The sequence below is a fragment of the Budorcas taxicolor genome, chromosome 13 (assembly GCF_023091745.1).
Source record: "Budorcas taxicolor isolate Tak-1 chromosome 13, Takin1.1, whole genome shotgun sequence".
Classification (NCBI taxonomy): Eukaryota; Metazoa; Chordata; class Mammalia; order Artiodactyla; family Bovidae; genus Budorcas; species Budorcas taxicolor.
The window spans coordinates 67,098,699-67,170,787 of NC_068922.1; the positions used below are offsets into that span (position 1 = coordinate 67,098,699).

The 72,089-nt window shown below is 45.0% G+C and overlaps 1 protein-coding gene across 1 annotated transcript; it reads left to right on the forward strand.

The window, feature by feature from the left end:
* The first annotated feature begins 11,974 nt into the window (after window positions 1–11,974).
* On the forward strand, window positions 11,975–47,915 carry LBP (lipopolysaccharide binding protein). The gene is made up of 15 exons (XM_052651187.1): window positions 11,975–12,098; window positions 15,215–15,329; window positions 16,798–16,926; window positions 22,960–23,115; window positions 24,300–24,363; window positions 27,911–27,974; window positions 30,715–30,806; window positions 32,115–32,291; window positions 34,160–34,219; window positions 36,156–36,323; window positions 38,197–38,264; window positions 38,786–38,828; window positions 44,265–44,328; window positions 45,431–45,507; window positions 47,871–47,915. The coding sequence occupies exons 1-15, from the start codon at window positions 11,975–11,977 to the stop codon at window positions 47,913–47,915; spliced, it is 1,446 nt and encodes a 481-aa protein (XP_052507147.1).
* Window positions 47,916–72,089: the final 24,174 nt, after the last annotated feature.

Consider the following 72,089-nt stretch of genomic DNA (forward strand, 5'->3'; position numbering starts at 1 on the left):
CAGATGGTGTCGCTGTTGAGCAGTGATTCCTCACAGTCCACCCTCTTCCTGTGTATTTACTGCGACTGCGGCTCTTCTCACCACCACATGGTGACGCTGTTGAGCAGCTAGCCCACACAGCCTTGTTTTCTCTGCCCCATACCTGGGCTCCGCGTTGATGGCTGCCTTAGTCCATGCTTTCTGCCCAGCCATTCTGCCTAAAGCAGAACACTAGGCTGGGAGACAGAAGCCATCGGAGTTTTCTGTCCATCACATCCTCAGCTAAAATTAACATTTCCCCATGACTCTCCAGATGGGGATTCCTAGCTGGTGCTAGTGGTAAAGAACCTGCTTGCCAACGTGGGAGACTTCCTGGGTGGGGACGGTCCCCTGGAGGAGGGCATGGCAGCCCACTTCAGTATTATTGCCCGGAGAATCCCATGGACCGAAGAAGAGCCTGGCGGGCTACAGTCCACAGGGTCGCAAAGAGTCAGACACGACTGAAGTGACAGCGCGCACGCATGACTCTCCAGGCTGGTGTGAAAGCAAGATCACCAGCCCGGACTGTCCTTGGACCCTTGGTGAATTTCTTGGAGACCATGGGCCATTTTCTGCCGTGGGACACCAGGTGTGACTGTCTCAGGCCATTAGATGGATTCTAACAGCACTGTACTTGAAAGCGATAAAGTGGTCCTCCTTAGCTGCTGACATTTGGTCTGAGACCAGAAGGATGAGGAAGAGTTTGAAACAGGCAGCAGGGTTTAGCGTGACATGACCAGATTTAGTTATAACGTTGTGACTTCTGAAAGCACTGGAAAGGCAAGAGTGGAAGGGGGCGGGAACAAATTAGGAGTCTGTTGTCATGCAGACTTCTTCCAGGCTGATGGTAGTAAAAACAGAGAGAAGCATTTGTATTGAAAAAAAAGCAGATGAAAGTTGTTTTTCTTTTTTAATTTAAAAAGAAAAATGTACATGCTTCTGCTAACAGCATTGATTCTCCGTTAATAGAGGTAGACACTCTGGGGCCACACGGTAGAAGGAAGGGATATTGATCAAGCACAGCACACTAATGATTTCATTTAATTCTCACAGCACTTTCCATCCCCCAGAGTGGGACCTGTTCAGTCCTTTTCGATTGAGTCACGTCCCAGATTATACATCTGGCAAGTGGCAGAGCTGGGATTCCTGCCCTTTCTGCCGTCAGAGCCCAGGCTCTTTCCACTTCTCCCAGATGTCCAAATCTTGTCTGTTTGGGGCATGGCATATTAAAGGCAGGACTACTGGGCTCAGTGGCCTAGGTCATGAACTGTAAAAAGACACCAGGCTGAAGGAACAAAATCCTTTTTCTAATTCCTCCCCCAAGAAGGTGCATCTTTTTCTATTTACCTTTAATGGAAGCACTGAATAGCAACAGCAAAAAGCAGTGTGTTAGGTTGGAAGAAGAGGACAAGTGGGAGCACAGCATGGGATGAGGCCGGGAGGCTCTTAAGACTGTTAAGGGCTCAATAAAGGACAAAAATGGTATGGACCTAACAGAAGCAAAAGATATTAAGAAGAGGTGGCAAGAATACACAGAAGAACTGTACAAAAAAGATCTTCACAACCAAGATAATCACGATGGTGTGATCACTCATCTAGAGCCAGATATCCTGGAGTCCAAAGTCAAGTGGGCCTTATGAAGCATCACTATGAACAAAGCTAGTGGAGGTGATGGAATTCCAGTTGAGCTCTTTCAAATCCTGAAAGACAATGCTGTAAAAGAACTGCACTCAATATGCCAGCAAATTTGGAAAACTCAGCAGTGGCCTCAGGACTGGAAAAGGCCAGTTTTCATTCCAATCCCAAAGAAAAGCAATGCCAAAGAATGCTCAAACTGCCGCACAATTGCACTCATCTCACACGCTAGTAATGCTTAGAATTCTCCAAGCCAGGCTTCAGCAATACGTGAACCGTGAACTTCCAGATGTTCAAGCTGGTTTTAGAAAAGGCAGAGGAACCAGAGATCAAATTGCCAACATCTGCTGGATCATAAAAAAAGCAAGAGAGTTCCAGAAAAACATCTACTTCTGCTTTATTGACTATGCTAAAGCCTTTGACTGTGTGGATCACAATAAACTAGAAAATTCTGAAAGAGATGGGAATACCAGACCACCTGACCTGTCTCTTGAGAAACCTGTATGCAGGTCAGGAAGCAACAGTTAGAACTGGACATGGAACAACAGACTGGTTCCAAATAGGAAAACGAGTACATCAAGGCTGTATATTGTCACCCTGCTTATTTAACTTATATGCAGAGTACATCATGAGAAACACTGGGCTGGAGGAAGCACAAGCTGGAATCAAGATTGCCGGGAGAAATATCAATAACCTCAGATATTCAGATGACACCACCCTATGGCAGAAAGTGAAGAAGAACTAAAGAGCCTCTTGATGAAAGTGAAAGAGGAGATGAAAAAGTTGGCTTAAAGCTCAACATTCAGAAAACTAAGATCACGACATCCAGTCCCATCACTTCATGGCAAATAGGTGGGGAAATAGTGGAAACAGTGTCAGACTTTATTTTTCTGGGCTCCAAAATCACTGCAGATGGTGATTGCAGCCATGAAATTAAAAGAGGCTGCAACTAACTCCTTGGAAGGAAAGTTATGGCCAACCTAGACAGCATATTAAAAAGCAGAGACATTACTTTGCCAACAAAGGTCCGTCTAGTCAAGGCTATGGTTTTTCCAGTGGTCATGTATGGATGTGAGAGTTGGACTATAAAGAAAGCTGAGCACTGAAGAATTGATGCTTTTGAACTGTGGTGTTGGAGAAGACTCTTGAGAGTCCCTAGGACTGCAAGGAGATCCAACCAGTTCATCCTAAAAGAGATCAGTCCTAGGTGTTCACTGGAAGGACCGATGTTGAAGCTGAAACTCCAGTACTTTGGCCACCTGATATGAAGAGCTGACTCATTGGAAAAGACCCTGATGCTGGGAAAGATTGATGGCAGGAGGAAAAGGGAACTACAGAGGATGAGATGGTTGGATGGCATCACTGACTCGATGGACAAGAGTTTGGGTGGACTCTGGGAGTTGGTGATGGACAGGGAGGCCTGGCGTGCTGTGGTTCATGGGGTTGCAAAGAGTCGGACACGACTGAGTGACTGAACTGAACTGAATTGAAGGGCTCTGAATTTTGTTCCAAAAAGTAAGGTAAGCCATTGGAGAGTTTTGAGCAAGAGAAGGGCACACTCCAAATCACATTTTTTAAAGACCCCTCTGCCTGGGGTGGGAGCACAGCTGCTAAGTAGGGAACATAACACAGCCTCCCCTTACCCTCCACCAAAACCACCACTTTCTCTCCCATTACTCTCTTTGGAGATGGTCAGCCCGCTCCCATTCCTACCCTCTGCTTTCCAAGACATTCAGGCAGCCCCTATCCCCACTATCTATAGAAATAAGTGCAATTATCTCTTGTATCTAAAGACTGGTGAGTGGAACTCAGTGTGCCCTGGGGAGCTCTTGCTAATGGCTGAGAAATAGGCAGTTGTTTGGAGGTCTGGTGTGAAGAGCATCCCCCAGGACACTCCCAGTTATCTGCCACGCTGCCTGCAAAACCACTACTGGAGCGGCTTCTCCCTTCAGGCTGAGCACCAAGTGGTGGCTAATGGGTACGAGGTTTCTTTGGGGGATGCTGAAATCTTCTAAAATTAGATTGTGGTGATGCTTGCACAACCCTGTGAATATGCTAAAAACCACTCAACTTACCCTTGAAATGGGTGAATGTTACGGTGTGTGAGATGCATGTCAACAAAGCTGTTGGAAGGGGAAAAAAAAGAGAATTGCTCACTCTGGACTGCCTGAAAGCTCATCATCAGAGCAGCTTCACTTCTGGTTAAGCATTGCCCTGTTGGGGTTCCTTCCAGCAATTCTGACTTAAATATGAAGCAGGGGTACCCAAGAGGAGGGGAGGTGTCAACCCAAGCCGTCCTGAGCTGCAGAACTTTCCAAATGGTACTTAATCTCTCTGATCCTCTATTTTGTCTTCTGAAAAGTAGAGATAAAACCTTGCCCTCCTCTTTGGCATGAGGTTGTTGGGAAGAATGAATGGTACCAGTGATAAGCTCGTGACGTGGTGATTAAGAGCAGGGGCCATGGTCCCAGACTCTGTGGGTTCAAGTTCCTGCTCCGCTATTTATCTGCTGTGTGACTTAGAGCAGTTAAATCCCTGTCCTTCAGTCTTCTCATCTGTAAAATGAGGATCATAGTAATAATGGGAGATGTTGATGGACAGGGAAACCTGGCATGCTGCAGTCCACAGGGTCACAAAGAGTCAGACGTGACTGAGCGAATGAACAACAACAAATAATGATAACCACCTCATAGAGCTGTTATGAGAATCAGATCTATGTGATATCTGTCTTATGGGATCTGACAAACAGTAACCAAAGTCAGCATTAAACATTAACAAACCACTAATTTTCACTATACCGTAAGCACTATATCTGACTTGCCACAGTTATATTCTCAATGCCTGCCGTACGGTTGGCACTCAATAAGCATTTATTTTTAAAATGTCCAGATTTGAATCCACCTCTGCATGGCTCAAAGCCAGTTTGTGATGGTGTTCAAAGTATGAGCCAAGGCTGGCTTCCTGACCTCAAGAATCAGAACCGCTGCCTGGTTGGAAATCTGGGTTCAGTGATGGATTCACTGTGTGGCCGGTCTTCCCTCTCTTGGTCTCAGCCTCCCCATCTGTAAAAGCAAGAGCCCTCTGGACTTCTAGGAGAAGAATCCAATAAAGTGAGCTCCAGCAAATATGACAGAATTTTTTCTTGCTGAGACATTTTCATTTTAACAGAAGCTCCTTAGGGTCCCCAAAGCCATTAAGACCTGGTGAAATGAGGCTAGACTGGATTTTAGATGCTGCCAATTGCAGAGGCAGAGAACGGGTGGAGGGAGACACAGGAGGGTCTTTGAGTTCCTTATAGTTTCCTGGGTGGGGGGGGATGGTGGTTATGTGTCCTTCTGGCTAGTCCTGCTCCAGAGGTGTCCTGACATCCTAAGCAGGGGACACAGTCTTGAACCAAACTGGATGTCACTGACTATTTCTTTTCTTTTCTTTTCTTTTTGGTAAATCCACATGCCTCAGGGCTCATGTGTATGTGTGTGTGTGTGTGTTTCCATGCACACACAGATTTGCAAGTAACCAGGTTGGAGGAAGAGGCTGCCATAAATATTAACGTCAAACTCCGCAGTACGCTGCAGAGATCCAGAATGGCAGGGCTTCACAACATCTTCTCTTCAGCTAGAGTAGATGTGCTCAGGAGTGCAAGCACCATCATAGAAAACTGCTCAGAAAATAAAGAACGAACAGAGATGTAGAATCCCTGAGCTTGGAGGGAACTTGGATCCCAGTTACTCTCTTGTCTGCAAAGTACGGTTCAAGATTGGTGCCCCCTGGGAGCTTGTTAGAAATACAGAGTCTCAGCTCCCAAAGGAAAGTAATGAATCAGAATTTGCATTTAACAAGATCCCTGGCTTATACATACATTCCACAGCTTCCTTATCTGTTCAACCGTTGACAGGCTCTTGGGTTGTTTCCATGTCCTGGCTATTGTGAATAATGGGGTAATAAACATGAGGGTACAGATATCTCTTCAACATTCTGTTTTCATTTCCTTTGCGTGTGTATCCAGAAGTGGAATTGCCGGATCATATGGTAGGTCTATTTTTTTTTTTTTTGGTAGGTCTCTTTTTAATTTTTTTGAGAGATATCCATATTCTTTCCCTAGTGGCTATGCCAATTTACATTCCCACCAGCAGTCTATAAGCATCCCCTTATCTCTACATGCAGAAGTTTACATATATACACAATGATATATTATTCAGCCATAAGAAAGGAGGCGATCCTGCCACTTCAACAACATGGACCTTGAGAAAATTATGCTAAGCAAAATATAAGTAAATAAAAACTGTATGATGCCATTTATATGTGGAATCTAAAAAGGTTAAGCTAGTAAAAGCAGAGTTGAATGGTGATTACCAGGAGCTGGAGGTGGGGGTAAATTAGGGAGACAGTGTTTGAGGCTCCAAACTTGGAACTCACAGAAAAATAAGTCCTGTAGGTTTAACGCACAGACAACAATGCTCTATCATAAACTTCAAAGTTGCTAAGGGACTAGATCTTAATTGTTCCCATTACAAAAAAGAAGTGATAGTTGTATGCTTGGGTAGAAGTGTCAGCTGATGTTACAGTGGCGATCCTATTACAGTATATAAATATGTCAGGTCAACACATTGTACACCACAAATTTGTCAATTACATCTCAATGAAAATAAATTTTAAAATAAGATAGATCAATAAATAAGATGCCCAGAATCTGAGAAATGCTGTCCTAGTCTAACACCTTTCTCTGCCTTGAGAGGCAAAGTGAAGATCAGAAAAGGCCGTGGTTTTCCCCCGTGTCACACAGACCATCGGGAGTAGACAGGGATCCAGGCTTCCTTGCTGCCAGCCCATCACATGTTTTGGCTCTGTGTTTCTTTTGCATCCTTCTCCTGCACAGCTCTTGGCTCTCTCCTCTGCGAAACCTCATGTGACCTTCAAGACCCAAGAGGATGTCAGCTCTCTGCATAATGTGGCCCCCAGAGACATCCTTGGTGGCAGAGCAAAGTTGCTGTGTCCTCTTAGTTCTGTCTTTCGCAGGCTACTGTCCCCACACGAGACCTGTGCTGACCTCGGGGAAGAATCCCCAGCTCTCCATGAGAGGAGGGCATTTAATTCAAAAGGTCAATAACACAGAAGAAATACTCAGTGTCCCAACTGTGTCGATCAGGGTCCAGGCAGGAAACAGAATCCAGCTCAGACAGTTCTTAGGATTCGAATGAAGGGCTATTTATAGAGCTGGGGGACAGGCTGAAAGAAACCCATGAAGGATGGAAAGCCCCCAGGAACTAGCCTCCCTAGGCTTGAAGCAGCAAAGAAAGCAGTTGAGGTGTCCCAGCGTGAGGGGGGTTGCTGGAGTCGAGGGGGAGGGGCTGTCAGGAATGATGCAACCACAACCAGACTGAGATCCAAAGCAAAGCAGGAGCAGGAAGAGTGCCCTGACCCGCTCTCTTCCTGACCTCTGACCTCTTGCCCTGCTGTCCCATAGCTAAGCCCAACTATAGATAAGGAAACTGAGTCATCAGGCCCAAGGTCACTTAGTGGGCAAGCCACAATTCAAACCCAGGCCACCTGGTCCCAGAGCTCGCGCTCTTAACCCTTCACTTTTCCTCTTTATGTTCACTCACTCAATTATCTACTATGTGCAGCTCAGTATTCCAGGTACTGTGGTTTCCAAATTCTGGGTTTCCTGATTTCCTTTTGAGACTTTGGTCATCAGAACATAGTAAACACCATTGTGTTAAAAGGGAGAGGGTTTTCTCTGCCAAAGGACTTGATGGTAGGGAGAGTGACAAGTAGGTTTGGCTTTTGTGGAGGAGGATTCAGCCTTGTAGAGGAAAAGTCCAAGGGTTCTGACCAGTGTGGGGCTCATGCTGCTCCGAGGGGCCTCTACTGGTTCTGGGTCACCAGCAGGGACCTTGAGCTGGGAATCAGCACTGTGAAATGGGGTATTTCCTGCCGTATTGTTACCTAGTCCAAGCTCACTCTGCTCGCCACACGACAGGCCAATGAATCCGAGAGACGAAGTGTTGAGGCAAGGAAGAGACTTTATTCGGGACGCAACTGACCCAGAAGATGGCAGGCTAGTGCCTTAAAATAATCGACTTATTGGCGTCTGAGTGCCAGGTTATTTTATAGATCAGAGAGAAAGAAGCAATGAGGAACTAAAATCAAAAGGCAGAATAGAAAGAGAGAGGCAGTGGGGAAGCAAAATGAAAGGGTCTTCAGTCTTGTAAAACATCTCCAAGGGAATGGTCAGCCTTTGGAAGGGGTGTGCTAATCTCTTGTATTCACAGGTGGGCAGGGACAAGTTCAGTTCAGTTCAGTTGCTCAGTCGTTTCCACCTCTTTGCGACTTCATGGACTGCAGCTTGCTAGGCTTCCCTGTCCATCACCACCTCCCGGAGCCTGCTCAAACTCCAGTTCATCGAGTCAGTGATGCCATCCAACTGTCTCATCCTCTGCCATCCCCTTCTCCTCCTGCTTTCAATCTTTCCCAGCATCAGGGTCTTTTCCAATGAATCAGCTCTTCACATCAGGTAGCCAAAGTTTTTGAGCTTCAGCTTCATCAGTCTTTTCAATGAATATTCAGAGCTGATTTCCTTTAGGATGGACTGGTTGGATCTCCTTGCAGCGCAAGGGACTCTCAAGAGTCTTCTCCAACACTATAGTTCAAAAGCATCAATTCTTTGGCGCTCAGCTTTCTTTTAGTCCAATTCTCATATCCATACAGGGCTACTGGAAAAACCATAGCTTTGACTAGATGGACTTTGGTGGCAAAATAATGTCTCTGCTTCTTAATATGCTGCCTAGGCTGGTCATAGCTTTTCTTCCAAGGAACAAGCATGTTTTAATTTCATGGCTGCAGTCACCATCTCCAGTGATTCTGGAGCCCAGAAAAATAAAGTCTAACACTGTTTCCACTGTTTTCCCATCTATTTGCCATGAAGTGATGGGACCAGATGCCATGATCTTAGTTTTCTGAATGTTGAGCTTTAAGCCAGCTTTTCCACTCTCCTCTATCACTTTCATTAAGACGCTTCGCAGTTCCTCTTTGCTTTCTGCCATAAGAGTGGCATCATCTGCATATCTGAGGTTATTGATATTTCTCCCAGCAATCTTGATTCCAGCTGGTGCTTCCTCCAGCCCGGCGTTTCTCCTGATGTGCTCTGCATGTAAGTTAAATAAGCAGGGTGACAATATACAGGCTTGATGTACTCCTTTTCCTGTTTGGAACCAGTCTGTTGTTCCATGTCCAGTTCTAACTGTTGCTTCCTGACCTGCATACAGGTTTCTCAAGAGGCAGGTCAGGTGGTCTGGTATTCCCATCTCTTGAAGAATCTTCCACAGTTTGTTGTGATTCACATAGTCAAAGGCTTTAGCATAGTCAATAAAGCAGAAGTAGATGTTTTTCCGGAACTCTCTTGTTTTTTCCATGATCCAGCGGATGTTGGCAATTTGATCTCTGGTTCCTCTGCCTTTTCTAAAACCAGCTTGAACATCAGGAAGTTCATGGTTCACGTATTGCTGAAGCCTGGCTTGGAGAATTTTGAGCATTACTTTACTAGCATGTGAGATGAGTGCAATTGTGTGGTAGTCTGAGCATTCTTTGGCATTGCCTTTCTTTGGGATTGGAATGAAAACTGATCTTTTCCAGTCCTGTGGCCACTGCTGAGTTTTCCAAATTTGCTGGCATATTGAGTGCAGCACTTTAAGAGCATCATCTTTTAGGAGTTGAAACAGCTCTGCTGGAATTCCATCACCTCCACTAGCTTTGTTCGTAGTGATGCTTCCTAAGGCCCACTTGACTTTGGACTCCAGGATATCTGGCTCTAGATGAGTGGTCACACCATCATGGTTATCTGGGTCATTAAGATCTTTTTTGTGTAGTTCTAACAAAGGCACCTTAATTTACATTCAAGCAGAGGGGCAGGGTCCTCCAGGCAAGCTGGTAAGTATGATTAGAATAACAAGAGCAATGAAAAGCAAGTCAAGGAAATAGTGTCCAACATGGAGTCAGAATTGGCTTCCTCCCTGCAACAATGTGAATAAACAAAGAATACCTGTCATCTAGCAGTCATCAGCCTGCAGTCACTCCTGAAGGTGAGCCCTGAGGAAACTCAGGATGTGAAAACAGGATACTGGCCCCAGAAAGCTGAGGTGCATGTCAAATAAATGATTTCAGTGAGTCCAGACTCTTGTATCTTCCCATACATAGAAAAGAGCTAAATTCCTTAACTTGGGGTATCTGGTTTTCTTTAACAATAATCTTTTGATGTTCAGACTACCTGCCTTTTATTGCACAACTTCTGTATCACCTGGCTCCCCACCTCACCTGCTTGGAGCAGTTTTCTCAGGGTTACTTGAGATGCTGTCTTCCAGGCTTGAAGTCCTAAAAATTCACACCAAATAAAACACAACTCTCAACTTTCAGGCTGTGAATATTTTTGAAGTCCACAGCATCTGTGGGGGTAGAGGCCAGGCCTGGGGCCCTGGGACAGACTGTCGGGGTGGGGGAAAGTCTAAGGTCCAAAGCTCACTACTACGGGAACTCCCGCCCCTGCAAACAGCCCCCAGTCTGGATATTCTCAGACTGATCCCAAAGGAAGGGTGACTTCTGTGTCCCCATGAGGTCCTCACTCTCCAGACCGTCTTCCCTCCCCACCATCTCCAAGCTGAAAAAGCCCTGGGGAGTCACCTGCACTATCCCCTTCATTTTACAAGGGAAATAGATGCACTCGCGGAAACAAGGTTTGCTGAGGGATCCGCGGCCAGGCAGGGGCAAGGTGGGAACCCTGGTTTACGGTTTCCCAGCCCAGAGCTCCCCACTCCGCCCTGACAGGCTGAGTCCAAGGACAGAGGCCCCCAGGCACACTGCCGCCAGGCCTTTGTCCTTGCCTTTTGCTGGCCTGGTATGGCTTTTCCTAAAGGCAGCTCCTCCTCATCCCTAGGGTGCCTGCTCAGCACGTCACCTCGGAGAAGGCTTCTCTGACCATAGTTCTCCAACGGCTCCCCACATAGCCGGGTTCAAATCCCTGATGGGTGACGATGGCTTAATCACTTCACCCCTCTGAGCCTGTTTCTTCGGCTCCAAAGGAGATTAAAATCCCGTAAAGGGCTGCTGCAGGCTGAGAGGTGGCAATGTAGCATAAGCAGCATGGTGCCCCCCACATAGTAGGTGCCCAATAAATGCTGGTTTCCTGCCCGTTCTCACTCAATGCTGGAGGAAACATAGGACTCAAAAGGTTCAGCACTGCCCCCAGGAGCACCTAGGTTACTTTCAGGGGTTGGAGTGGGGACAGCGGAGTCCTAAATCCTCAGTCTGATGGATACAAACAACAGGGCACAGAGAAGCCCAGTATGGGCTTCCCTGCACTTAGTGTGGAAGTTCAGATCCCCAGCCCAATTCCAGTGTCTTTTATGACCCTGCCACAGTCAGGGTGTTGAGGCATTCCAAAGACCTATCCAATTTCAAGGAGAGGGCACAATTTCAATTTCAAGGAGACCTCAGCTTTTGATGGAAAGAGTATCAAAGAATTTGTGGACATATTTTTGTGCTAAGTTGCTTTGGTAGTGTCCAACTGTTTGTGACCCCCATGAACTGCAACCTGCCAAGCTCCTCTGTCCACGGGATTTTCCAGGCAAGAATACTAGAGTGGGTTGCCATTTCCCCTTCCAGTGGGACTTATTTTTAAAAGACCACAATTACAGAAAAGCAGAGAGTGGCTAGTGCTTCCCAGATGGGACTAGTGGTAAAGAACCCACCTGCTAATCCTGGAGACAGGAGATTCTCGTTCGATCCCTGGGGTGGGACGATCCCCTGGAGGAGGGCAGGGAGGAGTTCAAGGATTGGCCAAGTTGCCTTCCAACAACTTTTACCATCAGCAGGGTTTGAGAAAACCTGTTTCCCAATAGGAGGCAGGGAAGGTGGGATGGGGCGGGGAAAGTTTTTTACAGAAACAACTGGCTTTGATTCCCAATTCTGCCACCTGCCAGGGTGTGTGAGCTTGAGTGGTGACATGGTCTCTCGGAACCTCAGCTTCCTTGTCTATAAAACCCAGGCCTTCCTGGAAATGAACATGGGACCTTTTTGTGGGAAGGGTGGACAGTGTCACCTGGACCCAGGCCAATCCACCCTGTCTCCCAGGCAGTGCCAACTGGGCTTTAAAATGACCCATGACCCCAACAGTGTTGCAAGCAGATTCCAGTCACCCGGCCTCCCCTTCCTGGTCCCAGGAACCTGCCCCACTCAGGAGCCACCCCAGCCCTCAGGCCTCAGCTATTTAAGGGAGCTGGGCCCAGCTGGAGGCTGCGACAGATCCGGCCCAGCCCCCTGGGAATCCAGGATGGTGACTTTGAAGGGCACCCTGCCCTCCCTCTTGCTGGGAACCCTGCTCACATTCACCTCCGGGGCCCTGGGGGCCAATCCTGGCCTTGTCGTCAGGATCACTGACCAGGGCTTGGAGTACGGTAGGGAGCTGCGGCTGTCGGCTGGATTGACTGACCTGCTTGGCCCCAGGCTGCTCTGGGGACAGCTGGGGACACAGAGGGGACTCTCTCCCTCAGGGTGGTGCAGGCTTCCTGGTCAGGCAGCCCTGGTTTGGGGTCTGGCCTTGTCACCCAGCCTTTGGGACACGTGGGCACGTTGCTTGTCTTAGCCAGGTTCCCACTAGCCAAACAGAGATAAAGATTTGGGGGTGAATGTTTGGTTTGGGAGATGATTCCAGGAAATGCTATAGCAGGATTGTCACGTGAGATAGGGACAGAAGACAGCCAGGAGAGGCATGTCAGTGAGCCAGCTACTGCCCCTGTGATGGGAACAGTTTTGCTGGAAAATTCTTGCTCAAGTTCGAAAACACACACTTAGAACACACTTAGAACTAGAGGTTAGAGTGGTGGTGACCACCCAGAAGGGGCACAGAGAGCCTGCAGGGGTGCTGAGAATGCCCCGTGGTTTGCTCGGGGTGTTGGCTACATGGATGCATAAACATGTAAGAATTACCTCGCAGTAGGTTCCCTGGTGACTCAGATGGTAAAGAATCTGCCTGCAATGCAGGAGACCCAGGTTTGATCCCTGGGTTGGGAAAATTCCCTGGAGAAGGGCATAGCGACCCACTCTAGTATTCTTGCCTGGAGAATTCCCTGGTGGGCTACAGTCCATGGGGTCACAAAGAGTCAGACAGGACTGAGTGACTAACACTTTTAATAAGACAAGTGCCCTTTAGGTTGGACTTCTACAGATATTATACTTCAATTTTAAAGAATGACCAAAAGTAGAACTGTTTTTATTTTTTATTGATGTATAGTTGATTTACAGTAATATGTTAGTTTCAGGAATATAGCAAAATGATTCAGTTCTTTGCAAATTATATTCCATTATCGGTTATTACAAGATATTAAATATAATTCCCTGTGCTATACAGTAAATCCTTGTTGCTTTATTTATTTTATATATAGTAGTTCATATCTGCTAATCACATACTCCTAATTTGTCCCATCATCCATATTCCATAATCATGTCTGTTTTCGATGTCTATGAGCTTGTTTCTGTTTTATGTAATAATTCATTTGTAATTTTCATTTAAGATCTAAAACAAAGCCTCAGAAATCATCTTTCCAAGGGGCAAGGGATTGGGGGTATTTATATACTACTCCCCACAATACTTGATGGACAGCTGCTGACCTATACATATATGGAGCCTCAATTGCCTTATCTGTTCAAATGGGGTAATAACATTCCCTCAGGAAGAGTTGTTGGGAGCCCAGATTGGCTGCAGCCAGATAGAAGGCAATCAAGGAAGCCTTCTTGGAAGAGGTGAGGCAAAAATGATATTTGAGAGTTAGCCAGGGACAAGGGATTGCATTTTGGGAGAGTACCAGCTCCTGTGTGTGCAGGAGGGAGGGCTGCAAAATGGTAAGAGGCAGAGTTGGGGAGCTCAGTGGTCATCTGTGTACACACACCCACTCCAAGAGCAGAATCCTGGGTCTCTCATACCTCTGAATAAACAGAAAGTCCTAGTGTGAATACTGTTTATATTGAAACTCTGCTGCTGCTGCTAAGTCGCTTCAGTCGTGTCTGACTCTATGCAACCCTATAGATGGCAGCCCACCAGGCTCCACGTCCCTGGGATTCTCCAGGCAAGAACACTGGAGTGGGTTGCCATTTCCTTCTCCAATGGATGAAAGTGGAAAGTGAAAACTGAAAGTGAAGTCACTCAGTCGTGTCCGACTCTCAGCGACCCCGTGGACTGCAGCCTACCAGGCTCCTCAGTCCATGGGATTTTCCAGGCAAGAGTACTGGAATGGGTTACCATCAGGCAAAATTTGCCTCTTGTTCCTCCTTTCCACTGTGTACGTGTAACCAGTACTCTAGAACTGGACATTTTGGTTTCTTTCCATATTTTTAAACAAGATCCACCCTGCTTTGACCTCCTGGGTGTTTACTGAGTGCTTCGTGTGTGCCAGGCACCATGCAAGAGTGCTTTTTATCCTGTCAGACTCCTTTTGGCTTTGCTAAGATCTCTCTCTCTCTTTTTAAACATTTTTCTTTTCTTAGATTTTTTTTTGGTTTAACAATTTTATTTGTTAATTTGTTTATTTAGGCTTTGCTGAGTCTTCACTGTTGTGCGGGCTTTCTCTAGTTCTGGCAAGCGGGGACTACTCTCTGGTTGTGGCAGATGGGCTTCTCACTGTGGTGGCTTCTCTCGTTGTGGACCATAGGCTCTAAAGTGCACGGGCTCAGTAGTTGTTGCACATGGGACCCTCGGCAGGTGGAATCGTCCCAGACTAGGGATTGAACCCGTGTCCCCTGCATTGGCAGGAGGACTCTTAACCATTGGACCACCACGGAAGTCCTGCAGCGATCTCTTTTAATCTTCATCCCACCCCAGTGAGGAAAGTACTGCTGTCATTGCTTTGGGACAGACAGAGAATGCCAAGGTTGAGGACTTGCTCAAGGTCACCCAGCTAGAGAGACGCCAGTGCCAGGATCCTAGCCCTAAAATCCTTGCAGTCTCTTCTACACAGGCTAGACACTGTGAAGGACAGGAAAGAGGCCCAGCCACCAAGCACACGGCACTCCTCTCTCGTGGAGCTGCTGACAAAGACAGACCCTCTGTTTCCTCATCCATAAAATGGGCATGAACATAACCTCCCCACCTGGAGTGCAGTGAAGCTCCTGAATTTCTCTCCTGCCACTTGCTGCTTTTGGGTATGCGTGCGTGCTCAGTCACTTCAGCCGTGTCCAGCTCTTTGCAACCCCATGGACTGCAGCCCGCCAGGCTCCCTCATCCATGGGGATTCTCCAGGCAAGGATCCTGGAGTGGGTTGCCATGTCCTCCTCCAGGGGATCTTCCCGACCCAGGGATCAAACCTGTGTCTCCTGCCACTCATGCATTGCAGGCAGATTGTTTACCCACAGAGTTCCCCTCTAGTCCCCTGCTCTAGAGGGGCTCAATAACCTGCAACCATATTAATGCTAAACAGAAAGTTGACCTCTTTCCCCAGGGCAGGTAGGAGCCACTGAAGGGTTTAGAGGGAGGTAGGCAGGCCGATCAGGCTGACTCCCAGCTGTTTTGTGTCCTCAGTGGCCCAAGAGGAGCTGTTGGCTCTGCAGAAAAAGCTGCACAAAGTCACACTGCCGAACTTCGACGGGGACGTCAGGATCAAACATTTCGGCAGCGTGGACTATGGATTCCACAGGTGGGGCTCCGAGGTGGCTGGGCAGGGGCTGTGGGTGGTGTCCAGAGAGGAAGGGAAAGAGAGCCCCAGGATGGCCTAAGACCTCTCTGGGGCAGGCAGTGGTGGGATGGTTCCTCGAAGAGTTCAGAGGGAAGTTCTGGAAGGAATTTGGACCCTTCATTTGTTCATACAACAAATATTAATGAAGAGCCACTAGCTATGTGACCTGAGCCTTTGTTTCCTTATCTGTAAAATGGGGATAACTTTCTGCCTCTTTGGAGTGATAATCCAGGCTCTGGCCTGACACTGGATGTAGTCTGGAAGGGAAGATAGACCTTAAATTTTTTTTTTTAAATAAACCTTTAACTTTAGATATAGTAACCCAACTCTTGGAGCTGAGGTTGGCACGTCTGGAGGAGTCAAGGAAGGCTTCCCGGAGGGGGTGGCATTTCACCTGAGTCTTCAAAAGATATTTAGACCAGAGGAGCTGATGCTTTAAAAAGAAAGGCATCAGGCTTCCCAGGTGGCTCAGTGGTAAAGAATCCACCTGCAATGCAAGAGACACGGGCTCAGTCTCTGATCCTGGAAGATCTCACATGCCTCAGAGCAATAAAACCTGTGCGCCATAACTGTTGAGCCATGCTCTAGAGCCTGGGAGCCGCAACTACTGAGCTCATGCGCTGCAACTACTGAAGTCCAAGAGCGCCAGAGACTGTGCTCTGGAACAAGAGAAGCCACTGCAGTGAGAAGCCCTCGCACCACAACTAGAGAGTAACCCTCACCGCAACCAGAGAAAAACTGTATGCAGCAGTGAAGACCCAACCCAGCCAGAAATAAATAAATAAATATTTTTTAAAAAGACATCAATCACTTTTTGAAGGCTTGACAACTGAGCCCATGACTCATCACACCCCTCTCTGCTCACCACTGATGGCTTCTTTCAGTCCTTCTTTTATTCCGTCCACCACTAAACATCTATCAAGCACCTCCTGTGCACTGGGCAAAGAAAAGGGAACTTGACCATTCCTTTCCCACTGACAGCCCCGGGATACGTATGGTCTGGGTTTGCTTTCTCAGGCCTTTCGTGTCTCTTCTTGAGGCTGCCCTCAGCCTTCTCTGAATGAGTTCCCCACCTGGATGTGGAGAGGAAAATGATGATGGGGTGCATCTCTGCACCTTACTTGGGGTCCCAGCTGTGAGATCTGTGGGCTCTGATCCTGATGGTGTGACTCTGGGCAAATGCATCCCTTCCAAGAAGTTCTCTTTCCCTCTGTGTGAAAAGGGAACCTGAACAGTGCTGACCCCCTCTGTGAGACCAACTGACGCAGTGCATGCAAAGTACTTGGCAAGGCTGTATAGTTAGCTCAGGGCACACAGCAGGTAAGTAGGAGCTGGGTACCAGGTCCCAGGGTGAGAGCAAGACCCCTGCAGAGACTAGACCTGCCTCTGCTTCCGCGCTGATGCCTCTTCTGTGGGTCTCTCTCCCCAGCCTGAACATTCAGAGCTGTAAGCTGCTTGGCTCGGCTCTGAAGCTCCTCCCCAACCAGGGCCTGCTTTTCTCTGTCTCCGACTCCTTCATCCAGGTCACGGGCGACTGGAAGGTGCGCAAGAGGATTCTGTAAGTTGGCTATACTCCCAGGCCCTTGGACCCTTGACCTTGGCTTTCATTCCATCTTTCTTGGGTCCAAGGTGTTCCTAGCTTTCCCCACAGCAGACCCCCAAGGCAAGAATTCAAGTGCAAGTACTTTATCTGGTGAGTGACTTAGGGAAACATCCAAGGTTTGTGCAGAAGTGAGGTGGGGAAGAAAGGAGTCAGCTTGGCAGCTATTGGAGCTCAACCCTCCCAGGGACAACCCTCTTGGGGACATTGTAGGCAGAGCACACCTCTGAGTTACCCCAGTCTCCTGTTTGCCATTGGTCAAGGGTGGGCTGACCTCTCCAGCATTTTGAACTGTTCTCTGACTTCTGAGGTCCTTGGATGGAAGGTGGGTTAGTCTCCTCAGGCTGCCATAATGGAATGTCACAGTCTGGGCCAGGGCAGGGCGGGGGATGGGGGGTGCTGGTCAAACAACGGGAATTTTTTTTTTCTCACACTTCTGGAGGCTAGGAGTTCAAGATCAAGATGTGGGCAGATTTAGTTTGCTCTGAGGCTTCTCTCCTGGGCTTGCAGATGGCTGCTCTGTTACCATGTCTTCCATCTGTGAGCCATCCCTCTGCGAGCCTGCACCCCTGGTGGTCCTCTATGTGTCCAGGTCTCCTCTTCTTGGGAGGACAGACTGGACTCTAGGCCACCCTAATGGCCTCATTTTAACTGGATCACTTCTTTAAAGGCTCTATCTCAAATACAGTCAAATTCCCGGAACTAAGTGGCCTTTAACGTACAAATTCAGGGGCCACAATTCAGCCCGTAACAGGAGGGCAAATATGGGTGACCTGGCCATACTGACACTGTAGGTCTTTGGCCCCACGTCCTTACTGAGTACATGCAAAGTGGCCGGAACAGATGGAGATCTATTGTAAGTGTAAAACACTAGATTTGAAGGCTTAGTACAAAAAGAACATAAAAAATCACATTAATAATGTTTATGTTGATCACATTTTGACATGATAATCATATACTATTCAAATGATTCTCACTCCTTTAATTGTGCTTTTTTAAAATGTGTACTAGAAAATTTTACATTTACATGCAGTTCACATTATCTTTCTGCTGGACAACACTGCTTTAGAAAGACGCTCAGTATGTAGATCAGTATCTTGGGCTTCCTTGGTTGCTCAAATGGTAATGAATCTGCCTGCAATGTGGGAGATCTGGGTTCGATCCCTCAGTCAGGAAGATCCCCTGGAGAAGGAAATGGCAATCCACTCCAGTATTCTTGCCTGGAGAATCCCATTGGCAGAGGAGCCTGATGGGCTACAGTTCATGGGGTCATGAAAAGTCAGACACGACTGAGCAACTAACACTTTCATATAGGTCATCAATTGTCGCTGTTCAGTAGCTAAGTCCTGTCCAACTCTTTGTGACCCATGGACTGCAGCGTGCCAGGCTCCTCTGTCCTCCACTCTCTCCTGGAGTTTGCTCAGATTCGTGCCCATTGAGTTGGTAATACTATCTAACCACTTCTTTATCTATCAACCCTTTCTCCTTTTGCCTTAAATTTTTGCCAGTGTCAAGGTCTTTTCCAGTGAGTCGGCTCTTCACGTCAGGTGGCCAAAGTATTGGAGCTTCAGCTTCAGCAACAGTCCTTCCAATGAATATTCAGGGTTGATTTCCTTTAGGATGGACTGGTTTGATCTCCTTGCAGTCCAAGGAACTCTCAAGAGTCTTCTCCAACACCACAGTTCAAAAGCATCAGTTCTTTGGTGCTCAGCCTTCTTCATGATCCAACTCACATCCAAACCTGACTACTGAAAAGCCATAGCTTTGACTACATGAACCTTTGCTGGCAGTCATTAATATTTGCATATTAATTCAATTTCCATGACAGGAATCATGCCATACTCTTCAAGATCTCTTCATATGACCATATGAATATCTAGCTCATTCTTTTTTTAAACTTCTTTTAATGTAAAATTTTTACTTAGGTAAAATTCACGTAACATGAAATTAACCATTTTAAAGTACCCAATTCAGCGGCATCTAGTACATTCACAGTGTTGTGTGACCGCCACTTCTACCTAATCCCACAATATTTCCATCACCCCAAAAGATGCTCCATACCCATTAAGCACTCACTCCCCATTTGCCCCTCCCCCAACCCTGGGCCACCGCCAGTCAGCCTCTGTCTCTATAGATTTGCCGATCTGGGACCTTTCATATACATGACATCATACAGCACACATATTTTTCTGGCTTTTATCATGCAGATTAATTTTTTTTTAATATTAGTTAATTAATTTGGCTGCACTGGGTCTTAGTTATAGTACACAGTATCTTCAGCCATGTCATGTAGTAAACTCTACTCCCTGACCAGAGATCGAACCCACACCCCCTACTTTAGGAGTGCAGAGTCTGAGCCACTGAACCACCAGGGGAGTCCCTTATAGAGCATAATATTTTTGAGGTTCATCCACACTACAGCGTGTATCGGTGCTTTATTCCTTTGTATGAATGAGTAATATTTCACTGTATAACTGGACCACATTGATCTCATTCTTTGTAAAGGCTTCATCATATAGATGCCCACGACTTATTGAACCTGTCCTGACTAGTTGACATTTAAGCTTAATTCCTCATTTCTTGCTATTCCCCATGATGCTTCAGTGAACTTCCCCACACAAATATCTTGACAGGATAAGCCACAGACTAAAGACTTAGAAGTAAAATTACTGAACCAAAGCTATGTAGTTACAATCAGGATCAGTTCAGGTCATTTCAGTTGCTCAGTCGTGTCTGACTCTTTGTGACCCGGTGGACTGAAGCACACCAGGCTTCCCTGTCCATCACCAACTCCTGGAACCTGCTCAAACTCATGTCCATCGAGTCGGTGATGCCATCCAACTATTTCATCCTCTGTCGTCCCCTTCTTCTCCTGCCTTCAATCTTTCCCAGCATCAGGGTCTTTTCCAATGAGTCAGTTCTTCCCATTAGGTGGCCAAAGTATTGACATTTCAGCTTCAGCATCAGTCCTTCCAATGAATGTTCAGGGCTGATTTCCTTGAGAATTGACAGGTTTGATCTTGCAGTCCAAGGGACTCTCAAGAGTCTTCTCCAACACCACAGTTCAAAAGTATCAATTCTTTGGCACTCAGCTTTCTTTTAGTCCAACTCTCACATCCATACAGGACTACTGGAAAAACCAAAGCTGTGACTAGATGGACCTCTGTTAGCAAAATAATGTCTCTGCTTTTTAATATACTGACTAGGTTGGTCATAGCTTTTCTTTCAAGGAGAAAGTGTCTTTTAATTTCATGGCTGCAGTCACCATCTCCAGTGATTTTGGAGCCCCCCAAAATAAAGTCTCTCACTATTTCCACTGTTTTCCCATCTATTTGCCATGAAGTGATGGGACCGGATGCCATGATCTTAGCTTTCTGAATGTTGAGTTTTAAGCCAACATTTTACTCTCCTCTTTCACTTTCATCAAAAGTCTCTTTAGTTCCTCTTCACTTTCTGCCATAAGGGTGGTGTCTGCATATCTGAGGTTACTGATGTTTCTCCCAGCAATCTTGATTCCAGCTTGTGCTTCCTCCAGCCCAGCGTTTCTTATATTTCTCTGAATATAAGTTAAATAAGCAGGGTACAATATACAACCTTGGTGTACTCCTTTCCCAGCTTGGAACCAATCTGTTGTTCCATGTCCAGTTCTAACTGATGCTTCTCGACCAGCATACAGTTTTATCAGGAGGCAGGTCAGGTGGTCTGGTATTCCCATCTCTTGAAGAACTTTCCAGTTTGTTCTGATTCACACAGTCAAAGACTTTGGCATTGCAAATAAAGCAGAATAGATGTTTTTCTGGAACTCTCTTGCTTTTTTTGATGATCCAGTGGATGTTGGCAATTTGATCTCTGGTTCCTCTGCCTTTTCTAAATCCAGATTGAACATCTGGAAGTTCTTGGTACTGGTGAAGAATTTTGCTTGGAAAATTTTGAGCATTACTTTGCTAGCGTGTGAGATGAGTACAATTGTGCAGTAGTTTGAACATTCTTTGGTATTGCCTTTCTTTGGGATTGGAATGAAAACTGACCTTTTCCAGTCCTGTGGCCACTGCTGAGTTTTCCAAATTTGCTGGCATATTGAATGTAGCATCTCACAGCATCATCTTTTAGGATTTGAAATAGCTCAACTGGAATTCCATCACCTCCACTAGCTTTGTTCATAGTGATACTTCCTAAGGCCCACTTGACTTCACATTCCAGGATGTCTGGCTCTAGGTGAGTGATCACACCATTGTGGTTATCTGGGTCCTGAAGATCTTTTTTGTATAGTTTTTCTGTGTATTCTTGCCACCTCTTCTTAATATCTTCTGCTTCTGTTAGGTCCATACCATTTCTGTCCTTTATTGTGCCCAATTTTGCATGAAATGTTCCCTTAGACATCTCTAGTCTTTCCCATTCTATTGTTTTCCTCTATTTTTTTGCATTGATCACTGAGGAAGGCTTTTGTATCTCTCCTTGCTATTCTTTGGGACTCTGCATTTGGATGGGTATATCTTTCCTTTTTTCCTTTGCCTTTAGCTTCTCTTCTTTTCTCAGCTATTTATAAGGCCTCCTCAGACAACCATTTTGCCATTTTGCATTTCTTTTCTTGGGGATGGTCTTGATCACTGCCTCCTGTACAATGTCATGAACCTCCTTCCATAATTCTTCAGGCACTTCATCTATCAGATCTAATCCCTTGAATCTATTTCTCACTTCCACTGTGTAATTATAAGGGATTTGATTTAGGTCCTACCTGAATGGTTTAGTGGTTTTCCCTACTTTCTTCAATTTAAGTCTGAATTTTGCAATAAGGAGTTGATGATCTGAGCCACAGTCAGCTCCTGGTCTTGTTTTTGCTGACTGTATGGAGCTTCTCCATCTTTGGCTGCAAAGAATATAATCAATCTGATTTCGGTGTTGACCATCTGGTGATGTCCGTGTGTAGAGTACATGTTTTTGGAAGAGGGTGTTTGCTATGCCCAGTGTGTTCTCTTGGCAGAACTCGATTAGCCTTTGCCTTGTTTCATTCTGTACTCCAAGGTCAAATTTGCCTGTTACTCCAGGTATCTCTTGACTTCCACTTTTGCATTTCTGTCCCCTATAATGAAAAGGACATCTTTTTGGGGTGTTAGTTCTAGAAGCTCTTGTAGATCTTCTAGAACCATTCAGCTTCAGCTTCTTCAGCATTACTAGTTGGGGCACAGACTTGGATTACTGTGATATTGAATGATTTGCCTTGGAAATGAACAGAGATCATTCTGTCGTTTTTGAAATTGCATCCAAATACTGCATTTCAGACTCTTGTTGACTATGAGGGCTACTCCATTTCTTCTAAGAATAGAGCCCACCAATCTGTGTTCCTGATGTGTTCTCTCAACCAGTGTTTGGTTTCCCTATATCTTCACAAGCACTGGGTATGAAAATCTTCTAAACTTTTTATCTCTCTGATAGATGAAAACTGGCATCATTGTTATTTTCATTTTTAATCACGTCTCATGTGCTTATTAGCAACTGAACTTTCTGTTAACATCTTGAACCTCTCTTTTTTTCCTCTTTTGTCCTTTCCTTATTACTCTGTATAAGTTGTTCTTTGTGTATTAAGGAAATTAACTCATATATTAGCTCATGTGTTAAGCAAATTAGGTCTTTGGCTAGCTCACGATGCAATTTTTTAAAATTTGCATATGCCATTGTTGTTCTCTAAAGTTTTAATTTTCAGTGCCGGCAAGCTCATAACTATTTCCTTTATGGCTTCTGAGACTTGGATTTGACCTAGAAAGGCTTTTGCCCATCCCTGACCATAAATAAATGGACCCAAGCTTTCTTCTTGATCTTTTATGGCCTTGTTTATAACAAATCTTTATCTTGTAATAACTATACTTGTAATAATTTCTGTAGTTAACTTCTTACTCTGGTTTCATTTAGTTGGGAATTGAGATTTATATTTCCCCTCACATGGTGGCTGACCACAGTCTACGAATCACTTACTACTTCTTCTTTCTTCTCCAGGAGACTAAATGGCTCCTTTGACGTGAAGGTCAAGGGCATCACCATTTCAGTCAACCTTCTCTTGGACAGTGAGCCCTCTGGGAGACCCAAAGTGGCTGTCTCCAGCTGCAGTAGCCACATCCATGATGTGGAGGTGGACATATCAGGAGATTTGGGGTAGGTCACCATGGGGACACTGACCAGCTTGACCCTTGCAGGAGTCAGAGGCCTATCCAACCCAAGGCCCAAAGCCTCTGATAAGCATGACGGTCCAGGGTACCGCATGGGCACATCATATGCGCTTGGAGGTAATTCTTTGGGGGACCTGCTGGGATGAACACAAGCAGATTTAAGCCCAGAGTATTGGTGAGTGTGCCAGGCTTCCCAAGTGGTTCAGTGGTAAAGAATATGCCTGCCAGTGCAGGAGCTGCAGGAGACACAGTTTTAATCCCTGGGTTTGGAAGAAACCCTGGAGGAAAGAAATGGCCACCTATTCGAGTATTCTTGCCTGATAATCCCATGGGCATGGTGGGCTACAGAGGAAGGGACTGCAAAGAGTCAGACACGACTGAGCAGGCGTTGGTGTGCCATTTCCACCAAAAAATAAAGAGCTTCACCACCATCAGACACGTGCAGTTTGGCTACGGAGAGAACACAAAGGCTTTTGGTCAAATGAGAGCTTGTGAAAAATACACAAACCTTTGAGCCAATCTCTTCAAGTCTCAGTTTCCTTGATTAGAAAAACATGAATTGGGGACTTCCCTGGTGGTCCAGTGCTTCAGACTCTGCGCTTCCACTGCAGGAGGGTCTGTGAGGCACAGCCGAAATTTTAAAAAATAAGAATAAATAAAGATATATTCCCCCCAAAAAGAAAAGAAAAACATGGATTCTCCAGGTGGTGGTGGTGTGTGTTCTCAGTCATGTCCAACTCTTTGCAACCCCATGGACTGTAGCCCACCAGGTTCCTCTGCCTATGGAATTTTCCAGGCGATAATACTGGAATGGGTTGCCATTACCTACTCCAGGGGATCTTCCTCATTCAGGGATCAAAACTGGGTCTCCTTGTCTCTCACATTAGCAGGCAGATTCTTTACCACTGAGCCACCTGGGAAGTCGCATGGTCTCCAACCCCTCCTCTAAATATATTGAATTTGGGGCTGGGCTGTCAGATACACTGAATCAGGGGGTGTGCTGGGAAATGGGAGTCTGCATGCTCATTCCATTCAGGATTCTGGAACACAGCAGGGGCCAGGATGGGGTGGGGAGCTCTCTCTTGGGAACTGGCCTGACTCTCCCTGCTCCCCCGCTTTCTCTGCATTCAGTGCCACCAAGCTGACCATCCACCGTGCTTCCCTCCCCAGGTGGCTGCTGAATCTCTTCCATAACCAGATCGAGTCCAGGTTCCGAAAGGCCTTGAAAAGCAAGGTAAGCTTGTCCAAGCAGCTGGCATTGCTGAGCCTCTCAAGGGTTGGGTGCAAGTCCTCAGTGACCTCTGGACTTGAACATCCCTAGGGGCTGGCCCAGGCATATTTGGGCTCAAGGCCCAGAGAGGACAAACCAAGGTCATGGAGCTGGTGTGCAGCAAAGCTGAGGGCAAGATGTAGGTGTCTGGACGCCAAGTCTGTTCAGTTAGATAGAAAATGGTCAGATGCTTGGCCAAGGGTCAAACAACAGGGAATAAAGTCATCTTGGCTTTGCTCACTGCCCACCCCAGCTCTGCAGTCCACAAAAGCCAAGAAGGAAATCAACACTTACGTGCCTGTGGAGACCAAGCAGGAAGCTTTGGGAGTGTGTGGACCATGTAGGAGCTCTGGCTCCTACCTGGGTGAACGCATGAACACCTGCTTTGTATTGCCTTATATAAACAGCAACAGTGTCAGTTTTCCCCATTTAAAAAAATCCTGTGCTACTGCTACTGCTAAGTCACTTCAGTCGTGTCCGACTCTGGGTGACCCTATAGACAGAAGCCCACCAGGCTCCCCCGTCCCTGGGATTCTCCAGGCAAGAACACAGGAGTGGGTTGCCATTTCCTTCTCCAATGCATGAAAGTGAAAAGTGAAAGGGAAGTCGCTCAGTCATGTCCGACTCTTCGCGACCCCATGGACTGCAGCCTATCAGGCTCCTCTGTCCATGAGATTTTCCAGGCAAGAGTACTGGAGTGGGGTGCCATTGCCTTCTCCGAAAAAATCCTGTGAAATCTCCAAATTTTGGAATCTCTGGCTAAAATAAAGAGGTTTATGCTAACTTTCAGTTCTCTCATTCACCTACTTCACCCTAAAATCCTGTCTCTGGTGTATCATCTACCTGGAGCTGCATTTGTAGCGCTGACTGCTTGGGAAGAGAGAAAGTAAAGAAGAGGAAAGGGGAAACACAGGCGCACACCTCTCTTGATCCAAGTCTGCTTTGGCTTTGAGTGCCCCCTGGTGGTTGAAGTGAAAATAGCATGCAAACCCCAAGGATTGGACATGGCAAGCAGTTCTGTTCCTTTTCTTGTTCTGGGGTCCCAGGGTCTGGGCGAGCTTGGGAAACATGCCAGTCCTCTTCTCGTGCACCCCGCTGCCGTGTTTCCATGACTTTCTAGTGGGACTTAGTATTCTTCAGTGGTGTGGATTTATGCTCCCCTGCTGATGTGGAGACAAGAACGATTAATAACAATATTATACAACAATAGTGCTGTGAACCCAGGTCTCCTGCATAGCAGGCAGATTCTTTACCATCTGAGCTACGGCTTGCCCTGAAAATGTCACCTCCTCATAGGAGCCATCAGTGACCCTCTTACTAGGCCAGGACCCCATGCATGCTCTAGGACACCTACCCTCCCCCATAAGTCCCTCTCCTCCACTGTATCTGTGGAGGATAGGTGATAGCTAGTTAATTAAAAAAAAAAAAAAAAAGCTGTTTAAAGTGAGGACTCGGACTTCCCTGTAGTCCAGTGGTTAAGAGTTGGCCTGCCAATGCGGGGGACATGGATTCAATCCCTGGTCTGGGACGATACCACGTGCTGCAGAGCAGCTAAGCCCATGGGCCACTACTATTGAGCCCGTGCTCTGGAGCCTGGGAGCCACGACTACTGAGCGCACGTACCCTAAAGCCTGTGCTCCACAACAGGAGACGCCAACACCATGAGCAGCCTGTGCACTGCAACAAAGAGTAACCCCGGCTCTCTGCAACTAGAGGAAGCCGTGTGCAGCAGTGAAGACCCAGCACAGCCAAAAGTAAAAACAAATAGATAAATGGAAAAAAAATAAGGTGAGGACTCACTCACACAGCCTCGGAAAAAGAAAATATTTACATATGAATCCAAATATTTTAAGATACAGTAAACGTACATTCCTTTTGACCTAAGACGCAGGACCATTCTTTGTAAACAGTCTCTTGACTGGCCTAGCACTGTCTTTCTAACATTTAACATCCATCTGCTACAGGTTCCAGCTCAGATTTCTTTAACCACACTGAGAACCTAGAGATGTTTGCAAAGCGATCTCCATGCAGAATCCTTCCATATTTTTATAATTGTTTTCCTGGTAAGCTTTTCTGGTCCACAGCAGTTTACTGGCATTTTCTTTAAGCAACTCACCTTTCCAAAGCACTTACCATTGGTTTTTCTGACAAATAACTCTTTTCTCAGTCATTATTTCATGGGTTTACATAAAAAATAATTTTTAATATTTATTTATTTATTTGGCTACATCGGGCCTTGGTTTCAGCAGGTGGGATCTTTTGTAGTGGTGCACAGATTCTCTAGTTGTGGCACATGGGCCCAGTAGTTGTGGTGAGCAGACTTAGTTGCTCCACAGCATCTCAGTTCCTCAACCAGGGATCGAACCCACATCCCCTGCATTGCAAGATGGACTCTTAATTACTGGATTACCAGGGAAGTCCCTACATAAGAAATAATTTGAGTGATTGCAATAGCAAGGAAAGCAAACAGGTTTGCGAACATGCACTTCCATTTCTTGAGAAGCACACAGTTTACCTGGGGCAACAAATTCTGAGTGCTTACTATGCATGGTAGCCTATTGGATGGGAGGGTTGAGTCTTCCACAAGCAGCTGGGGAAACAAGTGTTGCAGGGAAAAGCCAATTCTGACTCTATGTTGGAACTCTTTCTTTGACTTGCTTTTCCTTGCTTTTGTTATTGTACATAATGGCCTGCCTCAGAGAATCCTGCCCCTCTGCCTGACTGTTAAATTAAAGTGCCTTTGTTCAGAACCCTGGTCCACTTGTAGATGGCATGAAGGAAGAAATTAACACATCCCCTTTCCAAGGCTTGCCATTCTAGGAGATATTTGTAAGATCAATGGCCTTTTTACTTTGTTTCCTCATCTCCCCCATCTCTAATCTATAAAAGAACCCCACATCCAGACCCTGAGAAGATGGTTATTTTGAAGCATTAGTCTGCCATCCTCTTGGTCAGCTGGCTCTCCGAATAACATTTCCTTGTCTTACTACCTGTCTCCTGTCCACTGGCCTGTCGTTCAGCGTTCAGCAAGCAGAACGAGCTTGGACTCGATAACACAAGGACTATTGATCCATCCAGCTAATCTGTTAAGAAGTATCTGCATCTACTTATTTGTGTGGCTATTGCTACTTACTATCTAATTCTGCTGTCCAATTCCAGACCCTGAGAGACTAGCGCTTCCCAAAGGAACAGGTCTTTCATGACGGAGTTTCAGGCGGTGCCTCCAGCCATGTTGCCCCATCTGGCTGCATAGGCAAGTACCTAGCTCCGATTTCCAGTCCTGTGATGGACTTTAACAGGCCCAAGTGGACCCTATTGGGGGTCCACACGGGGGCAGACATGTTTCTGATCATTTCTATTTTCTTGGTACCTGGCATATCATAAGCACTTATAAATTTCTGTAGAATCAATGACCAGCTAGCAAAGATGTGCAGTGGGACTGAAGCAGTTAGCACAGGGCCAGACAAAAGCCAGCAAACTCACTCAGGCTTTCTTTTCCCATATTTTTCAGATTTGCGAAATTATTCAGGACTCGGTGACCTCTGAGCTACAGCCTTATCTTCAAACTCTGCCAGGTAGGGCACTCCACCCATCCTTGATTCTCATTCATTTTTATAAGTGCATACATTAATATGTACCTTATGAAAACTTACATGGAGTAGCAGTATTAAAAGTAAAAATTAAAAGTCCCCTTTCCTCCCCAAATTTTCTTCTTTTTTAAAAAATATTTATTTATTTATTTGGCTACACCAGGTCTTAATTGCAGCATGTGGGATCTTCAGTCTTCATTGCAGCATACAAGATTTTTTTAGTTGCAGCATGTGGGATCTAGTTCCCTGACCAGGGCTTGAACAGGTGCCCTCTGCATTATGAGTGCAGAGTCTTAGCCACTGGACCACCAGGGAAGTCCCCCCAAATTTTCTTCTAAGAGGTAAACTGTTTTGAGTGTGTACTCTCAGATATTTCCTTTGCATGTACAAATATAAATATACACATCCATAAGCATATGAATATACATTCACATGGGCTTCCCTGGTGGCTCATCAGTAAAAGAATCCACCTGCAATGCAGGAGTTCAATCCCTGGTCTGGGAGGACCCCCTGGAGAAATAAACGGCAACTCCAGTATTCTTGCCTGGGAAATCCCCTGGACAGAGGCGCCTGGCGGGCTACAGTCCATGGGGTCACACAGAGTCGGACACAACTTAGCAGCTAAACCACCACCACCACCATACATTCACATATGTATTACTTTTGTTCATGAATATATGTGAATATGCATAATTATGAATATATACATTAGTCTGTAATAGTAGAGACATTGTTTTTTTGTAACCTGTATACCTTGAAGATCTTTTTTCATCAGCACATATAAACTTATCTCGTTTTTAAAAACTTTTTTGTGGAAGTCAAAACAGAGAGAAAAGTGCTCAAACTGTAAGTGGAGTTTTTAAAGTTTTTTCACAAACTGAGCACAAAAACTTATCAGCTTCCAGATCAATATACAGAACATGACTGGCCTTTCAGAGTCCATTCATGTCTCCTTCTGGCACCACCCACCCCTCCAGGGTGACCATTCTCCCTACTTCTTCCAGCAAAGATCAGCTTTGCACTTTGTACATGAATGGACCTATTCAGTAATCACAGTCTTCTATCAAAAGCAGAAGGCTTTCTTTGTTCAACTTTAAAATATGAGGTCACTCCATGGACCTCCCTGGTGGTCCAGTGATTAAGACTTCACCTTCCAGTGCGGGGGGTGTGAGTTCAATCCCTGGTTGGGGAGTTAAGATCCCACATAACTTGCAGCCAAAAAACCAAAACATAAAACCAAAGTAATATTGTAACAAATTCAATAAAGACTTTAAAAATGGTTCACATAAAGAAAATCTTTAAAAAATAATAAAATATGAGGTCAGTCCATATTGTTCCATATTGTGAGGTCATTCACTCTCCTGCTGTGTCATCCACTGTGTCCATGTCTTTCCATTTTTTTTTTTAATTTGGAGGATAATTGCTTTACAATGTTGTGTTGGTTTCTGCTGTATAACAACGAGAATCAGCCATAACGTCTCTCCATTTATTTATCTATAGACCTGTTGAAGGCCATTTGGGTAGTTTCAGTTCTAAATCATTGTGGGTAGTGCTGCTTTGAATATTCTAACTCATATGGACATGCATCTTGGGATATACATGCAGGAGAGAAATTACAGTTTCCTGTGATGTGCCTAGGTTCAGCCCTACCAGATCCTGCCAAACAGTTTTCCAAAATGATTATATAGACCTCATTTTTTTTTGGCCATGCCACTCAGCTTGCAGGATCTTAGTTCCCCAATCAGTGACCAAACTTGCGCCCCCTGCAGTGGAAGCGTGGAGTAACCACTAACCACTGGACTTCCAAGGAAGTCCCTAGACTTCATTTTAATAACTGCACAGTATTCTATCTTACGGATGTGTCTCCATTTATTTAATGAGCCCCCAGCTGCTGGACAGGTAGGTTTGCTGTCATCCTTTCCTATTGCCAACAACGGGGCAGAGAGCATCTCATACTACCTCTTTGCCTGCATGTAAGTGTACCTGTAGAACAGTTCTCTACAAACAGAGGCCCCAGAGCTAGGCTACACAGGTAAAGTTGGCAGGGACACGCCCTGGACAATTGGAGGTGTTCCCTGATGCCTTGGCCCCCAGGCCTCCACACTCACTGCTAACCTTCCCTTCAGCAGAGACCCACGTGTGCACAGAGGCCCCAGTGCGTGGGACAGAGAGCTCCTGCCCCCACCAAGGCCTTGGAGGGGAGTCTCTGGGTCCTCTGAATATGGCCCCACCTTCCTGGTTATTTGATTGATATTGGTAGGTGGCTGGTTTCCTTGAAGATCAAGGTCTTGGTTATAAAGTTGAAGAGCAATATCTTTGGTTGTAGAATTTTCCCTATCGTATGTCTTCCTTGGTGTGAAGTTCTGGGTATGGAGGGGTTGCCAGACCTGAGCTCCTCCTGTGCTCAGGCTGTGTGTGTGCGTGTGTGTGTGTGTGTGTGTGTGTGTGTGTGTGTGTGTGTGTGTGTAAGATTCTGGAAACTGCTCAGGCTCTGAGATAAGCACACCAGTCCCCTTGTGACTAAATCATCAGTGGAAAAGAAGAAACCATGTCGTCTCTTTCTTGGTGAAGGAGCCCTTTGCCCCAGCACTGGGCTGGGTGGAGGGTCTTAAGGTGGAGGGGCAGGGGGCTCTGGAGACCTCTCCAGAGGGAGTGTGGGTCAGCCAGAGACCTCATCCCTTCTGCATCACCCGCCTCCTAATTCTGTCCCTCCCCCGGTTCACAGTCACAACAAAGATAGATCATCTCGCTGGCCTTGATTACAGCTTAATGGGGGCCCCTCAAGCAACAGACCAAACGCTGGACGTGATGTTCAAGGTAAGGGTCCTGGGTCAGGGGCTTGAGCGGGTCCAGCCCCGGCATGGCATTCCCTCAGCTCAGCCCTTTCTTGGGGCCTCCTGTTCCCCAGTTTCAGATCTGTCCCTGTATCCCCATGGTCCCCAAGTGTCAAGGGCAGGGCAATATGGAGTTGTGGGGAGTATTTTCCAGAGACAGGATCCTCCCATGGTGTCTTACATCACTTAAGCCTTGAAACTTCCTTCCTCCCCGGCCCCGCGCTCCACTCCTTCACCTATCCCACCATGCAGGTGACATTAACCAGAGCAGGCCCTCGATGGCATTGAAGAGCTGGCCAAGAGGTCCTATAGGTTAAAACATCAAAGCTTCTGGTGAGCATTTCATTAGGGGATCCTGGACATACACTTTGACCCAAAGGAAAGCATCTTTAAAAAAAATTTTTTTTTATTGAAGTATAGTTGATTTGAGCATCCAAGGTAACTCTAGTGATAAAGAATCCACCTGCCAGCGCAGGAGACTCGGGTTCAATCCCTGAGTCGGGAAGAGCCCCTGGAGGAGGAAAATGGTAATGCACTCCAGTATTCTTACTTGAAAAATTCCATGGACAAGAGGGGCCTGACAGGCCCCACCCAGTCCATGCAATCACAAAGAGTCAGACACGACCGAGTGACTGAGCACACACACATAGACGATTTACAGTGCTGTGTTAGTTTCAGGTCTCAGCAAGGTGAATCAGTTATAGATACACATACATCCACTGTTTCTTTAAAGATTCTGTTCCCATATAGATCATTACAGCGTACTGCGTAGCGTTCCCTGTGCTAGATGGCAGGTTCCCATTCGTTATCTGTTTATCTTATATATATATATCTATTATATATATATGCACATATAGTGTATATGTATCAGTCCCAGTTTCCCAACTTTTCCCTTCCCCTACCTTATCCCCTGCTGCTGCTGCTGCTGCTGCTGCTAAGTTGCTTCAGTCGTGTCTGACTCTGCGACCCCATGGACTGCAGCCCACCAGACTCCTCCGTCCATGGGATTTTCCAAGCAAGAGTACTGGAGTGGGGTGCCATTGCCTTCTCCGACCTTATCCCCTAGTAACCATAAGTGTGTTTCCTACATCTGTGACTCTACTTCCATTTTGCAAACAAGCTCATTTTCATTTTTTTTTTTTAGATTCCAAGGAAAACATCTTTAATGGTGGAATTTCAGGCAGCATCTCTAGCCCGTATTCCCTCATTAGACTCTATAGCCTCCTAGCTCAGGTGTCTAGCCCTGGGATAGACTTAGAAAAGTTCAAGTGGATTCTATCTCTCTCTCTAGGGTGAAATTTTTAGCCGAGATGACCGCTCCCCAGTTGCTTTCCTTGCTCCTGTCATGAACCTTCCTGAGGAACACAGCCGAATGGTCTACTTTGCCATCTCGAATTATGCCTTCAACACCGCCAGCCTAGTTTATCATAAAGCGGGATTCCTGAACTTTACTATCACGGATGACATGGTGAGAATCATAGCAGAACAGCTCTCACAAATGACTTCATCACTTGGTCTTCCTTCCTCTTCCCTTCCCACCCATGTACATCAGTGAAACAGTAAACTATAACTAAGAAAAAAGAGCAAGAGCAGGAAAAATATGTTAGCACAATTTCACTTCTCACTTTGCCAGCCAGGAAGCTCAAAGTTCTTTCTCCATTATAACAATTGTGGAAGATTTTCTGGCTTGCTTGTCCGTGTTTTACTTTTCCTTCCTGTCTAGATCCATTATCTGTGTGTGTGTGTGTGTGTGTGTGTGCTGGGTCTTCCTTGAGGCGCACAAGAGCTTCTCTAGTTGCGGAGCATGGGCTCTAGGTCACATGGGCTCAGTATTTGCAGCATTCAGGCTCAGTTTTCCCATGGCATGTGGGATCTTAGTTCCCCTACCAGGAATTGAACCTGTGTCCCCTGCATTGGAAAGCAGGTTTTTAGCCACTGGACCACCAGGAAGTCCCTAGATCTGTGGTCCTCATGCATATTTTCTTCCATCCTGATGGTTTGTAGAGGTTTAAAGATTTTAGTGAATGAGGCAGGATAATAGATAAATTCATGAACTGATAAACTCATAAGGTTTCATAGAATAGAAAATAAAGACCACGTTAAAAGTAAGGCACAATTATGAAGACACAGGACCCATAAATTGATTTTTTTAAAAATTACAGATCTGTGTGGGTGCTTCCCGTAGTCAAAATGGAAAGAGTACAGGATTTAGGGATTCACAGTGAAAAGGAGAGAAAATGTCGCCCTAGCATTTACCTCTAAAATAACTGTCTCCAATGTGGCTTTGTATAAAGGTTACTACATTTTATAGTGGATCACATCATGAAAATTTCTTTCAGTTTCTTTCATATTTCTGGGTTTTAGGTAGCTGTTTCTTGTAGCTCTTTGTAAAAGCTGAAGCCTCGTGTACCAAGTCAGGATGGTGGAGGAAACACAATGCAATCCAAATTGGATGGTCCAGCCAATCCTGGTAATAAATTGGAGACCAGAAGTGATGCATGGAGTGATATTTGTCCTTTATTTCTCATCCACGCCAGGGTCATTTACTTCTGTTGTCATATTTGAGTCACCCTTCCCACCTGTGGTACAGAACTTTCCTTCAGTGGAAGGGATCATAGTAGCTGTGTTTTATTGAACGCCCACTAAGTGCTAGGCCTTGGACTAGATGCCTTATACTCACCATTTCATTTAGCCCTCACAATAACCCAGTAAGTGGGAACTATAATGATCTCTGGGCCCTCCAGGTGGCACTAGTGGTAAAGAACCCAGCTGCCAATGCAGGAGACATAAGAGACACGGACGGGTTCAATCCCTGGGTCAGGAAGATCCCCTGGAGAAGGGAATGGCAACCCACTCCAGTATTCTTGCCTGGAGAATCCCATGGACAGAGGAGCCTGGTGGGCTACAGTCCATGGGGTCGCAAAAAGTTGGACACAAATGAAGCAACTTAACACACACATACACACACACACATACATGCACACATATAATTATCTCCATTTTATAGGTGAGGAAGTTGAGGCTCAAAGAGGGAAAGGAACTCAGTTGGGATTACATAGTAACAAAGCCTAGAGTCAAACCTAGGTCTGTGCACATCTCATGCTTGTGTATCCTCTGATTGAGTCCTGCATGTCACCTACACCCCAAGGAGAGCAGCCAGGACCCCAGGGATTCATGTGCTCACAGTGAATGCAGAACAAGCATCTCGTTGTTGTCATGGTAACCGCAAGCAGTCAAGAAGCTACGTAATTAAATACCCTCCCACTTCCCCATCTATCTGCAGACCTTCAGCTCTGGCCTGAGCACTTAAAACTTCTTTGTGTCCCTTCATTGCAGATTCCGCCTGATTCTAACATTCGACTGAACACCAAGTCCTTCCGCGCCTTCGTTCCCAGGGTAAGGCTTCCCTTAGCCCTCAGGGTGCAGGTTGAGCCCCCAAAGCCTTCAGGGGTATTCTTTAAAACCTCCACCCTCCTCTCAGCTTGATCAAGAGCCAGAAGGCCCACAGCGGAGTCCCCAGTGAAGGCTGGGGTGCTACAGGTTTCCCTTCAAAGTCAAAATGACAGAGGCCCAAACCCTGTAGGGACCACAGGCCACCCAGTCTCTTACTGATGACCTCTGACAATTCCAAGGAATACTGACAAGCCCCACAAAATGTGCCCCAATTAAGGACACCAAGCAATTACAGAGGGTGTAGTAGGGGTCAGGCCCTGTTCTTGGTGCATTACAAAAATTATCTTTTGAATGGATAATTTTTCATGGTTCAAGATTCAAAAGACCTAAAAGATTATAGAGTGAAAATTCCCATCCACTCCTGTCCCCTAAACATCCAGTTCACACTCCAAGTCTGTCAATATTATCAAATTGCACACACCCTTCTGGGGAGATTCTGTGTATATACGAATAAATGTTATTTGTCTTTCCTCTGGTTTTTTTATGCAAATTGAGGTATATTTTACACACCAGTTTTCACGTTACTTTTCCCCCTACTGTACCAGGAGATGATTCTGTATAGGTAAATAAAAAGCTTCCTCACTCTTATTTTCCTGGGAATCCAGTCTGCCATTGTATTATGGATTGACCATAGTTTGAGTATCCCATCTCCCATGGAAGGACATGTACGTTTTTTCTTTGCTACATGAGTGACACAGTGAATAACCCTGTAGCTCTGTCCTTGCTGGACTAAGCTCTTTATGTGCAACATCTTATTTAATCTCATAGAAATCTACCTGTCTTCTCCTCCACCTTCCGAGTCCCGTCAAGATGCAGCTCAGATAGGCAGTAGTGTTTAAAGTTCCTTTCCGAAGGCTTGATGATGGCTGAGAGGAATTATAATGGTGGGGAAATTGTTAAACTTCAAATACTGCAGTACCTGGGTCACCTCCTTCCATAAGGCACCCCCACAGCAGGCCCTTTCTCTCCCTAGAACCCCACAGCAGCCCAACCTGCCGCCATATTGTTGGCACTAGCTTTGGAGGGACCTTGGCCACGTCCTGGCTCCAACAGCGCTTTCTCCCCAGAAAGAGAAGGAAACCGCCCCTCCCCTTTCCTGCTCACATCATAATCAACCTGACACAGAAGCAGCTCAGCTATCCTTCTGAGGTAAAGTGATTTACCTCCTCAACCTTCTAAACATCTCCCTTTTACAATAGAATGTAGATTTTATATTTGCATAGCTAAAAGGCTCATGAGACTGTTCCTCCACCGACTTCCCCCCTACACGGAATAGTCTTGACCCCAAATTAAATTTTAACTAAACAGAAAATTGCCATAACTTTTTAAATGCTAAATCTAGGTGTGTCATCAAAAACAGTGGCGTATGCAGTTATCAGAGTAGGGGGAGGGGAGCTGGGCATACAGGTTCTAGAGAAGCAATAGCTCTCACTGATTGCCCAGGGAAAGGTGTGGAGTGAAAAAATTCAGTCCAACCTTTCTGGAGGAGTTTGGCAATACCTGGAAGAAGCTTTAAAAAAATTCTTGCCCTTGGACTCCGCAGTGAATGTATCCCCCAAAATTATAGCCAAGGGCATGCAGGGGAGTAGTCATTAAAAGGCAACACTTTGGAGACAATTTGATGCCCAATAAGATTAGATCAGTTGCAGTACCCACACACAGTGAAATAGAACACAGTTCAGCCAGGAGATAAACGATGCAGGCTCTATATGTCTGACATGGAAGGATGTCCAGTGATACCTTTAAGAAAACAAGGCACAGAACATTTTGTGGAAATTAAACCAACAGGTGGTCTCAGCTTGCTCTAGCTCCCTCCAGGTTGTCCCAGCAAATCTGCGTATTTTCTTCTCTTGACATAATCTCTTCATTCCACCCTCAGATAGCCAGACTGTACCCCAACACGAACTTGGAGCTCCAGGGAGCAGTGATCTCTGCCCCATGCCTGAACTTCAGCCCTGGAAATATGTCCACAGCTGCCCAGATGGAGATCGAGGCCTTTGTGCTCCTACCCAACTCCGTCAAGGAACCTGTCTTCCGGCTCGGTGTGGTAAGGTTCAAAGCCTTTGCAAATGTTGTTGCCTTTTCCTGCTGGTTCTTCCTCGCACTGACCACCTGGTTAATTCCTTAAGATCAATCTCAACTTCAGTTCAGTTCAGTTCAGTTCATTTCAGTAGTTCAGTCGTGTCCGACTCTTTGCGACCCCATGAATCGCAGCACGCCAGGCCTCCCTGTCCATCACCAACTCCTGGAGTTCACTCATATTCACGCCCATCGAGTCCGTGATACCATCCAGCCATCTCATCCTCAGTCGTCCCCTTCTCCTCCTGCCCCCAATCCCTCCCAGCATCAGAGTCTTTTCCAATGAGTCAACTCTTCGCATGAGGTGGCCAAAGTACTGGAGTTTCAGCTTTAGCATCATTCCTTCCAAAGAAATCCCAGGGCTGATCTCCTTCAGAATGGACTGGTTGGATCTCCTTGCCGTCCAAGGGACTCTCAAGAGTCATCTCCAACACCAAGGATCCTCAGATAGGCCTTTCTCTTCTTTTTTTTCTAAGCTTATTTATTTATTTATTTCTGGTTGCTATGGGTCTTTATTGCTACACACAGGCTTTCTCTAGTTGCAGTGACTTGGGGCTACTCTCTAGTTGCGGTGTACAAGCTTCTCATTGTGCTGGCTTTTCTTGTCATAGAGCACAGGTTACAGGGCATACAGCCTTCAGTCATTGTGATGCACAGGCCTAGTTGACCCACAGCACGTGGGGTCTTAGTTCCTAGACCAGGGATCAAACCCATGTCTCCTGCATTGGCAGGCAGTTCTTAACCACTGGACCACCAGGGAAGTCCCAAGATTGGCCTTTCTTGATTGCCCTTATCCCTGATCTATCTTACGACCCTTGTCATTTTTTTCTTATGGCATCCTATTATTTTTCTTCATAGGACTTATGTAAAGATACTCATGTATCTCTTTGCAGTTTTACTTACTTAATGTATGTTTGTTCCACTAAGTGAGTCCATAAGGAGAAGTCCAGATTTAGCGGCTAAACAGTAACAATTGCTCCCAGATGTTGTATGTGCAATTTAATGGTTGTGATTGTTATCGAAATTGTCATCAATATATTTTGAATTAAAACATAATTCATTATTATTACTGTTATTATTTCTTAAAGCTGAATCTTGGCCCTGAGATAGCTAGAAAGGATCCCTTTAGAGATCTCCAGAGATAAGCCTCTGCACCTTGGTGGCTCAGACAGTAAAGAATCCGCCTGCAATGCAGTAGACTTGGGTTCGATCCCTGGGTCAGGAAGATCCCCTGGAGGAGGGCGTGGCAACCTACTCCAGTATTCTTTCCTGGAGAATCCCCATGGACAGAGGAGCCTGGTGGGCTGCAGTCCACGGGGTCGCAAAGTGTCGGACATGATGAAGCAACAAAGCACCACACATCTTCTCTTGGTAGTCTGTTCAAAGTCTAATTGCTATCGCAGTCAGCCATGCCATGCTTAAGTCACTTCAGTCATGTCCAACTCTTTGTGACCCTGTGGACTGTAGCCCTCCAAGCTCCTCTGTCCATGGGATTCTCCAGGCAAGAATACTGGAATGGGTTACCATGCACTCCTCCAGGGGATCTTCCCAACCCAAGGACTGAACCTGGGTTTCCTGCATTGCAGGCGGATTCTGTACCACTAGTGCCACCTAGGAAGCCCATTATAGTGAGCAATTTCAAGTAAAAATGTTCAAGTCCAAGTTCAAGCGTTTATTAGCACCTACGATGAGCTTCCTGGTGACCTACAGCCCAGCGGGCAAGTTCCTGCTTTAACTCAGTGAGGTATTTGTTAGAGGAGACAGCCAGTTCTCATAGTTATGCATTCTGTACATGACGGCCTCCTTCATTCAGACCTATTTCTTTTTACTGGAATTTCCAGGCCACAAATGTGTCTGCCATGTTGACCTTCAACACCAGCAAGATCACTGGATTCTTGGAGCCAGAAAAGTAAGTCAGCCTGCTGACTACGTGGGGGCGCTCAGCTGGGCTCACTCCATCTGACACTGCAGCTGATTCAGTGCAGCTGGAGGTGGGATGTAATTGGATCCCCCTTCAACGTTTAGCGCCCACCACTGGGTGGGGAGGCAAACTTAAATTTTAGCCCAACTGGCCCAATTCTTTCCCCGCACTGGTCCTGTCTCCTTAAACTTCCTTCCCACCATTACTTCCAAACTTCTAAAGAATTTACTGTTTTTCCTTTATCTATGAGTTTTAGATATCAGCAATATTGACTTCCTGAAATTACAGAGATTGAGTTCCTTTACACTACACACTTCCCCTCTGTAAGTCTTCCCAGTAAGGTCGTATCATTGTTTTTGGTTCCTCAATAATCTTTTTCACTCTCACTCTACCACACCCTTGGCCCTACGCCTTCTCCAGTTGGTGTGTCCTTCTTCTGGGGGATCCCCACATTGGGTTTCCCTTGAACATAATGCCCACATCTCTGAATCTTCTCTGATTTGTTATAGGATACAAGTGGAACTGAAAGAATCTAAAGTTGGACTATTCAGTGTAAGTTATTCTTGTTTTTATTTAAGAAATGATTAGAGAAATAATTTAGAGTATTTACTCAGCAGTGTTTTGGCAGCTGTAATAGAGAAGGAGAAGAGTTACTCTCGGCCCGAGAAATCATAGAAGTCCATGAGGACATGAACCATAGGGCAGAAGAACAGTTACCTCCCAATATTAGACAGTGTACAATTAAATCACTTGGTGGACAGAATTCTTTTAATTGCAAGGGGAAAAAAAGGCTAACTAAAAGTGTCTTAAGCAAAGAGGAGGAATGAATAGGATCATATACTAAAAAACAAAACTAAAAAAGCTAAGGCTAGAGGTTTCAGGCATAGCTGGATCCAGGTGTTCAGATTAGTGCATCAATTTGAAAAGGCAAGGGAAGTTATTATAGGACTATATGAAATCGTGTGCGAAACTTCTGAAAACTGTCGTGCACTATAGAATTTAAAGAATCTTTCATGAATTTTTTAAAAAGAAAAAAAGAACATATGTATGTATGTGTGTGTGTGTATATATATATATATATATAAAGAGAAGAATCTCTGTCTCTCCATTCTGCTTTCATCTGTTTGCTTCATTCTCAGGCAGGTTCTTCCCATTGGTGGAAAATTCCCAAATTTCCTGTAGTTTTATTTAAAAAAAAAAAACCCTACCCCCCAAAAAAAAAAGATCGTGTGCTAGTCCTCATTGGATTATTCTTAATCAAGTGCCCATCTTTAGCCAAACATCTTGGCTGGAAATTGGACAAAGCCAATCAACCAGCATGGGTTTCAGCTCCCCAGAACCAAGATTTGCAGTCCCAAACCACGTGGGCTGAGATAGGAAAGGAGCATTCCCCTGAAGAAAATAGGAATTCTGTTATTTAAACAAAAGGAATTGATGTCTGGGCAGACGAAACCAAGAGACGATTTCCACAAAGAGGAAAACATAGCCGTGGTGAAAAGGCCCCATATGAAAGGAGAAAAAAGAATGGGAAGATTTGCGTGGGCTGAAACACTCAAGGAGAGATTTCTGAAGAGGGAAAGTGGGGTGATGTTCCTCCTCACAGGTCAAGGAGGAGATGGAAAGATTTTAACCAACAGTAGTTGGCTACCTTTTTACCATCCTATGGATACTGGTCCTCTCGGACCTCCCTCTACCTGCCCCCCGCTGACCAGACTTTCTCTCAGGTACAAGAGGACATAAACAAATAAGTGTGAGGAGAGATACTGCTCAGAGACCCCAAAGGATGACTCCTTTCAGAGAATGAAGGATGAAGTGAATAATGGCACACTAACACTGTGTCCGTGCATGGCATGTAAAAATGTGCTGTGAAGTAAACTATTCATATGTAAAGAGTCACAAAAAGTCATCCTGGGACTTCCCTGGTGGAACAGTGCATAAGAATCCACCTGCCAATGCAGGGGACATGGGTTTGATCCCTGATCCAGGAAGATTCCACATGCCACAAAGCAACCAAGCCCGGGCGCTGCAAGTACTGAAGCCCATGTGCCTGGAGCCCATGCTCTGCAACAAAAGAAGCCACTGCAATGAGAAGCCCATGCAACACAACTAGAGAGGAGCCCCCACTCACCACAACTAGAGAAAGCCCACGCGTAGCAACGAAGACCTAGCACAACCAAAAACAGATACTTTAGACTAACTAAATATTTGTTTAAAGTCATCCTATCAGGTTTTCCCAACATCGACTGTAAAAAACAAGACCTGTAGACTCATATAAATCTGGATTCAATTTCTAGAAAGTCACTTTCATTCCGTGGGCCTTAGTTTTCTTATCTGTGAAATGGGGGCATTAACACTAACTTTGAAGACTTATCGTGAATCCTATATATATATATATAAGTTCAGTTCAGTTGCTCAGTTGTGTCCGACTCTGCGACCCCATGAATCACAGCACGCCAGGCCTCCCTGTCCATCACCATCTCCCGGAGTTCACTCAGACTCATGTCCATCGAGTCTGTGATGCCATCCAGCCATCTCATCCTCTGTCGTCCCCTTCTCCTCCTGCCCCCAATCCCTCCCAGCATCAGGGTCTTTTCCAATGAGTCAACTCTTCGCATGAGGTGGCCAAAGTACTGGAGTTTCAGCTTTAGCATCATTCCTTCTAAAGAAATCCCAGGGCTGATCTCCTTCAGAATGGACTGGTTGAATCTCCCTGCAGTCCAAGGGACTCTCAAGAGTCTTCTCCAGCACCACAGTTCAAAAGCATCAATTCTTCAGCGCTCAGCGTTCTTCACAGTCCAACTCTCACATCCATACATGACCACAGGAAAAACCATAGCCTTGACTAGACGGACCTTAGTCAGCAAAGTAATGTCTCTGCTTTTGAATATACTATCTAGGTTGGTCATAACTTTTCTTCCAAGGAGTAAGCGTCTTTTAATTTCATGGCTGCAGTCACCATCTGCAGTGATTTTGGAGCCCCAAAAAATAAAGTCTGACACTGTTTCTACTGTTTCCCCATCTATTTCCCATGGAGTGATGGGACCAGATGCCATGATCTTCATTTTCTGAATGTTGAGCTTTAAGCCAACTTTTTCACTCTCCTCTTTTACTTTCATCAAGAGGCTTTTTAGTTCCTCTTCACTTTCTGCCATAAGGGTGGTATCATCTGAATATCTGAGGTGATTGATATTTCTCCCGGCAATCTTGATTCCAGCTTGTGCTTCTTCCAGTCCAGCGTTTCTCATGATGTACTCTGCATATAAGTTAAATAAGCAGGATGACAATATACAGCCTTGACGTACTCCTTTTCCTATTTGGAACCAGTCTGTTGTTCCATGTCCAATTCTAACTGTTGCTTCCTGACCTGCATACAGGTTTCTCAAGAGGCAGGTTAGGTGGTCTGGTATTCCCATCTCTTTCAGAATTTTCCACAGTTTATTGTGATCCACACAGTCAAAGGCTTTGGCATAGTCAATAAAGCAGAAGTAGATGTTTTTCTGGAACTCTCTTGCTTTTTCCATGATCCAGCAGATGTTGGCAATTTGATCTCTGGTTCCTCTGCCTTTTCTAAAACCAGCTTGAACATCAGGGAGTTCACGGTTCACGTATTGCTGAAGCCTGGCTTGGAGAATTTTGAGTGTTACTTTACTAGCATGTGAGATGAGTGCAATTGTGCAGTAGTTTGAGCATTCTTTGACATTGCCTTTCTTTGGAATTGGAATGAAAACTGACCTTTTCCAGTCCTGTGGCCACTGCTGAGTTTTCCATATTTGCTGGCATATTGAGTGCAACACTTTCACAGCATCATCTTTCAGGATTTGAAACAGCTCAACTGGAATTCCATCACCTCCACTAGCTTTGTTCGTAGTGATGCTTTCTAAGGCCCACTTGACTTTACATTCCAAGATGTCTGGCTCTAAATTAGTGATCACATCATCATGATTATCTGGGTTGTGAAGATCTTTTTTGTACAGTTCTTCTGTGTATTCTTGCCACCTCTTCTTAATATCTTCTGCTTCTGTTAGGTCCATACCATTTCTGTCCTTTATTGAGCCCATCTTTGCATGAAATGTTCCCTTAGTATCTCTAATTTTCTTGAAGAGATCTGTAGTCATTCCCATTCTGTTGTTTTCTTCTATTTCTTTGCATTGATCACTGAAGAAGGCTTTCTTATCTCTTCTTGCTATTCTTTGGAACTCTGCATTCAGATGCTTATATCTTTCCTTTTCTCCTTTGCTTTTTGCCTCTCTTCTCTTCACAGCTATTTGTAAGGCCTCCCCAGACAGCCATTTTGCTTTTTTGCATTTCTTTTCCATGGGGATGGTCTTGATCCGTCTCCTGTGCAATGTCACAAACCTCATTCCATAGTTCATCAGGCACTCTATCTATCAGATCTAGGCCCTTAAATCTATTTCTCATTTCCACTGTATAATCATAAGGGATTTGATTTAGGTCATATCTGAATGGTCTAGCGGTTTTCCCTACTTTCTTCAATTTGAGTCTGAATTTGGTAATAAGGAGTTCATGATCTAAGCCACAGTCAGCTCCTGGTCTTGTTTTTGTTGACTGTATAGAGCTTCTCCATCTTTGGCTGCAAAGAATATAATCAATCTGATTTCGGTCTTGACCATCTGGTGATGTCCATGTGTAGAGTGTTCTCTTGTGTTGTTGGAAGAGGGTGTTTGCTATGCCCAGTGCATTTTCTTGGCAAAACTCTATTAGTCTTTGCCCTGCTTCATTCCACATTCCAAGGCCAAATTTGCCTGTTATTCCAGGTGTTTCTTGACTTCCTACTTTTGCATTCCAGTCCCCTATAATGAAAAGGACATCTTTTTTGGGTGTTAGTTCTAAAAGGTCTTGTAGGTCTTCATAAAACCGTTCAACTTCAGTTTCTTCAGCGTTACTGGTTGCGGTATAGACTTGGATAACTGTGATATTGAATGGTTTGCCTTGGAGACAAACAGAGATCATTCTGTCATTTTTGAGATTGCATCCAAGTACTGCATTTCAGACTCTTTTTTTGACCATGATGGCTACTCCATTTCTTCTGAGGGATTCCTGCCCACAGTAGTAGATATAATGGTCATCTGAGTTAAATTCACCCATTCCAGTGCCATCAGTCAGTTCAGTTCAGTTCAGTTGCTCAGTGGTGTCCGACTCTGCGACCCCATGTATCGCAGAACACCAGGGCTCCCTGTCCATCACCAACTCCTGGAGTTCACTCAGACTCGTGTCCATCGAGTCCGTGATGCCATCCAGCCATCTCATCCTCAGTCGTCCCCTTCTCCTCCTGCCCCCAATTCCTCCCAGCATCAGAATCTTTTCCAATGAGTCAACTCTTCGCATGAGGTGGCCAAAGTACTGGAGTTTCAGCTTTAGCATCATTCCTTCCAAAGAAATCCCAGGGCTGATCTCCTTCAGAATGGACTGGTTGGATCTCCTTGCAGTCCAAGGGACTCTCAAGAGTCTTCTCCAATACCACAGTTCAAAAACATATATATATATATATATATATATATATATATATATATATATATATAATGCTCTGAGTCCTATACCTGGCACACAGTGAGTATTAAAAGTTAGGTTTCATAATTTTTGTTTCAACTTTAAAATCATTTTTTGTTATATAAGTGATTTTGGAAAACATTTTCACTGATAAAGAAAAATTAAATACTAAATTTAAGACTAAGCCAAACCTTGATGTTCTTCCTAGAGGAAAGATTGTGTAGGCATGGTGGTTGTGTAGTCTTCCAAATTTTTCTATTGCTTTGTACACATATTGAATGTGCATCTCAAAATAGTTTTATTTTATAAAGCAATAGCATGATGTTGGTATCTACCTGAAATTTGCTTTTTTTTTTCCCGAGGCTTTTGCCATGTCAGCATTTACAGAACCACCCCACCCCCAAGGGTGGCTCCTTGTAGGTTGGTTGGTGGGCAAGACAGTACACGTGGTTATGGTGTACCTCTCCTATTTTCCACTAGGTGGAGCTGTTGGAGGCACTGCTCAATTATTACCTTCTCAACAACTTTTACCCCAAGGTCAATGGTAAGAATCACTATGGACTTTTCTAAGTCAAGAGTGGACACTGCTCTTCGGGGGAAAGAAAGCTGGAACCAGGGCTCTCCTGCAGGCTGCGTGATCTGGGCGAGTCACTTATCCTCTCAGTTTCAGTGGCCTGCCTGGAGATGGCAGTGTTGAAGTCTGCCTCATCTTCTTCCACGGTTCTAAAGAGGGTTGGGGACATGGGCAGTTTTGGGAGCACAGGAAACCTCCTCCTAAGAGAGAAAGAAAGGCTCACAGAAGTGCCCACACACACCCTGAAGCGACAGGTGGAAGACTGAGGACCAAGTTAACACGCAGAGCACAAGGCAAGGTGTGCGGGTGCTCAGTGGGGTCTGACTCTTGGCGACCCCATGGGTTGTAGCCCGCCAGGCTCCTCTGCCCATGGGAATTCCCAGGCAAGAATTCTGGGGTGGGTTGCCCTTTTCTTCTCCAGGGGATCTTCCCAACTGAAGGATCAAACACATGTCTCCTGTGGCTCCTGCACTGGCAGGATTCTTTACCACTTAAGCTACCTGTCCACCTCTAAATTTACATTTCCCAGTTAGTTGCCAACTCCTTAGTCAAAAACTATAGCATAAAGACCGAAACCCTCTTTCCATGAGGCCCTGCTTCATTTGGCTGCAGTAGAAAGCAGGATACAGGTAGGGGCCGAGAGCAAGTACCCACTAGCTTCTTATCATGAGCACATGCTGCCCCATCCTTGCCTCTACCTCCACAGAGCACCATGGCTGAGAGTTCAGGCCCCTGTGTCAGCCTGCCTGGCATCAAGCCTCGGTTCTTCCACTTTCTAGCTGTGTGACCTAGCACAAGTTACTTGGCCATTCTGTGCTTCAGTTTCCTTATCTGTCACTTGAGAATAGTAATCCCAATCTTCAGTTATAATTAAATGGGAATATACTATGTATCTGGAGAAGGAAATGGCAATCCACTCCAGTACTATTGCCTGGAAAATCCCATGGACAGAGGAGCCTGGTAGGCTACAGTCCATGGGGTGGGAGTTTCCAGAGAGGAACTCTTTTTTGGTAAAATTTTCTCCATAATTATTTACTAAACAATCTCTCAACGTTCTGCCTCTACCCTCTAGATAAGTTGGCAGAAGGCTTCCCTCTCCCTCTGCTAAAGAAAATTCAGCTCTACGACCCCATTCTCCAGATCCACAAGGTCGGTGGGTTCAGTGGGGCTCTGAGAATTTGGGGAGGGGGTTGGTGAGCTTTCCTGGTTGGCAGGCTATAACTCAGTGGGTGGGACCCAGGCCAACCCTGCAGCTGGGAAAGCCTGGATGGGGCGTGGAACAATTTGGGGTCAGCTGGGATGTCATGAAGACATCCACATGTCCTTTATAAGTGGCATGGCACCTAATAAAGTGTCCTTTATTAGGGCAGGAAGGATTTGACACAATCTGTGTCACAACTTTTCCACCCCACCCCCCAACCATGGGTGGCCTAGGGGAACCTCAGGATGAGCTCATTTTGAAAATACAGCAGTCCTAAACACACCAACAGTTCAGATTCTGAAAGGCATTTGTACATTTTTGAAATTTCTCATTTCTTGGGATTTCCCTAGTGGTCCAGTGGTTAGGACTCAGCACTTCCACTGCTGAGGGCCCACATTCAATCCCTGGTTAGGGTACTAAGATTCCACAACCCTCACTGTGTGGCCAAAACATAGATTGGAATAGAATGAAATGGAATGGAAAAGAATAGAATAAAGTGGAATAGAATAGAATTTCTTCTAATTACTTAAGTGGAAGAGGTTTGTCATGGACTCATGTTTGGTGTGCTGACCCTCGTAAACCCATTGCCCCACCACACCCACAGCCTGACTTCCTTCCTTCCAGCCTGTTGTTTTCTCTAAGCACTTTTTGAAATTGTTTGTTTTGGATAGTTGCCTTGCTAGCTCTCAGTCTTGTTTTTCTTTTTTCTCTTTTTTTCTTTTTGTTGCAATTGAGTCTCCTCTCCACCTATACTGTCCCAACCATGCCATGAACCATCATTTATAACTATTTGAATATCGAGGAATATGTCTTATTCTTCATTAGACTCTCCACTATTCTAGCCGGGCATTTTATGCACCCTCTGTGCCCCGCGGTTCAGGTTATCTTTCTAGAACAGCATCTGTGAGGTGGGATGACTGGGTTGGCAGCCTTGTGAGCATTTAAGGACATACTGCTTTGTGCCTGATACATAGTCAACATCCAGCAAATAACAGCTACTGAAGAGACTGACAGGCAGCGGAGTGATCAGAAACATTGAAACAGACATCACCTGTCACATTTGAAAAACAAATGTCTGGAGCCCTTTTGGACTCAGAGATAGTCAACATCCAACTCTTACTGAGAGTTTCTAAGGAGTGAGACAGATCGTTGTTGAAAGCAAGGACTGAGTGACAGTTCACTTAGCTGGCCTCAGTTTTCTCTTCGGTAAAATGAGATGTAGCCCAAACCTCACTGGGCTCTTGTGAAGATTAGAGCTTTTAGCTATTTGGCGTAATGGAAGTCATTAGAAGATTCGTTAGATTGACCCTTAAGCGACGGGTTTGAAAGTCCCCAGATTCGCTTATATGCAGATTTTTTTTCTATGAAAAGTGAAAGTGAAAGTCATTCAGTTGTATCCAACTCTTTGCAGCCCCATGAACTATACAGTCCATGGAATTCTCTAGGCCAGAGCATTGGAGTGGGTAGCCTTTCCCTTCTCCAGGGGATCTTCCCAACCCAGGAATCAAACTCAGGTTTCCCGCATTGCTGGCGGATTCTTTACCAGCTGAGCCACAAGGGAAGCCCAAGAATAATGGGAGTGGGTACCCTATTCCTTCTCCGGTGGATCTTCCTGACCCAGGAATTGAACTGGGGTTTCCTGCATTGCAGGTGGATTCTTTACCAACTGAACTATCAGGGAAGCCCTTTTTTTCCCATAGTAAATACTAAGCTATTACACCATCTGCACAGCTGGTTGAATCTGGGCATGCTGAATCACAGATACGAGGAAACATGGATACAGAGAGCTCTACATGGATTTTCCACCCATGGAGCATCAGTGCCCTTAATCCTCATTTAACAACAGGTCAACTATATATATAATCACATGCATTAGAATTTTGAGGTCAACTCTGCCAATGTTTTTTCACCCCAAAAATCAGGGAAAGAATTGGATTTTGCTGAGTTCAGAATTCTCGTGCCTTAGGTGATGGAAACTTACGAGGGGGTAGGAGAGTAAGCCCCAGCAGCTCACAGTTTTGTGTTATTTGCCAAGGAGAGAGAAGTTAGGTGACATGAAGGACATTTATGAGGTCTGCCAGAAAGCAGCAGCTTGGGAAATGACAGACAAATTGCCACCTTAGAGAAGGTAGCCAGCAAAAGCTGTGCTTTATGGAGACCTTGGGACAGAGACACAGGCTCGATTTATGTGCTGACCTGGTTTCTGACAGAGTGTGTGCTTCCCCAGATGTGGGCCTCCCTTTAAATCAGAGATGCATCTTTTTGGAGTAGAGAATGCTTTCACCATCCCATCCTGTCTTGTCTCTCCTAGGACTTCCTGTTTTTGGGAACCAACGTTCGGTACCTGAGAGTTTGAGGGCAAGGTGAAAGACAGGGCTTGGAGGCCACAGCTGGATCGCCAAGTTGCATTTCCAGATGTGCAGCACTTTCCTGGAGATTCTGGGAAGATGAAGACGTCTCTGTTATCAGTTGTGGGGACTTGGCCTCTGCCCCTACCCTTTCAGCACGTGCACCCACTCTCTGACTCCAGACTTTACTTTCCCACCAGAATAGACCATCCTCACCCACTAACCTGTCCTGTCTTTAAGGGTAGGCACTGCCTTTTTTATTCACCACCGAATCTGTGCCTAGCAGAGTGCTGGCACTTAGTAGGTCCTCAATAAATATTTATTGAATGGCTCAATGAAAGAACCACCTGCTACATCAGCTGAACTGCTGTACCACCCACCCTCTGCTACCTAAGGGGTCTTTGGATGGTCAGCTCCTTCTGTGGTCTCCAAGGATGAGCCCTGACTGCATTCTCGTTTCTCAGCACCGCTGTTGTGGAAACCTCCATGAGGGAACATGGGATTTTGCTCCCTGCTCAGCCCTGGAGCTGGTGCTGATGCTGGCTCTCTCAGGCACTTTTCTATCTCAGTTCATGGACATTGATGGACTCCTTTCAATATGCACCCTCCTCCTTACCTCCCTCTCTGCCTGCTACAGACAGAGGAACCAGGGGATCTCCCAGAGCAAAAAACTCAGCCTCCCGCTGCTTTCCCCACATCGAAACTGGTGTAAATTAGGAGGAAATGGATCTATCTAGGTTATGGGTCCAACCCAAATATAAAGCTCATTCAACTGCTGTTTATGAGTCTCAAGCCTGGAGGAAAAAGCCATGATTTCTGATTACTGAACAACCTACCTTTGATCAGACTTTACCAAAGAGTCATTTCCAAGTTGTGTAGTTGGGCCCCCAGGGACTGGGAATCAGGAAGCTTGTTGGATATTTTTTAAATTGTGTTATTGAGCAGATGGATGGAGCTGCTGGCTAGCTGATAATTCACAGGGACTAGACCCATTTACCCTGTGTGTGACAGAGATGAATTCCAAGTTGGGACGAGGCACTGTCACCGAGCCAGTGGTAGGGTAAGCCATGGCTTCACCGCATCCCTTTTGTGCACTTGTTCACCACCATCATCCACCCCAGTGATGGACTGTGAAGGGCTTGACTTCATCCAGCATTGGCCATGTGGCCTTGGGCAGGTTCCTTTCCCCTTTCCCCCACTTTATCCTATAAAATAAAAATGTTAATAATAGTATCCATGACCCAGGACTATTATAATGAGAATATTAGTTGACCCATGTAAAAGGCTTTATTTAGCCCTACTGGGGATTCGGTGATTATTGCCTGGACATCCTTACTAAGCATCTCCTGTTTGTAGGCCCTGAGCTGATCGGCACAGGGAAAGGAGAAGCAGCACAGACCAGCTCCAGTGCCTGCTTTTCAGAACTTTGCCTTTTGGTGGAAAGAATCAGTCTTGATCCCAACACACTTGCTTTGGGCCCCAGGGCAAGGGTTCTCTAAAGTCCTCACGTGTCAAATTTGCTGGGGACCCCTCCTTGCATGGTGACTAGGAACACAATGGGTTCACATCCAGCTTCCAGGGGTGGGGGAAGAATAGGGCGTAACCAGGTCCTGGTAAACAGCTGATGCATTTATCACCTGCCTTCCTCTGGGCTCCCTGGAAGCAGACTCTGAGACAAGCAGGTGGGGACAAGTAGTTTACTGGGAAGAGGATCCCGAGAAGTAACCAGTGGAGGAGAGGAAGTGAGTGGAGAAGGAAAGGCAAGCTTTAAACTCTAAAGTTCAAAAGATTCATGATCAAACCAGTTTCCACCTTAATCCCATTGGGGGACCCTGGGAGCCAGTGTTAGACCCTCCAGAGGATCCACCCAAGGGCCAAGATTGCCAGGATGCTGTACATCATCTCCCATCTGTCACAGGTTGAGGGGATCGCCTGGAGTACATTAGTTCTCTGGTTCTTCTAGTGTAGGTAGAGTGGGCTCTGGCACCAGTAGAAACCTCTCGGGCAAAGAAACATAAGTGCCAGCAAGTAGAACTCAGGTTGGCATGACTGACCAGTAAGATAGATGGGGCCTGCATATGGGCCCAGACTTCTGGATGTGATGTGAGACTGTTTGCCACATTGCTTGTAAAAGCCATGGGTTGGCCTCCTCTGCATATTTTAATTTTTTAATAGTCATTTGTTTGGCTGCTCTGGGTCTAAGTTGTGGCATGTGAACTCTTAGTTGCAGTAGGTGGAATCTAGCTCTCCCAGCAAGGATCGAACCTAGGCCCCCTGCACTAGGAGGGAGGGATCTTAGTCACTGGACCACCAGGTATCCCTCTTCTGCATATTTTTAAGACACTCAGCTTACTTTGCATGCAAGTCCTCATTTCATAGCATTCTAGGTCATTCCAGGGCATTCCAAGGAATGGCTCCAAGAAAGGACTTGGGGAAGCCCAGTACTTGATGAGTATGGGACAACCAGGTTTGCTATGAGACAGGGGGAAAAAGCACTTATTTATGAAAGTACAAAGTATTTCTCATTCACAAAGCAAGGAAAGGCCATTTCTGCCCAGTGAGACTAAACACATTCCCTCAGTAGCAGAGCCTCAAGTTAGACGGTCATCGTGTCTTGCTGGGGTGGCTCCAGGACCACCATTGCCAGTCCTGGGGTCCTCTAGCAGGTTCTGACACCCTGCAGTCTGACTACAGATGTGCAAGTATACTTAGCAGCTCAGCCTTGGGACAGCATATTCTAATATTAACAGTCGGAACTCTGGGCTATCAAAGAACCATCAAGAGACTATAGAAGAACCATTGATAGCCATTGTGCCATAGACTTCACCCCACACAAACTAAGATGCCACCCTGGAGATGCTCTTCCTAACTACGAAGTGCTTCTCCCCCTATTCACTAACTTCCCAAGAGCCCTCCCACAGCCTCACACTGTTCCATATTTGTGTACACACACAAACAACTTCCCCTTTCTTAAAGATGCATTGGATTTCCTGGTGAGGGTGAACCTCAATTTTTTTTAACCAACCCACTATTAACTGGTCCTCAGGTTGTTTCCAAGACTTGGATTTCATAAATGAGAAGCCCAGCTCCTCATTTTAACTGAAGTCCAGACAACAGAGGATGAGATGGTTGGATGGCATCACTGACTCAATGGACATGAGTTTGAGTAAGCTCCAGGAGTTGTTGATGGACAGGGAAGCTTGGCATGCTGCAGTCCATGCGGTTGCAAAGAATCGGACATGACTGAGTGACTGAACTGAACTGAGCCCTTACCCAAAAACTTATGTGAGATTTCTGAGGCCTTACTGTAGGCAATGACAAAGGCTTGACCTGATGGGCCTCGTGGAGGAAAACTACCCTCCCCACACCAATCTTGGCGCCCAGTAAATTCACTGTGTCCCCAAGGGGAGCTGCAGTCAGAGACGCAGACACCCTGGCTGGGCATGCTCCTTGCATATGTGCATTCCTAACCCAGAAGCCTTCATTCCTAAGTCTCTTTACCTGAAACCTAGGGCCAAGGTCTTTAGATGCCTCTGCCAAGGACCATATCAGAGAGCGAAGCAGGGAACCTTGAAGACTTTTCCCCCACAATGACTCGTTGTTGTTGTTCAGTTGCTAAGTCTTCCCTGACTCTTTCGCAACACCATGGACTGTAGCCCGACAGGCTTCCCGGTCCATGGGACTTCCCAGGCAAGAATACTGGAGTGGGTTGCCACTTCCTTCTCCAGGGGATCTTGCCAACCCAGGGACTGAACCCACATCTCCTGCATTGGCAGTTGGATTCTTTACCACTGAGCCACCAGTTCAGTTCAGTTCAGTCGCTCAGTCGTGTCCGACTCTTTGCGACCCCATGAATTGCAGCACGCCAGGCCTCCCTGTCCATCACCGTCTCCCGGAGTTCACTCAGACTCGTCCATCGAGTCAGTGATGCCATCCAGCCATCTCATCCTCAGTCGTCCCCTTTTCCTCCTGCCCCCAATCCCTCCCAGCATCAGAGTCTTTTCCAATGAGTCAACTCTTTGCATGAGGTGGCCAAAGTACTGGAGTTTCAGCTTTAGCATCATTCCTTCCAAAGGAATCCCAGGGTTGATCTCCTTCAGAATGGACTGGTTGGATCTCCTTGCACTTCAAGGGACTCTCAAGAGTCCTCTCCAACACCACAGTTCAAAAGCATCAATTCTTTGGCATTCAGCCTTCTTCACAGTCCAACTCTCACATCCATACATGACCACAGGAAAAACCATAGCCTTGACTAGATGGACCTTAGTCGGCAAAGTAATGTCTCTGCTTTTGAATATGCTATCTAGGTTGGTCATAAGGGAAACCCATAATGACTCATGCTCAGTACTTGTCCACTCCCAGCACTCTCCCCATCCCCACCCCCTGGCTCAGGGTCCAGGAACCTGCCAGAGGCTTCTGTTTGGGGATCCCCATCAATGAGATGACCCCAATGTCTACACCAATCCCCCTGACCCACCTGCACACTGTCCAATGGAGGAAATGCAACAGGGGCATCGGTGCTTTCTCTGGTTTGAGTCTTGCTTATATTTCGGGTTGAATGACTAAAGGCTTTGCTGTGACTTGCATTTGGGCTTGTTGTTGCTTTAATCAACTACACTGACAGCCCAGGTGGCAGCCCAGCTCTCTCTCCAACTCAGCTGAACTCATGACAATAAATAATGTTTCAGGGAATAACCTTATCCATGCATCATTTCTTATTCATGCATCCACACATGTACAGGAGTCAGCTCATCCATGAAATAAATGTCCAGAAATGGAATTCAGTCATTTAAAGAGATTTTTCCATCAATTTAGCAGCTGGGTATTTGCTCTCAGTCTCCTCTTTCACCCTCCCCACTCCTCCTGAGTATACAGAAGAAGGGGCTCCCTCAGAATCACAGCGTTGGCTTGAGGAAGGTTGTGTAGTAAAGAATTCAACTTGGCTCAGAGAGGTCTGGGCTTTGTTCTTCTGGGGACTAGATCCCTCATGCCATGAGGCACCTAAGCCTATACACCACAGCTAGAAGACTCCAGGTGCCACAACTAAGACCTGAGACAGCCAAATAAATAAAGAAAAAGATGGCTCTCTAAGAACTCCTCCTGACAAAATCCAAGTGTTGGCAAGAACGTGGAGTAACTGGAACACTCGTCTGCTGTTGGTGGGAGTGTAAGTTGGTACAACCATTGGAATGACCTGCTACAGTTGAACGTGGCTATGCCTCAGCGATCATACACCCAACTGAAATGCCCTCATATGTTCACCAAAGACACTTACTGGTGTGTTCATGTATGCTCGTCATCACAGCCTCCAGTTGAAAATAACCCAAATGTCCATCAGCAGCGGATGGACTCATGGTGAAATATTCACACAATAGAATATTAAGCAGCAATGAACACAAAGGAACTTCAACTGAACATTTATATGCCAACAATTCATTTAGCCATCCCATTTACAGTCCCTCTCTCAAGAAAGCTATGTAACTTCATTTTCTGGGGAGGGGAGTGGGGTGGGGTGGGTTGGGGAGGGTGGTGTCTCACTATACAGCTTGCAAGATTTTGGTTCCCCAACCAGCGATTGAATGGGGCCACAGCAGCAAAAGCACCAAGTCCTAACCAATGGACCCCCAGGGAGTTCCCAGTAGCCTCATATTTTTGGCTTCTCTATTGGTTAGTTTCGGAGAAGGCAATGGCACCCCACTCCAGTACTCTTGCCTGGAAAACCCCATGGACGGAGGAGCCTGGTAGGCTGTAGTCCATGGGGTCGCTAGGAGTCGGACACGACTGAAAAACTTCACTTTCCTTTTTCACTTTCACGCATTGGAGAAAGAAATGGCAACCCACTCCAGTGTTCTTGCCTGGAGAATCCCAGGGACGGGGGAGCCTGATGGGCTACTGTCTATGGGGTCGCACAGAGTTGGACACGACTGAAGCGACTTAGCAGCAGCAGCAGCAGCATTGGTCAGTTTATAATTTCAGATACTACATCTGCACTTTTGTTTCCTGCTTCATCAACTATATATAGATTGCATCTCTTAATTTCTCTTTACTCATGGTGACCTAGGACCTCTCTGAGCCCAAGTTCCCTCAGCTGAAAAAGAGCAGATGGAAAGGGTTGGACTTGATAGCTACTCATGAATCCATTTCTCCTTCCTGGGCACATAACTGTTTCTCAGCCTCCCTTGCAGTTAGATGTGACCTTGTAACTGACCTTTGGCAAATGGAATGTGAGCAGAAGTAATCTATGCCACTCCGGGTGTAGCCCGTAAACACCCCCATATGAGTCTGACTCTCTCTCTCTCCCCCACCCCCGCCCCCAGCCAAATGTTCACACCCAAGATAACTTGAGATAAATGTCCTGAAGATGTCAGAGCCTGGAGCAACCTGGGTCCCTGATTGATTGCTGAGTCATGAACTTCCAGTACTATGTTGAATAGAAGTGGCAATAAGTGGTCATCCTTGCCTTATTCCTAGAGGAAAAGCTTTCAGTGTTTCACCACTGAGTAAGATATCTGTGGTGAGCTTTTCATATATGGCTTTTATTAGGTTGAAGTAGTTTGCTTGTTTTCCTAGTTTGTCGAGTGTTTTATCATGAAAGGCGTTGAATTTTGTCACATGCTTTTCCTGCATCTACTGAGATGACCATGTGATTTTTATCCTTCATTCTGTCAATATGGTGTATCATCGTCATCTGTTGAACCATCCTTGCCCCACACAAATAAATCCCACTTGGTCATGTTGTATGATCATTTTAATGAGCTGTTGAATTTGATTTGCTAGTATTTTGTTGAGGATTTTTGCATCTATAGTCATCAAAGATACTGGCCTGTAGTTTTCTTTTCTGTCTTCGTTTGGCTTTGATATCTGGGTAACACTGGCCTCACAAAATGAGTTTGGGAGTGTTCCCTCTTCTTTAATATTTTGGAATAGTTTGAGAAGTATTGGCACTAATTCTTCTTTAAATGTTTGGTAGAATTCTCAGTGAATCCATCTCTCTTGGGCTTTTCTTTTGGGGGACATTTTTGATGATTGAATTTTTGATGAGTTCTAGGAATTCCACCGATCTCTGTAAAAAGACATACGTGTATACCTGCGGCAGATTCATGTTGATGTATGGCAAAACCAATACAATATAGTAATTAACCTCCAATTAAAATAAATAAATTTAAATTTTAAAAAATAAAATAAATAAATAAATAGGTTCATTGATTTGCCCTGTTCAGTTAACCCTTTTTTTCCTCCAGCAAGAAAATATGCACCTAATTATACCACAACCAAATAATCTCTCCTGGTACAGAGTTTTAAAAGCTTGTCATCGGCTTTACAGCTCATTTAGCAATCAATTGTGAGGCACTGTGAATTCCTATTTAAATATTTTGTTGTCTTATTTCTCCTGAGTTTTATGTCTAACCTCTGTAAGTAGATTATACTTTCCTTGAGGGCAGGAAACAGATATTATATGCCTTTGTATCATCCATGGCTCATTGAAATACTGAGTCAGGCACTTAATATGTATCTGGTGATTTGATTTGAAGTCTCTTGTCACTTAACCTAATTTTCCAATCTTTTCCCCAGCTATGGGCCACCCCAGGCCCTTTTCACATAGCTTTTCCAATTTTAGTCTGCTGTTAATTGTCTTTGTGCCTTTGCCTTTGCTATACCACACATGCTCAGCGGCCCTGTATTTCCCTTTTATATCACTCCTGTTCAGATCATAGAACTCCCCAAAGGATGTTTCACCTGACTCTCCCTCTTTGCAATGGCTCTAAGCTCTCTGCTAATGCTCCAGAGGGTACTCAGGAGGCAGGTGAACCATGAAAAGTTAATTCAGGAGGGTGGAAACCCCGGTCAGAAGGAAAAAAGAGAGGACCTGAAAGGTCAACATTTTAGAGGGTAATCAAGATTGCAGGGATTAGCATAGCTAATATTTTGGGAATTTTCTGATAACTTTCCATTTCAGGAGAGTCTAGGCATGGTTAAGTCATGCAGAGAGGGAGTATCCAGTGGGGTGGACACTTGAACAGAAAAAGTTTCTTTTAGCTCTAACAAGGAGATGAAACCAGTCAATCCTAAAGGAAATCAACTCTGAATATTCATTGGAAGAACTGATGCTGAAGCTGAAGCGCCAATACTTTGGCCACCTGATGTGAAAAGCTGACTCAATGGAAAAGACCCTGATGCTGGGAAAGGTTGAGGGCAGGAGGAGAAGCGGGCAACAGAGCATGAGATGGTTGGATGGCATTATCAACTCAATAGACATGAAATGGAGCCAACTCCGGGAGATAGTGAAGGACAGAGAAACCTGGTGAGCTTCAGTCCATGAGGTCACAAAGAGTCGGACATGAGTTAAGAACTAAACAACAACAAGCTCCAACATTCTTTGATTCAAACTTACCATTATGTATTGAATTGTATCCTCCAAAACAGATATGATAAAGTCCTAACCTCTAGCAACTCAAAATGTAATTTTATTTGGAAATAGGGTCTTGATTGAGATCATTCATTTCATTTCATTTCAGTCGCTCAGTCGTGTCTGACTCTGCGACCCCATGAATCGCAGCACGCCAGGCCTCCCTGTCCATCACCATCTCCCGGAGTTCACTCAGACTCATGTCCATCGACTCCATGATGCCATCCAGCCATCTCATCCTCGGTTGTCCCCTTTTCCTGCTGCCCCCAATCCCTCCCAGTATCAGAGTCTTTTCCAATGAGTCAACTCTTCGCATGAGGTGGCCAAAGTACTGGAGTTTCAGCTTTAGCATCATTCCTTCCAAAGAATGAGATCATTTAAGGTGGTCCCTAATCCAATATAACTGAAAGTGAAAAGTGAAAGTGTTAGCTGCTCAGTTGTGTCTGACTCTTTGCCACCCCATGGACTGTAGCCCTCCAGGCTCCTCTGTCCATGGAATTCTCCAGGCAAGAATACTGAAGTGGGTAGCCATTTCCTCCTCCAGGGGATCTTCCTGACCTAGGGATGGAACCCAGATCTCCTGCATTGCAGGCAGATTTTTTACTGCCTGAGCCCCAAAGGAAGCCCCAATATGACTGGGGTCCTTATAAATTTGGACAGAAACAGACACCCACAGAGAGAAAAGATGATGACAAAGGCAGAGATCAGACATGCAGTTTCAAGCCAAAAAGTGTTTGGTTAGCCATCCGTATGTCTTCTTTGGAGAAATGTCTATTTAGTTCTTTGGCCCATTTTTTGATTGGGTCGTTTATTTTTCTGGAATTGAGCTGCATGAGTTGCTTGTATATTTTTGAGATTAGTTGTTTGTCAGTTGCTTCATTTGCTATTATTTTCTCCCATTCAGAAGGCTGTCTTTTCACCTTGCTTATATTTTCCTTTGTTGTGCAGAAGCTTTTAATTTTAATTAGATCCCATTTGTTTATTTTTGCTTTTATTTCCAGAATTCTGGGAGGTGGATCGTAGAGGATCCTGCTGTGATTTATGTCTGAGAGTGTTTTGCCTATGTTCTCCTCTAGGAGTTTTATAGTTCCTGGTCTTACATTTAGATCTTTAATCCATTTTGAGTTTATTTTTGTGTGTGGTGTTAGAAAGTGATCTAGTTTCATTCTTTTACAAGTGGATGACCAGTTTTCCCAGCACCACTTGTTAAAGAGATTGTCTTTACTCCATTGTATATTCTTGCCTCCTTTGTCAAAGATAAGGTGTCCATATGTGTGTGGATTTATCTCTGGGCTTTCTATTTTGTTCCATTGATCTATATGTCTGTCTTTGTGCCAGTACCATACTGTCTTGATGACTGTGGCTTTGTAGTAGAGCCTGAAGTCAGGCAAGTTGATTCCTCCAGTTCCATTCTTATTTCTCAAGATTGCTTTGGCAATTCGAGGTTTTTTGTATTTCCATACAAATCTTGAAATTAGTTGTTCTAGTTCTGTGAAAAATATGGCTGGTAGCTTGATAGGGATTGCATTGAATTTGTAAATTGCTTTGGGTAGTATACTCATTTTCACTATATTGATTCTTCCGATCCATGAACATGGTATATTTCTCCATCTATTAGTGTCCTCTTTGATTTCTTTCATCAGTGTTTTATACATATGGATGGCTAACAAACACATGAAAAGATGCTCAACATCACTCACTATTAGAGAAATGCAAATCAAATCCACAATGAGGTACCACGTCACACCAGTCAGAATGTCTGCGATCCAAAAATCTGCAAGCAATAAATGCTGGAGAGGGTGTGGAGAAAAGGGAACCCTCCTACACTGTTGGTGGGAATGCAAACTAGTACAGCCACTATGGAGAACAGTGTGGGGATTCCTTTAAAAATTGCAAATAGAACTACCGTATGACCCAGCAATCCCACTGCTGGGCATACACACCGAGGAAACCAGAATTGAAAGAGACACATGTACCCCAATGTTCATCGCAGCACTGTTTATAATAGCCAGGACATGGAAACAACCTAGATGTCCATCAGCAGATGAATGGATAAGAAAGCTGTGGTACATATACACAATGGAGTATTACTCAGCCGTTAAAAAGAATTCATTTGAATCAGTTCTGATGAGATGGATGAAACTGGAGCCGATTATACAGAATGAAGTAAGCCAGAAAGAAAAACACCAATACAGTATACTAACACATATATATGGAATTTAGAAAGATGGCAATGACGACCCTGTATGCAAGACAGGAAAAAAGACACAGATGTGTATAACGGACTTTTGGACTCAGAGGGAGAGGGAGAGGGTGGGATGATTTGGGAGAATGGCATTCTAACATGTATACTATCATGTAAGAATTGAATCGCCTGTCTATGTCTGACGCAGGATACAGCATGCTTGGGGCTGGTGCATGGGGATGACCCACAGAGATGTTATGGGGAGGGAGATGGGAGGGGGGGTTCATGTTTGGGAACGCATGTAAGAATTAAAGATTAAAAAAAAAAAAAAAGTGTTTGGGGCTCCCAGAAGCTAAGAAGAGACAAAGAAGAATTCTACCCAGAGTCTCAGAGGAAGCTCAGCCCGATGAATACCTTAATTTCAGACTTCTGGCCTCCAGAAGTGTGAGACAATATATTTCTATAGTTTTAAGCCACTCAGTTTGTGGTACTTTAAAAAAAAATTTTTTTTTTATTCTGGTAAAAGTCACATAATATAAAATATATTATTAAACCGTCAGTTCAGTGACAGTAAGTATTTTCGGATCATTGTGCAACTCTCACCATCATCCATCTCCTGAATTTTTCACCTTCCTAAACTGAAACTCTGTCCCCATTAAACACTAATTCCCCATTCCCCGTCCCAACCCCACCCCACCTCCAGCCCCTGGCATCTACTAATGTACTTTCTGACTCTAGGAATCTGACTATTCTAGGTCACAGCAGTCCTAGAAAACTAACACACTTACCTTCTCCATGCTCCCTTCCCTTTACCCATAAAACAGGAATTTGATGTCAACTTCAGGCTTCCCTGGTGGCTCAGCAGTAAAGATCCACCTACCAATGCAGGAGACATGAGTTCGATTCCTGGGTCAGGAAGATCCCCTGGAGAAGAAAATGGCAACCCACTCCAGTGCTCTTGCCTAGGAAATCCCCATGGACAGAGGAGCCTGGCAGGCTACGGTCCACGAAGTCAAAAAAATTGGACACGACTTGGCGCTAAACAACAACGTCAGCCTCACAGGAGTGGGAGGGTTTTCACTGAGATAAAGATACCAATGGGTTTTTAATATCATGCAAAAGTCAGCTTCTCACTGAGTTTGCAAAATAAGCACAGCTGTTCTAAGGGTGCTTTTGAGAGGAAAATCTTCTAAAGTGTTCCTTGGGAGACAGCCTCCCAGTTTGCCATGTTCTTTTCTCAGAAGATCCCAGACAACTCAGCTCCCTCAGGACCAGGCCTGCCGGCCCCTGTGAGTCTCAGAGGTGCTGAGGAAGACCATCTGTTGGCAGTAGCTGCTGATGCTTAGTGTTCGATTCTTTGGAAAAACTCTCTTTGCTTCTTAGAAGATTCAGTTTCCCCAGTCTGTGTGCCAATATCCACAATATCCATAAACAAACCAGAGCCTCCTCCCAAATCTCGCTCTCTAAAGCTTATATTCAAGTGGGGAGAATGAGGTAATAAAAAAAACATAATAAGTTAATTATACAGTAGGTTAAGACATGATAATGGTTTGGGGAGAAAACTGCTGCTGCTGCTGCTGCTAAGTCACGTCAGTCATGTCCGACTCTGTGCGTCCCCATAGATGGCAGCCCACTGGGCTCCCCTGTCCCTGGGATTCTCCAGGCAAGAACACTGGAGTGGGTTGCCATTTCCTTCTCCAGTGAATGAAAGTGAAAAGTGAAAGTGAAGTTGTTCAGTCGTGTCCAACTCTTCGAGACCCCACAGACTGCAGCCTACCAGGCTCCTCCATCCATGGGATTTCCCAGGCAAGAGTACTGGAGTGGGGTGCCATTGCCTTCTCTGGGGGAGAAAACTGAACAAGGTTATAATCCAATCTTCATTTTGTTGCTCAAATAGTCCCAGCTTTAAACCATTATGAATGACTTCAGGTTGGTTCCTGGGTCCTTTCACTACAGCCCCATCATCTTCTGAGCACTTCCTTACTTGCTAACATCATACTATGTTCCAAGCTCATGGCTTACTTTTCCTGCCCAAGCTCTGGAATTAAATATTTCTCCAAGAAACCTTAGTGTATATGTGTGTGTGTTTGTGTGTGGGCTTCCCTCATGGCTCAGACAGTAAACAATCTTCCTGCAATGCAGGAGACTCAGGTTTGGTCCCTGGGTCGGGAAGATACCCCAGATAAGGGAATGGCAACCCACTGCAGTATTCTTGCCTGGAGAATTCCATAGAGAGAGGAGCCTGGCAGGCTACAGTCCATGGGGTTGCAAAGAGTTGGAAATGACTGACCGACTAACATACACGAAAACACACATACACTCGTGTGTGTGTGTATATGTATGTATGTGTGTGTATATATATATATATATATATATATATATATATATATATATATATGAAAATGGTATTTAGAAACCGTGATCTGGGCACTACATCTCTAAATGTGCTCATTGCTACTGTCTTGTCAGTGCCTTCTGAGAAGACAGAACTAGGAAATACACATGGGCTACAAGTCGGACATGACTGAGCGACTTCACTTTCACGCATTGGAGAAGGAAATGCAACCCACTCCCGGGTTCCTGCCTGGAGAATCCCAGGGACAGGGGAGCCTGGTGGGCTGCCATCTATAGGGTCGCACAGAGTTGGACACAACTGAAGCGACTTAGTAGCAGCAGCAGCAGCAGGAGCAGGCTAACATTCATACACATATTTGTATTTATTTCTATGCTTAGCAATCTATAAATATATGAAAACAGAAATTGGGCTTCCCTGGCGGCTCAGTGGTGAGGAATCTGACTGCCAATACGGTGTTCGATCCCTGGTCTGGGAAGATCCCATATGCCGAGGGACGACTCAGCCTGCGTGCCACAACTACTGAGCCCACTCCACATGGCAGCTACTGAGCCCACTCACGGCAGCTACTGAGCCCACTCACCCTAGAGCCCAGGCTCTGGCCCAAGAAGTCACCGCAATGAAAAGCCCGCCCGCCACAACTAGGGAAAGCCCACGAGCAGCAATGAGGACCCAGTGTAGTCAGATAAATAAACATAATAAATAAATAAATAAAATTTTAAGAAGAATCCATTGATCAGGAATTCCCTGGTGGTCCAATTGTTAGGACTTGGCACTCTTACTGCCAAGGGCCCAGGTTCAATCCCTGGCCCCGCAAGACATGCCAAAAAAGAAAAAAAATCTGTTGATCAACTTGTGTGGGTCTATTTCTGGACTCTATTTTGTTCCCTTGATTTGTGTCTATCCCAATGCCACTGTTTTGATTACTGCAGCTATATAGATAAGTGGTAAAATCAGGTACCATGATTCATCTAAATTTATTCTTCATTTTCAAACGTTTTAACTATTCTATCTCCTTTGCCTTTAGGTATGCATTCTGAAATCGGCTTGTCTGTATTTACAAAAATCCCTGTTGGAACTTTGATAGGAATTATAAGTAAATTTGGGGAGAAATGTCATCTCTGATATATTGAATCATCCAATCTGTGAACACAGTCTATCTCTCCATCTATTGAAGCCTTTGATTTCATAACATTTCATTGTTTTTGTCATACAGATCCTGTACATATTTTATTAGATTTATATCTAAGTATTGCATTTATAGAGCTATTGTAGATGGCATTGTGTTTTTAATTTCCATTTCCAATTGTTCATTGGTAATATAGAGAAATAAGACTGATGTGACTTATTTCTGTGTGTCAGCTTCCCATCATTTGACTGTAGGTTTTTTTATTCCATAACAACATTACTGGATTCCACCTCTTGATCTCTCATGAAGAAGTTCTGCTTCAATATTCATAGATTAAATTAGTCCATGAATTTCCTTTCGCTGCTTTGTCAGGTTTTGATACTTGTCTTTGCTCAAGCTGCTATATATAACAAAACACCACACATGGTGTGGCTTTAACAACAGAAACTTGTGTCCCACAGTTCTGGGGGCTGAGAAGTCTAAGATCAAGGCGCCAGCCAATTTGGTTCCTGGTTAGGGTCCAATTCCTGGCTTGTAGATGGCCATCTTCTGGCTGTGTCTTAACACAGCAAGGCGAAAGGGAGATGTCTCATGACTCTTTTTATAAAGTTACTAAAGGAAATCAAGCCTGAATATTCATTGGAAGGACTGATGTTGAAGCTGAAGCTCCAATACTTTGGACACCTGATGTGAAGAGCTGACTCATTGGAAAAGACCCTGATGCTGGAAAAGATTGAAGGCAAGAGGAGAAGGGGACGACAGAGGATGAGATGGTTAGATAGCACCACCAACTCAGTGGATATGAGTTTGGGTAAATGCTGGTAGACAGTGAAGGACAGGCAAGTCTGGCGTGCTGCAGTCTGTGGCGGTTGCAAAGATTCGGACTGGATTTATCAAGTGAACAACAACAATCCCTTCACGAGGGCTCAGCTGCTTCTATAGTTATTAGTCTTTTTGGTTTTCAATGTCTTCTTAAGCCAATCCTGGTAATTTTTATTTTTTTTTAATTTATTTTACTTTTAAATCATCTTGATTTTCAAGAGGATTAACATTGCATCATATTAAATAGGCTTTCATAATTTTCCCCCTTACCTTTATACTGCATAATATCATGCAACAATGGAAAAGGATAAAATAAATCTATCTGTGCTGACATGGAAAGATCTATAAGACAGAATGGGAGGGAATAAAAGCAAATCTCAGAAAACGAGGGAATCTATTTTTAAAAATAAACCTTTAGGGATTTCCCTGGTGGCCCGGTAGCTAAGACTCAGCACACCCAGTACAGAGGGCCTGGTTTCAACCCCTGGTCAGGGAACTAGATCCCACAAGCCACAGCTAAGAGTTCGAATGTCACGACTAAAGAGTCTGTATGCTGCAACAAAGTGAGAAGATCCTGCACACTGCAATTAAGACCCAAATAAATAAAGCACAGCCAAATAAATAAATATTTTTAAAAGTAATTTAAAAATAAAAACAAGCCTTTGTTTTGGAATTAGGATCTCCTTTTTTATATATGAAACGGATATAAAATGGTCTGAAAAGATACCCACTAATATCTAGTTGTGAGCAAGAGGGACTTTTCCTGTGGGCTTCTTTTTAGAGGGGCTGCTCATATTCCCTCCAGGCGCACCCCACCCACAGAGAACACACCCGTCTAGGGCCTGAGACTTCATTCCAGTCCAGCTTTCCTATTCCTGGGACCCAGAAATTCCTTCCAGAGTCTAGGGGGGTGGGGTGGGGGGGTGCCTCGCCCCAGGTAAATAATCCTGAGGATGGAAAGCAGCCTTGCTGTGACCACTGCTAGGCCCAATCAGTCACCAAACAGCACTGTTGAGGGGTGTGGGATGTGCAAATTGGAGTCTCCATGTATGTATGCAAGAAGCTCTGGTGGTGTAGATGGAGCCAGCCACAGAAAGAGAAGGGAGGGCCTACCACCATGTTCTGGGAAGGAATTCTGGAGAGCCCAGAAATTTTAAATCCAAATCTGGTTTCCCAGGTCAAAACGAAAGTATATTTGTCCAGGTAGGAGGATAGACCCTTTTATTTAACTGTTTGGTGGCTAGATTTACAAAAAATATATAGATCTATGGCAGGTGGGCCTTGGTTTGACTCTTGTGCTGGACACCACCAATGTCATTGAGGGTCTGGTTCATCCTCACTACTTCTGGACTTCCCTGGTGGTCCAGTGGTTAAGAATGCACTGCCAGTGCAGGGTACATGGGTTCCATCTCTGGCCCAGGAAGATTCCACATGCCACCAGCCCCTGTGCCACAACTACTGAGCCTGGGCTCTAGAGCCCACAATTACTGAAGCCCACAAGCCCTAGAGCCCGTGGTCCACAACAAGAGAATCCACCACGATGAGAAATGTGTGTGCTGCAACTAGAGAAAGCCTGTGTAATGCAACAAAGAACCAGCTCAGTCAATGATTAATTAATTAATATTTTTTGATTTAAATTTATTTATTTTGATTAGAGGCTAATTACTTTACAATATTGTATTGGTTTTGCCACACATCAACATGCATCTGCCACGGGTGTAAACGTGTTCCCCATCTTGAACCCCGCTCCCACTTCCCTCCCCGTACCATTCCTCTGGGTCATCCCAATGCACCAGCTGCAAGCATCCTGTATCCTGCATCAAACCTGGACTGGCGATTAGTTTCTTATATGATATTATACATGTTTCAATGCCATTCTCCCAAGTCATCCCACCGTCTCCCTCTCCCACAGAGTTCAAAAGACTGTTCTGTATATCTGTGTCTCTTTTGCTGTCTCGCATACAGGGTTATCATTACCATCTTTCTAAATTCCATATATAGCCGTTGCTGCTGCTGCTGCTGCTAAATCGCTTCAGTCATGTCCGACTCTGTGCGACCACATAGAAGGCAGCCCACCAGGCTCCCCCGTCTCTGGGATTCTCCAGGCAAGAACACTGGAGTGGGTTGCCATTTCCTTCTCCAAAGCATGAAAGTGAAAAGTGAAAGGGAAGTCGCTCAGTTGTATCTGACTCTTTGTGACCCCATGGACTGCAGCCTACCAGGCTCCCCCACCCATGAGATTTTCCAGGCAAGAATACTGGAGTGGGTTGCCATTGCCTTCTCCGATAGTATACTGTATTGGTGTTTTTCTTTCTGGCTTACCTCACTCTGTATAATCGGCTCCAGTTTCATCCATCTCATTAGAACTGATTCAAATGTATCCTTTTTAATGGCTGAGTAATACTCCATTGTGTATATGTACCACAGCTTTCTTATCCATTCATCTGCTGATGGACATCTAGGTTGCTTCCAATTAATTAATTTTTTTAAAAATCATGTTACTCCTGGAAGAGAGGTGGAATTTGAAGAAGGAAAGGGGAGAAAGAGTGTTATGGGCTAAACTCTGTCCCCACCAAAATTCATACATTAAAACCCTAAACCCCACCCCCACTGTATTTTAGAATGTGACTGTGTTTTAGAGATGGGGCCTTTTAATTGGGGTGATTAAGTTAAAATATTGGCTGGACCCTAATCCAAAGTGAGTTGTATTCCTATAAGAGGAACCTTGGACACACCAAAGGACACCAGAGGCTCATGCACAGAGGGGTGAAGGGGCAGCAAGAGGGCAGCTGTCTGAACCCCAACAAGAAAGACCTCAAAGGAAACCCATCCTGTGGGCCCCTTGAACTTGAACATCACCCTCCAGAACTACAAGAAGGTAAGTTTCTGTTGCTTAAGCCACCCAGCCTGTAGTATTTTCTTCTGGCAGCCTGAACTGACTTTAACTTTTTACTCTATTTTTTCTTCTTCTTTGACTTTTATTTCTAATGCCTGTGTATCTGTGCATTATTTATGTAATTAAAAGATACATATTAAAATGTTCCTTTATCATGCTTATCTTTCATTTCTCATCCTAATTATGTCTTCTCTGTACGTGGTCTTTTCCCCTTTGATTAGGCTAGCTAGTGGCTTCTCTGTTTTACTGTGTGGGTTTTTTTTTTTTTTTTTTTTTTTTTTTTTTTTTTGCTGCAGTGAATCAGCTCTTCCGTTTAGCAATTCTACCTTTGTTTTATATTTCGATTGATTAATTTCTGCTTGTCTTCATTCTGCCCTTCTTTCCTTAGATGCATTTTGCTGCTCATTTTGTATCTTCCTGGTTGGACTGCTTATTCATTTATATTTGTCTTTCTTTTTCAGAAAGATGAAATTTCCCTTTCATGATGGTTTTAGCTGTATCTTATTGCTTTAGTCACAGAGTGTTTGCATCTTTTCTTTCCAAACTGGTCTGAACTTGCAATTCTGACTTTCTTTTGTTCTCAAATGAAGTTTTAAATTTTGAGGTTGGTGGGGGAGGGGGTTGCAACTAGAGATTATCATATTAAGTGAAGTAAGTCAGAAAGAGAAAGACAGATAGCATAAGATATCATAATATGTGGAATCTAAAATATGACACAAATAAACCTATCTATGAAACAGAAATAGAATCACGGACATAGAGAACAGGCTGGTAGTTGCCAAGGGTAGGAGGCTGGGAGAGGGAAGGAGTGGGAGGTTGGGGTTAGCAGATATGATCTTTTATATATAGAATGTATAAACAACAAAGTCCTACTGTATAGTACAGAAAACTATATGAAATATCCTATGATAAGGCACAATGGAAAAGAACATTTAAAAAATAACTTATATACATATATATATAATTACTTTGCTATATAGCAATAATTAACACAACACTGTAAATCAGTTATATTCCAATTTTAAAATAAATACATTTTGGGGAGGAGGTTTTAATTTTTCCATGTTCTTGGGCTTTTGCCTCATATCTACTTTTTAATTCCTGCTCTTTTTACTTGATGGTCAAAGAGGTCTCTACAATTTCTTTTTGGGGAGAAAGGTGCTGATATTTTCTCTGTGCTGTGCTGTGCTTAGTCACTCAGTTGTGTCTGACTCTTTGCATCCCCTGGACTGCAGCCCACCAGGATCCTCTGTCCCTGAGGATTCTCCAGGCAAGAATACTGGAGTGGGTAGCCATGCCCTCCTCCAGGGGACCCTCCCAACCCAGGGATCAGACCCTGGTCTCCCACATTACAGGCAGATTCTTTACTGTCTGAGCCACCAGGGAAGACATTTTCTCTATGGCCATGGTCAATTTTTCTGAATATTCTCATGGGTGTTTGATTCAGATCCTCTGTATCCCCCTGTGGCTCTTGATAAAGCCCTTTTAGCCAGTGTGGTTCAGAGGATTCATCTCTGTTCAGCTGGCATTGTATAAGGGTAATGGCAGAGAGTCCTTCTCACCTCTCTCTCACCTTGCCCTTGGCTTGTTGGTTTGATACAGGAGCCAGCTCAGAGAATGCAAGGCTGTTAATGTTATGGAGTCCTCCTGCCAGCCCAGGTTCCCATCACCCCAGGTCTAGGGGACAGTCATAAGGTATGACCTTCACTAACACTCTTGAGTCCTCTGCTGCTCTGAGTTCTCATCTTTCCAAGTAAAGATGTTGGCCAGACCCTTCCAAACCTTCTCACTTACTTTTAGGAATCCTGCACCTACATGATATCTGAAAGACAGACAGAGGCTCCCCATGTCTTCCTTAAACATGTTACAGATAGTTCTGCGTATCTAGAAGGTGCTTTTGACTGTTTGCTCAGCTCTGCCATGTTCATTACAGATGACACGTTCTCCTGTTACTTGCTCTGTCATTCCGTCTCCACTGCGGCTGTTGTTCACCTGAGAGGTGTTGGAAGGGGTCATCAGGGCTGTCACTCTGCCACCTTCTCCTCCTCATACACCTCAAAGCCAATTGCTTCTGTCTCTTGCTGGTTTCTGTGAAAGCCAATATCTATCTGGATCTTCACTAAATTGAGAGACTATGTGCTGAAGTGTCTGACTCAAAATAAAAGCTATTAACTCCGCGGATCCCTGGGGATACCTCAAAGGTCAATCTGAAACTTGAGTTCAGCGGGAAGCCCGTGCGCCTGCTGATGAGGACAGACATGGCATGTTAAGACGCCATTGAGACAGAATACAGTGGCTTCAATCATATCCCCCGGGGACAAAGAGATGCTCCCTATCGTGTCCCCCACAGGCAGTTCAGTGTGACTTCCAAGTGAGCTGCCACTGTGCTGCCCTGGTTTAATAATATTCCTCTTATTTTCCCCAGCAATACCAAGGAGTCTGTTGATCTGTCTATAAACACAGTATTCTCAAATCTCCTTTGCTAATTCTTTACTGTTTTACCTTTCTCTTTCCCGTCTTGTTCTTTTTTTCTTTCTTCTCCTGTTCCTGTAACAAACTCGGAAGCACCAGTGTTTCCAAAATCCAGGAAGTATTTTTATAACTCTGTTTGTTTGCTGAAGATCTTATTAGCTCTTTCTCCTTGTCTTGTTTTTGCTCAGTCATGTCCAACTCACTGTGACCCTTTGGATTGTAGCCCATCAGCCTCCTCTATCCGTGGGATACTGGAGTGGGTTGCCATTTCCTGACCCAGAGACCAAACCTATGTCTCTTGTGTCTCCTGCATTGCAGGCAGATTCTTTGCCTGCTGAGCCATCGAGGAAGCCCCTATTAGCTCTTTCTTTAACCATAATTCTCATCTTCTCACAGTATTTTACAAAACAGAGCAAACTCCCATTTACTGTAACCGGCAATTATTATATAAAACATTCTTTGTGTGTATTGGTCAGCTTTCAGCAGGTTGTGCTGCAGAACAAACAACTCCAAGATCTTAGCAGCTGAGCCCCACAGTGGTTTATTTCTCACTCACATGACATGGCGGTTGCAACTGTGCCGTGTCCTCTTCCTTCTGGGTCCAGGCTGCAGGAAGAAAGGGAAGATCAAAGTGCAAAGTGCAAAGTGCAAAAAATCTAACCCCTTTTAGAGGGTTTTTCCAGGGAGCCCACCCTTTCCTGTTTTGGGTGGGTCATCCGTCAGCCTCCTACAGTGCAGGCAGCTGCTCTAGCACCTGTTCCTGCAGTTTACAGCAGCCAGCAGCACAAAAGGCCCATAGCTTCTCCCAGCATCCTCACCTTTGGCAATTTTGTATTTGAGTGCCTTCACTGAGGTATGTCAGTGGTATCAGGAAAGCTTTCTCTGGTATGAGAGAGGGTAGTTTTCTGACAAGTTCTACCAGCGCAGACTTCAGGGACTTCTCTGCAGCTCAGTGAACCACAGTTGTGCCCAATCCAACAGTCTGGACCTCAGGCTAGAGGAGGACGTAGGGAAGGGAAGCTCTGTCTCAGCCCTGAGTGTGGAGACTGCTCCTTATACCTGCTAATTCACTGTATTCTTCAGAGTTCTCTTTACATCTTACTAGCCAACCTCTCTATCTCCCAATTCATCCCACACCCACCCTTTTCCATTAATTCAATCCTCTGTACTAGTCAATAATTCTTTATCTTAAATTTTTCCTATTCAAATTACCATGTGGTTTTTCTCCCCTGATTTAATTCAGACTAATACCCTGGCCCAGCTCACATCTCATTGGCCAGAACCAGCTGTCAGTACCAGGAAATGTAGCTCCTTAGCTAAGCGAGTGGCCACCTCAACTAATCCAGGGTTCTAGTAAGATGGCAAAAGGGGAGTCGAGATCTTTCATAAACAACAGGCAGTGTCTGCCTCAACAGCAGTACGTACTGATAAGGATGACTTCAGGATCTTTTCTAGGACACTTCCCTTGACCACACCCATTGGGGAAAACCCCCCACCTGCCCACATCTCCAGGTGAAAATTCCTACCTGTCCATGTCTCTAGGCTCATTTCACACCATCTTCCCAATACCATGGATCCCTTCCCTTGAAAATCCCCTCAATGCAATCTCTTAGAAAAGGATTAAGTAAGCAGAAACAAATTCAATACATATGGTTTGTTTTATTACAAGCATTACACAGACTGAATGTTCCACAGTGTCCCCATGAAACCAGAGGGAAGGGGGCTGGGCACAACCTTTAAAAGAATGACATAGTCTTTGGATACAATATAAATTGGTTAGAACCATCTAGGTCCAAGATGGTGGAAGATTCGACTTCCAGTAGTCCTTGAACTTCATTTTATGCTCACTATAATACATTATCATATGCTAAATGACACCAGGGCCCTGACAGTTCTAAAAGAAAAGTGAAATGTGAAACAGTTAGTCGCTCAGACAGTTCTGAGGATAATCATATAAGACCAAAAAGTGGGTGGCAGCCTAACTTCTGGAAATCTCCACCCCTTCAGAAAAATAGTTGAAATAATCTTCCCACTCATTAGCCTATGAAATTACCCAGCCCATAAAAATTAACCGCTTCATATTTTGGGGCCTCTCACCTTCTGAGATGGCCCACACTCTAAGGAATGTGTATCTCTCCAAATAAAACCACTTCTTACCTATTGCTTTGTTTCTTGCTGAATTCATGATGTGCTGAGACATAAACAGTCTGAACTGCGTAAGTGAGAAAGGGAAAAACAAATATTGTATATTAACGCATATATGTGGAATCTAGAAAAATGATGCAAATGAACCTATCTGCAAAGCAGAAATAGAGACACAGAAGTAGAGAACAAACACATGGACATCAAGGAGGGAAAGGGGGGGGTGGCATGGAGTGGGAGATTGAGACTGACATATATACACGTCTATGGACAGACTAGATAACTAATGCGAACCTACTGTATGGCACAGGGAGCCCTGCTCCATGCCTGCGGTGACAAAGAGGCAGTGTACGCACACATGCTGCTGATTCACTTTGCTGTACAGCAGAAACTAACACCACCCTCTAAAACAACTAAATGCCAATTAAAGAAGAAGAAAAAGAACCTGAATTTCAGTAGGTCTTGAGACCAGGTATGTGCTTTTAATTAAAAGACCGTGGGTTCAATCCCAGTCTGGGTTTTGGCTGAGTTCAAGTCCCAGTCCAAGTTGTACAGTTTCACCCCCAGTGTTTGAAATCTCCCCAGTCCTTCCAGCCTCCCAGGGTCTAAAAGACAGCCATCCCATTGGCCCTCCATGTGGTATGGCCCAAGTCATGACTGCTTTCCTGGACATTTGAAGCCCCCTTAACAGGGAAACTTACACTGTGTCTGTCCTTTGCAGCTCCTGTTCAGTTCCCCTGGCCCCAAAGCAGGAAAGAGCATTCCCTCTTTTCTCAGGAGGCTCTCCAAGCTCTCAGAGCCTGTGCCTTGATGAATTCATTATTGCTCCCCATCTGCTCCTCTGACTTAAGTATAAGTTCCACTCAAGATGGTAGCAGGAGGTGGTGACAGGGACTTACTGTGTGACTGTGAGGAGGTTAACAATCCCCTCCCTGCGGGTAGTTGTGAATGTTAAAAGAGAAAGTAAGAGTCCTGCTAGTCACCCAGTACGTTCTCAGTGAATGCTGGCTTATTGGAGCTTAGGAAACTCCAAGTGAGTTCTGACCGCTCTGAGGTCCTGGGGCATCAAGGGAAGTCACTGTGAAGGGACAGGTAGGGATAGCAGAAGACAGGCTGCTTAAGCACGTTAGCTTGAATTCACAGGAAGCTTCACTAGATCTTTCCAGAAGCAACATTGAAAGGGGTAGACTGCACTGCCATCTATTGGCCATGTCTGAAATTGTTATGGCTAAAAGGAACATAGACCAATAGACAACTGGTCACCTAGAATGCTGGTTAACCACACAGCTTCCCCAGCTGCATTCTCAGGGGGTACTGGGTATGTTTATCGAGTTCCTCAGGGGGAATCTCATGCAAGTGGTCCAGTGCTCCCTACCTCTTCCCATGAAGGGATCCTATTTTAAGGCGTGAGCAAAAGTGTTTACAGTGATGTGATGCACTGAGATGCACTCCTGCCTGAAACACCTAACCTGAATCCAATTGTGAGGAAACGTCAGAAAAACCTAAATGGAATGACTGGCTGTACTCTTCAAAGATGTCAAGGTCATGAAAGGCAAGAAGACTAGAGAACTCTTACCAACCCAAGGAGACTAAAGAGAAAGGACAACTGACTGTAATATATGAACCGAGATTTTCTTTTGCTTTATAGCAGATTATGGGACAACTGACAAAGTCTGCTGATAATAGTATTGTGTCAATGTCAATTTCATGGTTTTGATCATTGTAATAAAACTATATAAGAGAATGTCCTTGCTTTTAGGGAATAACCACAAGTAT

What these genes read in the sequence shown, in the direction of transcription:
- LBP (XM_052651187.1), top strand. Translation starts at nt 11,975, where the DNA reads ATGGTGACTTTGAAGGGCACCCTGCCCTCCCTCTTGCTGGGAACCCTG. An exon ending in TTACTATCACGGATGACATG is followed by an intron (nt 32,292 to 34,159) that starts GTGAGAATCATA and finishes CCTTCATTGCAG; the next exon opens with ATTCCGCCTGATTCTAACAT. An exon ending in CTAAAGTTGGACTATTCAGT is followed by an intron (nt 38,829 to 44,264) that starts GTAAGTTATTCT and finishes ATTTTCCACTAG; the next exon opens with GTGGAGCTGTTGGAGGCACT.